This window comes from Pyxicephalus adspersus, chromosome 2 (assembly GCF_032062135.1).
Source record: "Pyxicephalus adspersus chromosome 2, UCB_Pads_2.0, whole genome shotgun sequence".
Lineage (NCBI taxonomy): Eukaryota > Metazoa > Chordata > Amphibia > Anura > Pyxicephalidae > Pyxicephalus > Pyxicephalus adspersus.
The window spans coordinates 88,705,480-88,769,582 of record NC_092859.1 but is presented as its reverse complement, the minus strand read 5'-3'; the positions used below and the strand labels follow the sequence as shown (position 1 = coordinate 88,769,582).

General features: G+C 37.1%; 3 protein-coding genes across 3 annotated transcripts in view; 2 read left to right on the top strand and 1 right to left on the bottom strand.

Moving 5' to 3' along the window:
* The first annotated feature begins 25,578 nt into the window (after nucleotides 1-25,578).
* Nucleotides 25,579-34,225, top strand: E2F7 (E2F transcription factor 7). Its single transcript, XM_072401398.1, has 13 exons — nucleotides 25,579-25,784; nucleotides 26,077-26,171; nucleotides 27,294-27,572; nucleotides 27,918-28,077; nucleotides 28,261-28,533; nucleotides 28,949-29,107; nucleotides 29,355-29,492; nucleotides 29,599-29,784; nucleotides 30,342-30,423; nucleotides 30,778-31,177; nucleotides 31,266-31,461; nucleotides 31,829-32,235; nucleotides 32,691-34,225. Exons 1-13 carry the CDS (start codon nucleotides 25,769-25,771, stop codon nucleotides 32,856-32,858), a joined length of 2,559 nt encoding a protein of 852 aa, XP_072257499.1. The 5' UTR covers nucleotides 25,579-25,768; the 3' UTR covers nucleotides 32,859-34,225.
* Nucleotides 34,226-45,581: 11,356 nt separating this feature from the next.
* Nucleotides 45,582-58,827, top strand: CSRP2 (cysteine and glycine rich protein 2). The gene is made up of 6 exons (XM_072401397.1): nucleotides 45,582-45,729; nucleotides 53,046-53,164; nucleotides 54,466-54,634; nucleotides 55,568-55,703; nucleotides 57,426-57,519; nucleotides 58,390-58,827. The coding sequence occupies exons 2-6, from the start codon at nucleotides 53,053-53,055 to the stop codon at nucleotides 58,464-58,466; spliced, it is 588 nt and encodes a 195-aa protein (XP_072257498.1). The 5' UTR covers nucleotides 45,582-45,729; nucleotides 53,046-53,052; the 3' UTR covers nucleotides 58,467-58,827.
* A 2,884-nt stretch (nucleotides 58,828-61,711) lies between these two features.
* Nucleotides 61,712-64,103, bottom strand: part of ZDHHC17 (zDHHC palmitoyltransferase 17) — a gene marked incomplete in the record, with an annotated part of 33,851 nt that continues 31,459 nt past the window's right edge. The window contains 1 exon segment of the mRNA XM_072401396.1: nucleotides 61,712-64,103.

Here is a 64,103-nt window from a genome sequence, read left to right as displayed (position 1 = left end):
CTGAAAGGTTCATGGCTCTACTCCTCTCAGATCTCTCACCATCCCAGTGTCTCTCAGTGCATCAGAACAGGCGCCTGGGAAGAATTGGTCAACGACGCATACACTCGTATGGTATCAAGCAATCTCCAACTTTATAATAACAAATATCTAGTTTATATATCATAACAATATGGCATAGCGCATGCTCATTTATTAGAATGGAAAATCACGAAAATGAAACTGTTTAGCTACATAATTTCAGACACGTACAAAACATCTTGTTATTCATAAACAATCGACATTATCTGAGTTTAGCAGAATTAATAAGGACACTCGTCTTGGCAGAACATCAGGTTTATACACATATAGTCTAAACAACCAAGGAATACATCTAATTCCCATAACTAAGCTCTCATAACTAAAAACTAGAATAAGAAACAAAATGGAGTGTCTCGGGCACTTTCAAGCACTAAAACCCATCTTTTCAAACTTGCCTACCTTTTGTTATTTGAAAACATCACTACTTCCCACCACTACATATCTCCAAATCATATTGTGTGTATATTTCCCCACCTACTAGATTGTAAGCTCTTCGGGGCAGGGTCCTCTCCTCCTGTATCACTGTCTGTATTAGTCTGTCATTTACAGTCATTAGTCTGTCTAATGTACAGCGAGCATATTAGGTTGGCTCTATATAAATCCTATTAATAATATTAATAATAATGATACCAGACTAACAAAACCTAAAGTAGGAGGTCAAGTGGTGAAAAAGACCCTAAATAAATGATACAGTTGAGATGTGGAAGGTAATAAATGTAGGCAGTAGAATAGAACTAACATACACGTTAACAATTGACATACAAAATGAACTAGTAACAGCTCACAATAAGCAGATCACATGCCTAAATCTCATAATTAAGCATTGTACACAAGCTTACTGTCACAGGAAATTATAGTTTGTTATGACAACAGTCGCCATGGGCGATAAACATCTAGTGTACAAGACTTTAGGATTACTGTTCCAGATTTGTGACCTTAGTGGAGAATTACACAGCGAGCACTTTGGCTGCTGATTTCTCGGTGGTTTACAGGAAACTAGCATTGATAGACAAATATGTTACAGATACGTGTATTGTTTGCAATGAGACATCCAATCCATAGGGTTCTGTTTATGTTTTCACTTAGAGTCACCCAATGTTTACCCAAAATGTACCCATTTGTCACACTGTATTCGATTAGAAAATATGGTAATAAACTTTTATTTACTTTTACTAATAATTCATACATTTTTCTAATTGAAGTCCATGTGAAAAATTTGGGGTAAAAGTTGAAATTCTGCAAACTGCATGTGTGAACACCCTTTGTCATGATTAAAGCAAAGGCACTATAATGTGTGTTTCCAATTATAAATAAATAGCATACAGTCAAATACCAAAGTCACACCATCTGTCCTGGTTGAAACAAACATCTCAAGAGACACGTATAATATAGATAGACACTTTCAAGAAAAATTCGCTCCTCTAATGTTTGGAGCTTTGTACTTGTATGCTGTACATGTTCCCTGTCCCAAAGGTGATATACCACCGTATGGTACTCGTGTCATCCTATATATTCATGATGATCTCCATTCACTGATTCACATTTCCCATACTATTTTTATTGTTTTCTCTTTTGTTTGCAATTTAAGTTTTTCTATACTTTGATATTTGCCTATCCTCTTCTTATTAGAAGTAAAATAAACTCATATCCAAGTGCAGCTAATCTTCCATCTTTATTGGAAAAATATATGGACCTAAACTGTACATATGGTAATAGTCCATCCTTTTTAGACCTCTGCTCATCAATCTTCCTGGAGAAAAAGTTATAATGTCTGCCCTGAATTGTGGTAGAACGATCATCTAAGATTTAAAACTAACCTTGCTTTGTATTCAGGAGATAATTAGGTTCTCAGTAACTTCTTAATTTATAAGTCATATAACGTTTCATTAGGTAAATGATGTTAGACAGGAAAGGTGACTTTATGAGTATGAAGCAAGAGTAATTTAAATAAATGGGAGTTATGTTTGTGCCAATTCTCCAAGATCAAGTTCCCATGTGCTAAACTCATATCTCCTATAATAACATTCTGTAAACTCGAGAACAGTTTCCTTGTTCACACACACATTTCCATTCTTAACCTGCCTAAATGTCACCTTTCTTCCTCAGCACCACTAATAGAAGCACTTCTCAATGTTAAATAACATTCTGCTTCCAGTTTCCATGGGAACATAAACTGCATCACTGAAAGTTGGGAGCTGCACACTGCTGGATGCTGTTAGATTAGCAGGGCAATGCCTGCTGTCAGGCAGCATCCATTTCACTTAATTAAAGTGGCACAGATGGATAAACAGGGGGAAAAGCCTACGTAACACTTTGACTATTTTACTGATATTAGATTGTGCAGCAGATGTTGTAAAATGTATGGTCATAGAATGTCAACAAAGTCATATGGATTTTATTTTTATTTTTTTCTAACAGTTCGTCACACGGATCTGCTTTTTATAGAAATATTTAACAGATACTATGATCAGCATCCAGACATTTAATGCCCAATAAAAATAATAAGGTTTTACCTAAATAACAATACTTAACACGTCATGCCCTACAGGAACCTGAAAAGTAGAAAAACAAGACACTTATGATAAGTCCATATCTTTATTAAACCGGTGAGCACACAGTAACAATGTTCTATGCACAGAAAATCAATAGCTGATTCACACCGGGAACAAGTACGTATTGCCAAGGTAGTCAGGGCAAAGCTGTAAGGGCACATAAGGATCTTGTTCATATGTTTATGCAGCTTGCAAAGCACCTCAAATGCTTTCATTTCCAAATAGAGACTTGAAGAAAATGCTTTTCTATTTTAAAGTAGTTCAACAAAGTAAATACCATTTCAACAACACTAGTAAGAAAAATATACAATTTTTGGCTGAGGATCATCCTCTAGTACTTTCATTCCCAGCCTGACTTGCTCTGACCTGCCCTTTTCATTTTCATTGTATTTAATATACTGAATTTCAATCATATATGCTTAGCATTAAAGATGGTCATTACTGCAATTGCAGTTTTCCAAGGCATGCCAATTCAGTCCAACTAAAAACTCCAGAAGAAGAATACTTCAGAATTTAGAAGGTCAGATTCACAGGGAAAAATACTGCAGAAAATAAGTAGTAGTTGTTTTCCCATGGCTACCAATTAGATGCTTTTACTTTTTCACATGTGCTAGACAAACAAATATTGGCGCTGACCTGTGGTGGGATTTGCACTTCCTGGGTGCAAAGGAGCAGTTTGCTAAATGCCCGGGAATAGCCAACTGTGTGGTTTTTCATCAAAAGTGTGAAAGGGGATGGAAATTATGTAGATTGCACAACCTAATTGTATTATGTGTGATCACAGTTTTGCATGTCACATATTGGACAAGAAAAACATAATTTGCTGCGGAAATAATTTATGAGGAGTAGACACCATAACCTAAGAGGTGTTCTGGATTCAGGATCCACACATGCTCCTTCCCTTATGTGACCAGTATGTGACTGAAGCCTCGCTTCCACATACTGTCACCCACAGTGCACCTCTGTAAATTCTGCCCTAAGCATAATAAATCTACTCTCAATATTCTTGGTCACACCACTGATATCACTCAACATCAGTAATCAAAATTATACAGGAAAACCTGCTTAGAAGGGGCTGCCTTGGCAACATCACACTGGCACCTCATTTTGCACATCCAACTGTGTCTAAAAGGTCATAAGCTATTCAACGATTCCATAAGATACAAGAGCGGACAAACGTCCCTTCAAATACACGCTTACCTACAAAATGGCCCTGTAAACTCTGATTTTTTTTCTAACCACTACAATAACATTTTGTAAAAATGTTCCTGTAGTTGGGTCAATAAAATGCAGTTTTTAAGTTTATGGGCCCCTGGAGGAGGCCACCTCTATTACTATAAATGTTGCCAAAATCTGACATGTACATAATTTTATGTTCTTAACCATACTTATGGCTCATTAGGCAATTAAAACCGACCCAAATTGTGTAAAGATTATTTTTAGATTTAAATGAGATAATTTACAAATTTTGTTATTATATTAAAAAAACTCACTGTCATATACTAACAGCCTCCTTCTACTTAAATATTAAAAAGTGTGCTTGGAAGAAGGAAAATCACAACAGAATATGGTTAACATTCTGTTTTTCATTTGTCCTCTGCCATAAACATATTTGTGCTTCTGTTTAGATAAAATAAGAAAATAATACCAACTGTAGCTATACATAACATGACTCATGTACCCACAGCTTTATGAATGCAGTAAATACTGTCATATTGCTACTAGAATGCTATGAGTGTTTTAAAGCTTTGTAATACTAAGTAATAACCGCTTTGGCTTCTAAAGATGTCTTAGTGTCTGTCTTCTTTATTCTCACTTGTCACTTAAACACAAAATGTTTCTAATTTGCAATGAATAATATCTGCCTAAGCTTTCATGACCAAATTCTTGACTTTCTTCCTATGTAATTGTATTGCACATAAGGAACGAAATGTGGTGATTGTCTCTGAATGGAAATATAAGTAAAATTCTATTTAAATTCATTTTTTTTAAAAGAAAACATTTCTGGGTACAGAAATCAAAGTCCAAGTATATATTGTCCATGTATACAATACAGATTACTATTAACAGGAAGGTGACTTCGTAGGATATAGCAGAACATCCTTGTATACAGTCACCAAAGTATTACATTATTCTTATTAATAAAAAAATAAAGATATGATATATTGTCTTATTTTACAATACCCTTCCTAAAATTACATGTCTTTAAATACACACTGTATTGATATTCAAACATAATTATATACAAATACAATGTATATCACATCCCAATGTACTTAAGGGTAAAAAGACCTGTTTTGCCATCATTGCATTTTATGAAGATATCCAATTGGATAGTATTTTTAATTTGAATTTAGGTAAAAACGTCATATATAATCACATAGGTCCATAATAACTTGCCTTATTCCCTAGGCTTCTACAAATCCATATGGTCTCACCTATATCACAGCCAAGGTAGAATGCCTGTCATAGAAAAAAAGTTCTCGGTTTGATACATATTTATGAAAATCCACATTCCTTTCCTTTTCATTTTTAATAAATATGTGACTATTAGAAAGTCTATTACACAAATATGTCCCATCAACAGGCTGCTTTGTACTTCTGCAACACTGACTGTCATTTCACCAATATGTTTAAAGCAAATCTGTTACCTCAAGTCATTTTACACAGTGAAACAATGTATAGACTTAAATTGCTTTGAAAAAGAATTGTCAATTTTTTTGTGACTTTGAATTTGATTGGATCTTTCTCTTTTTTTCCTATAATTATTTTTGTACATTGACAGATAATAAAATGGTGCAAATTAACTCCTGGCAAGACGTGCAATGTGACAACCAAGGAGAAGAAAGCATGTCCATACAAGCTTACAATCTAAAGGCAACAGAAATGCTAGATGCCTAGTATGTCAACACCTATAATGTATGCAAACCTATCAAGCCACAAATTACAAATAAATACAACTCATTTTCCAGTATCTTCTCCATAAGTGATATTCATGTACCAGCTAAAGCTCTCCAAGACTGGACAAAATAGACTTGATCCAGCTGCAGGTCCCAACCTGCCCTCATTCCACCCCCTGTAACTCAAACATCTTTTTTGATGCTTACATGATGCTCTCATGTGTGGGTGTAATTATATATGTATGGTATGTTATTGTTTTTAAGATTTTATTATTTCTCTTTATTAGTTTATTTACGATTGTCAGGATCTGGGTTTTGGGTGGCCCTGTAGCTGCATTATTTTAACATTCAAATGGACAGGCAAATGTGGAGCTTTTTAAAAGCAAAAAAAGCTACTCATGCGTGTATGGCTTTAATATCTTTTAGGGAAAGGACAAATAATAATTAATCATTTTGTAAGTAATTTATGCCCATTATTAAAAATCATTTGCTGTCTACTGTCAACAAAAACAAAAGGGGTCTGGTTTCAGCAGTCTTTATCAACATAGGCACTCTATACAAAGAATACAAAGTTAAGAAAAACATTGGGTGTATATCAATAAAACCTATTGTATTTGCTGCTTAGCCTAATAAATAGGCCCTGGATCAGACAAAAGATGTTTAAGTCATTTACAACTTTCATTGTTGACACTCTATTGACTGATACCTCTGCCCAGCTTTGTTCTTTGTTGCCAGTTAGCAGGTAAACAATGTGTACATTACCATAAGAGAGGATCCATGTGCTTTGATCCAATCCTAATGAACATCTAAAGCCATTTCATGGATATCACTTCCATAAGTTGTAGTCAGTAATTCAGTTTACAATGACTGTACAGTTTTTCTAATTCTAAACTCCTTTATATTTTTTAAAACATTTCAAAATATATAACAATGAGGGCTAAAGAGAAATGTTTTTCTCAATACTGGTATATCTGTTCATAATATTGACAATTGTTCATAATATTACCACCAATGACCTCTAGTGGTCACTTAATAGATACTGATTATAGATATGCTGGGATTCCATTTCTAAATTTGAATTTTCAGTTTGCAAAATGAATGTTCACTAAGCTTATTAAATAAATAGAAGCTGTGCTCACTCTTTTTCCTTGGAATGATTGCAATAAGTCCATTTTTTTGTATTACTTTCTAGTTCATTATTAAGCCTACCATTTTCCAAATAATGGAATTGTTAGTTGAGATACATAGTTCAGAGGCTGCATTTGACCTGGTTGTGATTCTTTGGACGGAGCAGATCCTTTTGAAGTGCATTTGCATTTCAGTGCAGGAAAAACAAGTTATAAGCAGACTTTTCTTGTCCTGTTTAGCCTAAAATTCAAAGCTAGCCTAAAATTCAAAGCTAGCCTAAATCTTAATTCTAACCCTCAAATGTAACCTAACTACAGAACCATTATCAAATCAATGGTCATCATTAGTTAAAACTGTACAGAGAATGGGGCTGATTATTAGACCCATGGTGGTAACCAAGCAAACAACCCATATATAGGAGACCTCTATCATTTACCTGGCCCTGCACCTTTTGGCCAGTCTATGGTTATTATTAAATAGACTGAAATCCAGTATATTGAATGTATCAGTGAGAGGAAGTACTAAATGTTGAGAAAAATTCTGAAGCAAAATATGTAATACACGTTTACAGACACAAAAGCTCTCGCAAGATTTTAAATGACATTTGACAAATCTGATTTTTATAACTAGAACTATAAATGTATGGAAAATTTTTGGCTTCTGTCCTGACTGAGGGATACATTTGCAAACTACGGACAGATAATGGCTTAAGCTATTGGAGAGGATACACTTGTCAGTGAACCTGAGTGATCCAGCAAACCTGGAAAGGATCTGGTACAGGATTGAAGAGCAAATGACTTTAAAGAAATCCATTTCAAGTTTGCTGGATCACCCAGCTTTACTGATGAAAGTTTATCCTCTCCAGCCTTGGAGAGCTTTCATAAAACAGGCCCATTATCTCTGGCTACTGAGCTAATGGAAAAAAAGGTCAGGTGGTTAGTCATTTTGGGGTCATTTCAGACCACAGTGTTGTACCGCATATTCAACCCACGCTCCTAACTGCTCTCATTTAACCCCCCAACCGCTAAGCCCGTAATTTCTCGCACTAAATATTTTTGCTCTTTTGGATAACCCCGTATTTTTTCGCCTACACTAAAATCCCCACTTACCTGGTCCCGCTGTGCTAATCCAGCGTCGGTTCCGTGTTCCAGCGTCGGGTCCATGTTCCAGCGTCGGGTGTCCCTCTCCTTAAAAGAAAAAGCCGGCCGGCTTAGAGGAGAAAGCCAGCTGGCTTTCTTTTCTAAGCCAGCCGGCTTCCTCTCCCTCCTCTCCCTGTCCCTATCCCTGTGCCTCTCCCTGTCCATCGTCGATCGCTGGACAAAAAAAAAAAAAATACTCACCTTCTCCCTCCGCTCCTCCGGACACGTCTGTCCTCTTCGGTGTCCAGCCTGCGAGTGCAGAGACGATCACCGGGGTTTCCCGGTGACGTCGCTGCATGCGTCGGCGCGGGAGGGAGGCGGGGCGGCAAATTCAAAATTTTGCATTGAGTTCCTTTGTATTGAACTCAATACAAAAAAGCTGTATTGAGTTCAATACAAAGAAATCCTTATATAATATATATATAATTGTATTATATATGCTACTGTACATTACATTTTACACTTTTTTTTTTAACTTTTTTTAGTTTTTTTTAAAGATTTTTTTTTTTTTTATGTTTTTTTTATGTTTTATAAAAAAAAAATTTAATTATTAAATTTATAAAATTTTGGACATATTTTGGTGAGTTATGCGGTAATTCGGTGAATTAGAGCCTACAATCCAAAATAAATTTCCATGCAAAAAATGTAACACTTTTTGCATGGAAGTTTGGAAGGAATTAGAATACCCGGCATTTGCGTACGCGTCCCTCGGCGATTCCTGGTGATGCGCGTGCGTGCGCCCGTCGATGAGGGTCGTAGCGGAAAATTCAAATTTTTTGTATTGGATTTAATACAAAGTCCTGTATCCAATCCAATACAAAATAATAGAAAATATATTTATGTGGTTTTGTCTATAGGTATGTGACGGACACTAGGGAGGTGTTTTAGAAAAATATATTACTATACATTATACCGAATTATCGCATTTTCAGTATTTTTCATTTATTTATGTGTTCTTGTTTAAGCTGATTTTTGTGTTTTTCCTTTAATTTTATTAAAAGTTTTTTTTTTTTTTTTTTACATGATTGTGTGTTTCAAACATTTTTTATATTCATGATATCTACTAGAACCCTATTCGGACATATTTCTGTAAGTTACAGGTCTACAATTTAAAAAAAAAAATTTCATGAAAACCTGTGACGCTTTTGGAACAGAAATCTAGAAATCAGTGTAACGCTCAGGTGGTTAATGTGAGTCCTGGAAGCAACAAGTTGATTTTGGTTGCATGGATGCTTTTCCTCCTCTGGAGAAGGAAGCCCACTGCAACCACAACTGCACTCAATTGCCGCCAAAGTGGTTGTCAAATGCTGCTTTTGACAGCATAGCAGTTGGAGAGGCAGGTGGGAGCGGCTAACAACAAGCCAAAAGTATGAAAGGGTTCCTTGGTATCTTATTGATGTTTGTAAACAAAGAAAATGCTCTATAATTAAACCTTTAGCATACTTATTAAGCAGTTAATGTGGTGATCACCAAACATTACCTTGTGGTAAATCAATCACTCATTTAGGGCTATATTCAGACTAGCACAGATTGTACAGCTTCTAGATGCCAAGCGGCTGCCAATAGGCACCTGGAAACAGTTGATAACGGCTGGGCTTTTTCAATTGTTTGCAAATGCTTGGGTAGGCATTAGCTTGCAGTTGAAAGCAGTGTTTTTTTGTTGTTGTTTTTTTTTTTATATGGAACTGCAGGATTCTTGGAAATTCTGGAGCAGTTGACTATTCTTTGATGCTGAAAAGGAAACAAAGGATATGAAAATACATATAAATGATCTTTTGAAATGCTGGTCAGTCATGGGAAAGTATTTTATTACCACTAAAGACAAATAAAATAATTATGTATTAAGAAAAACACAGCAAGCCCTTACAGGAGTTACAATGTGACCAATTGACTTGCTCTGGGTAGAAAAACCATAATTGTATAACCTGCAAACTACAATATGTTTGTGCACAAAGTGTTTATTTCCAGTTCTTAGTCAACCATCTTATTTCTGAATACATTATATCAGTATGCTGAAAGATTAATGAGACCAGCATAAAAGATTGTTATCTTAAGTCTTCGTTAATACTCATTTCTCATGCATAAGGTATTTTCAGGTCTTTTAAACATCAGACAAAATATCACATATCATGTGTTTAGCATTATGCAGAATGTTGAATTGCAGAGTTTGATTTGTCCAGTACATAACACGGAAGATTAAAGAACCACTAGTAAATTAAACACATTTAATATGCAGAATTACAATTATAAACATTTTATTCATACGCAGGCAGAGAATACCCCTCCTCCTTTTATGACAGTGCTGCTGCATATGATAAATCACATGACCCCCATCAACACCAAATGTGCTTATGCTATTTCAAAAGTCCTTTTCAATATTTTTACATTAGCAGCTTTCATTAAAATATTACCTGGTGATGCTTTCATGAATGCCTTTGTTCAGCCTTTTCCTATTATAGGGTGTTTTTGTCTCCTTTTTGTACTGCAGTGTCACAGGTCTCCCAATGGAGATTACACATGACTGTTCTAAACACATTATTTAGTCACAGTCTACTATTTTCACCATCAGGAAACCCACCCTGAGAAATGCCAAGAAGTATATGATGTAGCTGTAAATGGTCTATAGGGAATCATGACCATCGAGATGCAACAAAGGGTGAAATAATTGTGGATAACCATTTTTTTAGTTTTATGTTATTTAGTTAGAGTTTACTCAGACTTAACTGCACTGTACACACACACACAAAAGCAAAGCTGGGCACATAGACTTTAGAAACTCACACCGTCTTCTGGGATCAGTTTGGTCTTTCTATGCTTCATGGTGCATGTAACAAGACATGCACAGACCCAACACTCTCAAACCATTGAGCTGTATCTTGCAGTAACTGTGGTAACAAATGTGTAGAGTCATATGTCTGTCTTCCTTAGGATCATAGAAAATACAATATTTGAAGAACTAATATTGGGTAATATATGGCAATGAGAATTAGACAAATGACAGAGGATCACAGAAACAGCTGGGACCACTATACCGTTTATGACATGTACATGACTTGATTTTACGTGTATGCCTTTTTATATTGTTTATCTAGGCATTGACTTGTAGCAAATGACATTTCTTAATAAGAATTGTCCCAGCTTCTACCGTGGTCAAATTCATACATGTATTAGCTGGGTGGAAGGGTGAAGATGATGGAAATAGAAGATTGATTATTTTCTATACCTGTCTATATAAGACAATTAAGATGATGGAGATGCTTTATTAACTCATTTACAATTACTTCCTGCATACATCATATTGCCTTCTGCTCCTATAAGCTGCAGCACAAAAAGGGAATGCACAGTTTTTATGAAAAATGCATTAAAATTAATACTAACATGGACATCTTTTTTAGTGCATGTGCCAAGTTAAATGGTATATAAAAAAAACAGTATTGCACTAAACACTCAGCATACAAGTATCAAACATAGAATCTGTATTCCAATCACCAGTGTGTTCAATCTCGAACACATGCATGTGCACAAAGATCTGTGTATGTATATTACAATGCACATTGGGGTTTTACAGACACAAAACCAGTTGCACTTCTTGTGGTTTTATTCCTATATGGTATGTGCAAATAAAATTAACAGTGGTTTGGTAAACCTAATAACAATATATTTGTTTTTATTTTAGGCACACTACTACTTAGCTGACATTTGGATGTGGAAATGTACATTCCATAGCAAACTGAGGGTATGTACACACGTTAGGCTTTTGTCGTTTGAAATAATCTTTCCGGATCCTGTCTGATACTAGCCACGAAGTGATAATCAGACGAGAATCATCTGATGTGTGTACATAACCTAAGGGTAGTAGATTTCATGTATTTACAGTATGTCACCTGTTTACTAGTTTCTGCAAGCCTACAATTTGATTATTCGCACAAGAGTGATGCGTATTCTTACCTATTTTTTATTAATTTAACACCATTATGTAGTAAAGAATTTCACCTTTCTCTATTAATATTTAATGTAGGTACCTGCCTATTAATTATCTTGGTTCTGTGAATGTATAATAAACCGTTTATGAAAAAAAAAAAAAAACATAGGACAACAGGTGCGGGCAATCAGTTGCATTTCATCTCCTCCCCTTCACCAGAAGCACAGCCAGCTCATGAGTACAGCAACCGTTGACCTGCACAATAGCACAGGGTGGGTGCTGACATTGCACAGATTACCTTTTTACAAAGCCTAGTTAGCCCCATGAGAATTGAGGGTATAAAGTGTGACATATGCTCTGTCAATCATGACCTCTCTACACACATAAGTCCTATATGAGGGACAAAAGGTTAAAATAACTCAAAACAGTGTGTTTTGCGCTGGCTTAAAGACATCCTTGGACAGAAAGTTTAATATCTGCTGTTTAAGCAAGATCAGACAATTACTAAATAGGTTTTATGGTTCCCCGGCATAGAAGGCAAAAGGTTTGGAACAAGAAAAACTAACAATTGTGTTCTTTATTTGGCCTCAGCAGCTATCAATGTGCCATGAATGTTCTTGGAGAGCCACAAAAATGGACCCTCAAAGGATACAAATGTGTATTTTTGTGTGCCGAGCAGTTGTCCAATTTTCCAAACTATTCAATTTTTATGGTTAGCATGGTTGTTTTGGTGAGCAAGTGAGGGATTATAAAATATCTTAATATTCATGGGTAGCTTATACGAACCTCATTATCTGCATAATTGTTTTAAATATTTTATTTACAGTAAATATAAAACTATGATTAATTCCTAGTGTTATTGTACATTTTACTTTTTTGTCCTTTTTGATTTTTAAATTTTAATTATATTGCAGCTTTAATTAACATGTTTTACATTTGCACAGTTGATATATTGTTTTGGTTTTAATTAATTTTCATTGAATTGAAAGGTTTTCTTTAAAACAGTGGGCTGCCTGATTTGCTATTTTCACATTGTTTTACTTTGCCTTGATAGTTAAGTAATAATAATCAAATTAAACAGAATGTTCAAGGCAATTTCATATTTTGTAGCTGCAGTCAACTTCAAAGAAGAGAAAATACTGAAAATGTTCTTTCCACAATATTGCATATTTTGCTACATTGTAGCCATTTGAGGGGGATCTCTATAAACATTGTTATGGCATACTTTATAACCTACTTCTTATTCTTTCTTATTAAAGATTATTTTACTAAAATGGTTTGATTTGTAAACCATATTTGATTTCTTTTTTAGTCAAGTTAATATGAAATACAGTATATGTTAATATATTCCCTTTTTTATACATTTTCTACTGCAATATTTTAAATATGCCTATATTTTAGAATCTAAAAATTGAAACATAATTTTACACATAGAGGTGAAAAAAAATTAGAACAGTGATTCACCATCCCCACAACTTCCATTGGGTTCAATCTGAGGTTTACTGATTTGCTCTCTTTACATTAAACACCATAGTGCTCTGGGAACCCTTTGTTATAAGGTAATTTTTGCAAAGCAAAGATTCACTGCGTGTCCTCAAGGTAACTAAAATCCAGCCATTTGGCTGCCTACACCGCTGCACTGGTTCTTAAAGAAGCAGCACGTTTGACAGCAGGCAGCAGTAATAAACAGTTCACTGCTGCCTCCAATATTACTCTATTAGGTTGCCATGCTAAATGAAGCATTTCACCTGAGGAAGCACTTCAATGGCATGAGAAAGCAACTGCACCACAAAAATCATGCTTGTTTGAACAAAACTGGGGTTATTTAATCTGAGCTGCCTTACTGCCATAAAGTCATGCATTTTGGCCTCTTCAGAAGACTTTTGCACTTGAAAATGGAATTTAGCACAGATATACCTAATCTAAGCAAATCCATTCTTTAACATATTATGACAGACCTATACCATCAGGTGGCTTCTGTAATTTTTACCAAATAATCCTAATCTATAGGATCTGCAAGATTCATACATGTTCTCTGCTAGGAAAACTGACTTGTGCCTTCGGCCAATAAACCTTTCCGAAATAACCACAGAGACAGAATCAGTTCCATGCCGACACAACTAAAAACATTTTTACCACCTGTGAAAATTCCTTTATTCTACCTTTACTTCTCAGAAAGGCAAATTTCTCTAATTAATGGATAGATTTTTCTGAATTATCACTTTTAACACAAATATGCTATAAAGAAGCAGATGATGTATGATAGCAAACTTAAAATGCTGTTATATTATTTTGCTATGCACATTCTTCACCCTGATAATCCACTAACGCGGTGACTAGTCTCTGCCCATTTAAAGTGGAATATCTAAAAAGAATGTCTGCTGCAATGCACATGTGATGCAGGTTTCCAAGTTACATAGTTACACAGTTAGGTTGAAAAAAAGACATAAGTCCATCAAGTTCAACACTAGGGAAATAAACAGAGGAAGGCAAAAAACATTTTACAGCATAGTTCAATTTTCTCCAATAGGGAACAAAAATTCTGATCCTTCAGATGTTCCCTTGACATATTCTGGTTATCAAGGGTGGTGTTAAAACCCAGTTATATTCCGTGCTTCTAGAAAAGCATCCAGCTTTTTCTTAAAGCAATCTATAGTAGTTGCTAAAACTACTTCCCGAGGGAGCCTATTCCACATTTTCACAGACCTTACAGTGAAGAATCCCTTCCTAGATTAAACTTCTTTCACTCTAAGATGCAGAGAGTGTCCTCTTGTCCTTTGTAATACCCTTAAAGTAAATAATTGGGAAGAGAGCTCTCTAAGTGGACCATTTATTAATTATACAGGGAGATCAAATCCCCCCTTTACCATGTGTTCTTAAGGGAGAATAGATGCAGTTCTGCTAATCTCTCCTCATAGCTGAGCTCCTCCATTCCTTTTCTCTCCAGTTCCAAAATATCCTTTTTGTGAACTGGTACTCAAAACGGGACTGCATATTCCAGAAGTGGTCTTAACAATGCTTTGTACAGGGGCAGGATTATGTCTCGATTTCTGCAGTCTATTCCTTTTTTAATACAAAAAAATACTTTACTAGCTTTAGAAATTACAGCTTGGTATTGCATGCTACTATTAGGTCTATGATCTACTAGAATCCTTTTCCATTTCTGACTGCCCCAAATGTATTCCCTCTAGATCGTATGAAGCATTCATGTTGTTAGCCCTCAAGTGCATGACTTTTCATTTATCAATATTAAATGTCATTTGCCACTTGGCTGCTTATTCAAACAGTACATCCAGGTCTGCTTGTAGATTATAGACATCCTGTATGGACTTAATTCCATCACATAGTTTGGTGTCACCTGAAAAAGACAGAAATGGTACTTGTATCCCCAAACTCTATCATTTATAAAGATGTTGAACAATAATGGTCCTAAGACTGAACCCCAAGGTACATCACCAATACCTTAGACTAGGCAGAGTATGAATCATTAATCACTACTGTCTGGATCCATTTACAGATTGAATTTTATAAACCTACAGACCCTAATTTGCACATTACCCATCTGTAGGGTAACGTATCAAAAGGTTTTGCAAAGACCAAGTACATTATATCAACTGCTACTCCACTGTCTACCTGTTTACTTACTAGCTCATAAAAAGAGTAAATTTGTTTGACAACTTCAATCTTTCTTGAATCCATGATAATCTCCTCTATCTGGTTCTTTATCTACCTCTTTTGGATCTTTCCAACTAAAGAAGGTAAACTCAACAATCTGTAGTTACTTGGTAATGACTTTGCTCCCGTTCTAAAGATAGAGACTACATTGACCTCATTTATACCATGCCTGTGATTAAAGATAAAGAGTCTCTAAAAATTAAAAACAATGGCTTTGAAATAACTGAGCTCAGCTCTTTGAGGACATGTGGATGTAATCCATTAGATAATGGTGCTTTATCAACCATAATTTTATCCAACTGTTGCTCAATCATTTCAATTTTGAGTCAATGGCTCATTTAAGGCCGTGATATTGCTATTTGGAAAAAAAAAACTGTTTAGTAACTCTTCCTTTTCTTTATCCTCAGGTATCAGCCCTGAGACATTCTTTAAAAGGCCTACATGATCAGATCAGATTTGCTCTTAATATATTTTTAAAAAATTGAGGGTTGCCTTACTTTTGTTTGCAATCTTTCATTTTGAAGTTTTGCACATTTGATTTCCATTTTTTGTCTTTTGGTATATTCTTTATCATTTTCAAATGGTGATCATTTTTATTTTTTTCTAATGTACTTTTCTTTATGGCTCTTTTTTTAACATTAGTTGTGAGCCACTTATTACCCACTGCAATATATTTTTCAGTGTTATGTAGAACAAACTTGTTATGTAGAACATTCCCACTTCTGTTCTGTGTAATTTGAGGACAATATTCCCTCCTAGTCCAAATTAGAGAGCCTCCCTTAACAATGGAAAAGTTGCTCTTTTAAAATGTAATGTTTTTATCTTAACTATTTTGTTTCCTTTTTATAAGCTCTGTATAGATAGTAAAAACGAGGTCCAGAAGTATAATTTCTAGTGCGGGCTTCTATAGATTGTACCATATGATTACCTTGTATTAAATTCATAAATTTCCACCCTTTTGCTGTACCTGCAGTGCCATTATCCCAGCTAATGTTAGGGTAGTTAAAAAGCACCCATCAATAGCACTGTCCCATCAGTACCACTAAGATACGACAACTGCTCATATCAGCAAAGCAGGAAGATGATGGCAGTGAAAGAAAGCTATTACTTACTGATATCTGTGCAAATGTGCACAAACTATAAGGTACACACTCAATAAATTGGCAGAAGCAAATCAATCTGCCCAGAAAATGATGTCAGTGATGGGAGCCAGAAAATACATTTTTCACGGGACATTTTTGACAGGGGAGATATCAAAGCTGCAATGTTAAGGTAAAGAATAAGCATATGCCTTGTAAGCTTAAAAAATAAAATTTAGGTAAAGGTTAAAAATAATTGCCCTCCCCTTTTTATAACCTGCTAGAAACGTGTATTTCTCCCCATTTCAGGTTACAGGTCTTTATATAGTCCCATGTGGACATTAGACACATTGTATGCTTTGTTACCTGTGCACAGTGTTTGTGTACATCTTATAAGTACAATGTTTGGCTTTTTTAGCAATAAAGCATATTGGTGCTGTGGGAGTTATAAAAAAGAAAAGTAAACACCTAGCCCAATAAATGAAAACTAAAAATTGTGCTCTCAAGTAGACCAAGGGGGGCAGTGTGTGTAAGCAGTCAGAGTGTCTGTGGAGAGCCTTTAAAACCATGAACAGTGACAGAGCCCTTTCTAAATAATGGAGCAACATGCAGACAATGGTGTAGAATGGAACCTACTAGAAGCAGAATCTATGAAGGAATCTTCATCCTAGGATGGCTTAAGTCAGCACTGTATATAATTATAATTTTTTTTATATATTAAAAAAAAAGCACATCCACTAATGGGTTAAAAATGTGTTCCGGGCACTTATATTATAATATATATATTTAAGGAAGCATTTTTTATATTTAAAAAGAAAAACATTTTTTTTTTTACTTAGGAGGAATTGTTAAGAAACCCTCACAATGGACATAACATATTGTTGCCCAGAATTACAATGCAGACAGATTGAAAGGTGGCTGTAGATAACAGAAGGTTTGTGAAAGGAACAAAATACACACAAAACACGCCTTTCAAATGTCCGTTAGTCAAACTGGTCATTGAAACCTGCAACAAAACTGATGTGTAAAGATTTCTTAAATCTTACTACTCCCTTTAACATACATATCAGTGTACAACATGTAGACTGAGAAAATATTTGTCACAGAAGTGGAACACAAAAATATAGCGTTTCTGTGAAAAGTTTTTGATTGATAAATCATTTATACGTAGGACTAAACTAATATATATATCAAAATGTCCTTTAAAATTAATACAATTCTGAAGGAGCACTTACCTTTGGAGAGTTACAGACCTATAAAAATGAAATTAAACAAGCAAAAAGTCAATACACAAAGGTTACTTTAGAAGGAAATTCATAAACATTTTAAAAGTAAAAAGTTGAAAAAAGTAAAGCAAGGTGACGCTAATACTATTAGAATAATATGAATTACAAAAAGATTGAAGTGGTATAAAATATTAGACAAAAAAAAAAAACAATTAGTGAAAAACTTGATAGGACAATTGAACAACACAAACTTCTAAGCTATTGTCAGTCAATTTTATTTAATGCTGACTAGTTTGGTACCAATAGAGTGCTGTAAAGGAAATATAGTACTTGGGTACCAAGGCTTTCACCCTAAAATGATAGCTCTACAAGTTTTATAGCTTTGGTAGGACAGGCAGACAAGATATAATGGACACATTAAAGATCAAAAAACACAAATGAGGTAAGTTTCTTATTACACCTTTCTGACCACATTTGTAGGAAGGCACTTTTTGTTGGCCACCAAAGTGAAGGCTTATTTCTCTATGTAAAAATGAATGTTTTGTTTCTGTTTTCATCATTACAATTATACTTTTTTTTTTTTTACTGTAAATTGTCTATCTGGCCCTATTTATACAGTAAATACAGTAGGTATAATGCTGGTTATGATGTGCAGCAGACAATGTTTGCACAACTGTTTGAAAACCTATCCTGTCTACATTAGTGCAACACTGTTATTTGCAAGCCCATCTATTCAAGTATCACTTGTTTAAGGAGGATTGCATCTTGAATGCTTGTGTCTCCAACATCAATTGCCTCTTCATTAAATCTGCCTGCCACTTCAGCATTTTACCTTCAAAAAATGTTTGTAAAGATCAACATGGTAAAATCACAAAAGAACTTATTCAGGTTTGGAGCATTCATTTACTGGACTAAGTACCACCTAAAAACAAATACAGAAAAAGTCATTCATTTGTTTAAGTGGTACACTCCTTTGGTCACTTTTTTGCGAGATGTTATAGACACAAAATGATGAAAAGATCATGATAGGGATTATCACACCTAAACTCCTACTCCTACATTCCTACCGAATGTATCTATTATTCCTATCCTTCAACTAGAAATTACATAAATGGACTGCAGAGATATAAAGAAATTAAGAGGTATTCATCTTTCATTAGTGTCAACGGATAAAAAGTCCTGTGCAGACATACAATTATTCTTGCTGGAAACAATCTTTAGTGACTGTTTCTAACAGTTAAATAAGTGCATTACAAAAAGCCATGTTTATGGATAGGGAAGTGGAAAGACAAGTGGGAAGCACCTGCTGCATCCTTCCCACTAGAAACAGAAATTGTTAGCAGGTCTTTTAGCAATGTGACTTGGAAGATCGCAAACATTTTTGTGCAACAGCTAAAATAATCTTTAACATTTTTCTCAGACGATAATTTACTATATGAACAAGACTTATGACACAGCAGATTTTATACCGTTTTCAATATTTGACAAATACTAACCATTTTATTCTCAAAATGGCTCATAGTAGTAGGATGTGCATTTAGTATCTAGTCATTGTAAGCCTTTATTTCTCTTAAAGGATGTTATCTCACAAAATATTTTTCTCACACCTCAAAGGGTTCTTTTTCCTGCATTTCTGGACAAATAACCATTGTCAGTGAATGTCCAGTCAAATATTATTAATCTCATTACACTTCTCGATTCTACAGGTGCAATCGACTAAACACTCTTGCCTGTAAAAAGATTTGTGGCTGGAGAAATATTCACAGCATTGTTACCCTTGCTATGATCACAGAAGTACAGTTGTGTGTCTTGACACGGTCTCTTTGCCCAGCTGAGGAATCTGTAAAAATAAAGGTAGTTTTGGACTACGAAAAAGCACATTACCTTTATGTTTTCTATGGACTAATATACACACACTGTTTATAGACTGCTTTACAGAATAAGAACACACACAGAATAAGAACACTGATCCCTGCTATCAAAAGTCATAATTAAAAAGGGACAAATAGCGTACCGTAATAGAAATACAAGTTTTATACTTTAATGAACTGACCATAATGATTAAGGTAAATTAAAAAAGTATTTGATTCTATGCAAACGAACTTCAGACACTACTTGGAACATTTAAAGCAATGGACAGACACTAGATTATCATCACTTGAAAAATGAATGGGCTCTGAACAGACAGCAATGCTAATTCTATGGAGTGGGTGGGATGAGTAGGAGCTATCCCAGTGTCCTGTTAGCTGTCGGGCATTCAGCGATATAGCAGGATGAATCATTGACTAACATCAGGTAAATCTGTAAAGACACTAAATTTTCACGAGAGGTTATCCCAAACATCTTGGGTGACAATATTTTAACATTTTTACACAGCTTAAATAAAATCAAAAAATAACACCTAGCACAACCCATACAGTATATATTCCTGCATAGTCAAACCATATGCAGATGGAAACAATTAAAGCACTCCTCCTTAGAGCATCAGATTTGCAAGCATTGTCTTGTGTTGAAGGCACAGATATAAGACTCTACAGTGTAACAAGCCCTATGCACAGCATACGTACCATGGATAGTCTGATTTGAGCTAATGGGGCAAAAATGATCTTTCAAGAATGTTCCTAAAGGAACCATCAGATCTTTTAGGTATGTTATATCAGGACACTACAACAAATCAAATTCAGAGAAAATAGCACAGCCACAGAAGATGACTACTACTGCAAATCATATTTGACAACTGTGAAGAGTGGGTCCCAGGGCTTGTGGGAATTGAATTAAACTAGTGAAATGTGAATTTATTCCTAGTCAAGCACACATGATGTTCTCTCAAAATGACACTGATAAATTAACTATCAATATTATTTTCTTTTTCTGTTGACCTGGGTTTTTACGGTTTTCTTTCACTGTTCTGTTTGTTTTAAATTTGTAATTTCTAACCAAGGGGTGATCTGATGAAACCACACATCTAGCAGGCAGCACGGTTACAAATCACCTAACAAGTTATACATTGATTTATAGCCACACATACTGGTGATCTAAGGACACTGCAATGCAGTGCATTTACTTCCTTATCTTGTCATGCAATTTTTTGTTATTGATAGCTGTACAAATTTCTTTTATCCCAAAATATTAAAGCATCTGAACAGTGCTTTTATCAGGTGCACCTCTCCTTGGAGACTAACAAATTAAGTAAAAAGTGCAGGAAAGGATATAGCACTTACCTTTACCTGGAGTCCCCGATCCCTCCATATCTGGCCTTCATTCAGTCCCAGGCCATCCTGGTAACTTTCAAGTAGCAAAATATAATTGAACACTGGTGCCAACGTCAATACATCCTTTATAACAGAGGACAGCAGGAGGAACCACTGACCTCTGCCAGGGTTTAGCAACTAAACATTTTCAGAAGGGTTTCCAAATATTTATTGATTAGCAGATCTTCTATTGCAGGGGTCGGCAAACTCCAGCTGCCAGGGCGCGTTAAGGAACTACTAGAGCCGCCTCCTTGATGTTGCTCCTGATGTACATCAACTGTTATGATGCTATTCCCAGTCTGGCACTTGTGCACAAGTGACAGGTGTTTTCTACCATTTTAGGCCTGGCATTTAGCAAGAGTGGTACTAATCTCTATGTGGAGCTTTCTTTGCAGACACTGGAAATTAGCTCCCAGCAACACAAAATCTTCCATTAATAAAAATGTATCATTGCTTTCTACATGCCACGTGATCTAATTAAGTGTGCTACAAATATTTTAATGGAAGACTTAAAGGTGACAGGTGAGATGAGCAGCAGAAAAAAAATCTGGGTCCCAAATCTGCTTCCTAAACATATGCAATAATAGAACTTCAATATGGCTCTAACAGTGATCGGTCTCCTGGACCCATAAAAGTATATGGTGCTATACACCCCACATAACATACACAAGGCAGCAGAAAGATCTACTATTGTCCAGTTAGCATTGAGGCACAACACCAGTGGACTCAAAGGCAGAACTGTGTAGGGGGGAGGGTGAGCTGGATCAGCACTGCAGGCGAAATATTGAAAAAACATTTAGAAAATACTGTTTTGAAAGTGACCCATACATTTAAAATAAGGATTTTATTTTTAAATGTGCTTTTAATATATTGCATGACAAATCTTTAACAACAACATACAACCTATTAATCATTGAACTGCTTCAAAACACATATAGCAGTTGAAACGTATTAAAACATAAAAATAATATACTACCCGTCATTATAGTCATTATAGGAAGCTCCCAACTAAATCCTTACAGTTGTCCCATTGGCATCAGAGCAGATCAAAATAATAAGACACTTTTTACATCATGGGGCACAACAGCAGAAAAAAGTTACTTACCTTAGATCACTGAACAATGCGGTCCAGAAAGCTGCACTGTAATCAGGACTTTCAGACAAAGAAGCTTCCCTGCAGAACCAGAAGCAGACATTTTGTGCCGTATTTATATGGATGACAAACCTGGTACTCCGAACTTAGCATCTCCCCATCATCTAGTGCCCCTAACACTGAACCAACTTGCCTCACAGTGCTCATGTCATTGAACCCCAACACCCCAGACCGCTGTAAACACTCCAGATTGTCACCCGAGATAACCATGATGGTTTGTTGGGCAATAATGATCTAACATGTGCGCATAGCTTTAATTTCAAAGTAAGCATTTTATTTAGAGTGCAATACCATTTATTCTTAAACTATTGAGCCAACTATATGAATATTTTGATCATCTCTATATCAGGTTTAAGCAACAATTTAGTTTTCTAAGATCATTGTAGATGTATTACCTCTTTGGTATTAACACCCCTGAATAAGCCAGACCAGCAACAAAACTTCTGCTTTTATAAAGGTGACGTGCTTGAGATCAATTAATTAGGTAAAGTACAAATCAATTAATGTGCACTTGACTACTTATTCACTCAATTCCTAAGTAAGGGTATACCTAATTTGTCACACACTGGTTCTGCCTTCTGAAGTTTCATTGCCTAAGTGGAACTAAACTCAAAACTTTTCCATTACATAAAAGGGTAGCCAACCGTTTTATATAAAATAAAAGTTAGATTTTACTTATATAAAACACAGAAGTAAAAACATTTTACTTCATATAAAAGGGTGGAACACCCTTTTTTAAAGAAAAAAAGGGGGGTTACATTTACCCCTTTCTGTCATGATCCGTTGCAGTGATCAAGACAGAATGGGAGCGCAGAGCCTCCCGGGATACATATACCATGCATCCTGGGAGGCTCTGGCTGCTCCTTCTGCACATGTCCGATTTTGAAAGAAGACTGAAGGAGATGGCGGCGCCAGGAGCTTCCTACACGCCAGGCCAAAAAAAAAAAAAAAAAAATAGTGCATGCTACATTTATAAAGCACAGTGCTATTTGTCTAATGACTTTCTGCAGGTAACAATAGAACCCAAAAAAAAAAAAAAAAAATAGTAGAATGACGTGGGACCTGATCGAAGAAACCTCCTAATAGATCAACAGATCTGCGGGATTAAAGACGAGGGTGATTTTTTTTATTTTTAGCTTAGTTCTGCATTAAATAAATAAGGACACATGTAATATGTCATGTGTTGTTCATCTGAGGTTGCATGATAATACTTGATATTCAACCGGCGCTTAAGGTATGTACACTTCCAATAATTATCGTTGGTAAACAAACGACCAAGTATTTTGCACGATATCTTTGAACGATCGTATAGCATCCATCCTGTACATGGAGATAACGACACGATCGTTCGATATTGTACAGGATAGATGCGATTGTTTAAATGATACAGGAAGTGACGTGAACCAGAGGAAGTGAACAATATATATATATATATATATATATATAAAAATACACACACACACGACCACAATACAGTGAAGCACCTGTACAGAACATTAGTTCATTGCGCATGCTCAGAACATGCACGATCACTGAACAACATACACACGATAGATGGTGAATGATCGTAGTCCAATCCGATCCACTCCAGTCGTTCATTTCCAACGACTATCCTCGTTCCTCAGTCACTTTTTTTAGAAAGATTTTTGGGCAATCGGTCGTTCTTTTCCAACGACTATCCTCGTTCGGTCACTTTTTTTAGAACTATTTTTGGCCAATCGGTCGTTCGTTTCCAACGATATTTATTGGACGTGTGTGTACACAGCTTAAGTGTCTCTCCTTTTGTGTGTGTCTGCAAAACCATAAAGTAGAAGTAAACCCAAAAACATGAAAAAAAAAAAACACTTACCTTTAATCCTGCAGACCAATCAATCTGTGGAGAAGTTTCTTCCATTGGTTTCCGCATCATCCCGGTATCTGTCTACATGCGGCCCAGAGGGCCTCCCCTCTTTCGTGTTCTTCTTCCTAGATCACCCGATCTCTAACTGTGCAGGTCAAGATCAAGAGACTTAGATGGGGACAAACTTGCCGATCACACTGCACATGCGTGAGATTGGCAATTTTTTCCCTACTGTTGCATCCCAGGAGGCACTTGGGTGCTCCTTCTGCGCATCAACGAGCGTCTTGAGCATGCACAGAAGGAGCAGCCAATCGAGAATCAAGGAAGTGGTGCTGCACCCTTTATAAAAAATAAAAAAAACACTAACAAAGCTTTTGCTTTAAATAAACGGCTTGTCCACACTTTTCTTTGAATTAAAATTTATGAGCTTAGGTATGCTTTAAAATTGAAAGTGCACATTCGTTTTCTCATGACTAGGTGTCTGCATCCAAATGATCAGCGCTGGTTTTGTATCGAATATGAACCTACCAAAAACAAGGAATCTTCTTCTGAGATCTTTAAAGATTGCAAGCTCCGCTGGGCAGAGCTCTGCTCTTCTCCTGTGTCATAGCTTGTACTCATACTTCCCTAATGTCTTACAGGACAAAGATGTACGCTTCATATGCACACCCTGCCATGCACAAGTTAGACTTTATTCACACTATATGAATGTGCTTTGCCACGCATTATACTGCAACAAAGCACAGCAATCCACACCGATGACTGTTGTGACGCTGATCACATGGAATGGGACAAAATAGCGTATCACACATAGTGAGAACATTAGACGTCGCTTTCCAAGAAATGTATGATATTCTTACATAAATCACACTCAGGGCTCGTTTGGACATTCACTGAAACATTCCCTGGTGGAGAATAAATTAGCACCATTGACACACATTGGCCTGGAAGATTCCCCACTAGAGAATGTCTGATTCACCCTTTTATGGAGTCCTATGAGAAGTGCAGTATACCACACAATACCAATCTCTAACACTTTTTCCACCAATACGTATTATATAAAACACATCTTTTTCCAAGCAATGCAATATTCTAATAAGAACAGAATCTACAGACTGATGTCATTACACACCTCACCATACAGATGAATGACATATGAATAATATGCGAATCAACTCTATCGTGACACAAAACTTTTGACTACTTTCCCGCCCCTCCCATAGCTATCAGCACGTGACTGAGTACTAACCCGGGCGAATCCTCCTCATAATATACAAAGTTTTACATTCATATGGTAATACGCTGCTTCTATAGCAGCCCGCCCTCCCCGGTGACTGCAATGAGCTCAGTTACAAAGTTTGGCGGGGTCTGGTCATGGCTTCCCCTCCTCCCCCATAACAAAGCTTGTGGCGCGCAGTGGGCAGTGCGGGCGGCCGGCCGGCCCAGGTGCAGCGAGCAGACAAGGTGAAGGCGGGAGAGGCTTGGCAGAGCGCGCTAAGCGCTAACACCTTCCCACTACAAGCACGCAGGCAAAGCCGGGGAGGCGGGGTTACACGTCGCATCTGATTGGTTCACACTAACTGATCTAGTTTGGGATTGGTCACTTGGAAGTGTCACGTATTAGGGCGCCAGAATAGAAGTTGTAGCGGGATGCGGGAAGAAGTGAGGAAAGTTTTATCGGATCGCTCATTGGAATCGGTGATCATTGCCAGGGGATGTCCGCTCCATTCATAGTCTCTGCATTATAGCCGATCCCTCTCCATTGCCCTGTGCTGCAATCATCTATAGCCACTGCTTCATCGTGCCTGCAGCCCCCATTCATCTGATGGTTCAGGACAGAGGTAAGTTGTACGGTTGTATGGCCCGGGCTGTGTGACGATTGCCCGGGTTACATTGCTCAGCACTGGCCGCTGACTTTTCCCTCCATTCCAGCTGTGGTGGTGGGCAGCACTGAGGGGTTATTGTGAGTCAGCAGATCCTCCTGATGTCAGGGTGTCAGGTTACACTCCCGGCATTTCCTTTGCGCCAAAACGAACAGTCCCAGCAAAGTCCCGGGCAGATCGGGCGCCCAAAGTTTGAGCAACATCTGGCGGGATCTCCGAGCACTCTGATCACTTCCCTTTCTCCTTCCAGACATGGACATCACCGGCTGCCTGACCCTCAAGGACCTGGCCAGCACCAAGAGGAGTAAAGGGGACCCGGACAAGGATGGCAGGAGTGCCCAGAAGGTAGGTGGCAGCCCAATATTATCCTGCACCCATCACACCAATGCCAGGACTTCAGAAAATAACAATGGGTTTGTATGGATGGTTTCCCCAAATGTATATCCCAGGGTTTGCATTGCATTTTGCAGCGCTGGGTGACTCCATATAATACCCATACATGCACTGACTTTCATGGAAGTTTTCACAGAAGTTTGGAAACTTTTAATTCTCCCCTTGTATGGGGGATAGGAAGACTTCTATGCGTCTATGCCAACGCTGCCTGTTTTGGAATCATTTCTGCCATCTGTACATAGCATAGGTTTTTTTTTTTTTTTTAACACATCCACATTACAATATTAGGAGAATACTGATTGGATATTACCGGAAATCTGCTATTTTACCCAAGCAAGGGTGGGGGTATAGCAGTTCTATATATGTTTGGAAAATACATCTAATTGACAGGCTTTGCTTGTTCAGAACCATAAATCGTATTTATTCCTCTATGGAAGTGGGGGGTTTAGCTATCCGGGTTTAGTCTAGACATGCGATATAGATTTCTGGCTACAATCAATGAGCAGTGATGGATCTCTGGATATCCAATGTGCAGCTTTCATCCTCTTCTGTAAGGAAATATTATTGTGTATGATTTTCGACATTGTTGGGAATTCTCTGAATGGGCCGGATTTATTAAAGCTCTCCAAGACATGGGAAGATAGATTACCATTGGAGAGCCTAGGTGATCCAGCAGACCTGGAATGGATCTGGTCCAGGATTGAAAATATTAGCTAACTAATAGCAGATGACTTTCCTGAAAACTATTTCTCTCTCGTTTGCTCATGATAATGTATCTTCTCCAGTCTTGGAGAACCTAAATAAATCAGGCTCATTGTCCTAGCCTTCTTCTACAGACCTGATGCGTTGCAATGTACCAATATGAGTCAATCTTACCCCACACCCGTGTTAAGGAAGGATATGCATGAATGTCCGGAAAGCACATTTATATCCCTAAAAATTTAATTTTATAACCAGAAAACATTTAATATTGGGGCCGCCAAAGACAAATGGGTTGATTTGATTTCTACTTTTATGCAAAATGTATCTTATTCCTGCCCATTTATGTTTTTGTTTGTTTTTTGTCGTTTCTAGGAGAATATGTGTGACAGATTCAAAATAAGTCCAAGGATACCACTGAAAGGAGAGCCCATTGATCTGTCAAAACAAAAGGGTCTCACCCCGGAGAAATTTCCCATCACCCCTGTGAAAGCAGCAGACAGACCTCTCACAGACCCGTGGACACCCACTGCCAACCTAAAGATGCTTATTAGTGCTGCCAGTCCAGAAATCAGAGACAGGGAAAAGAAGAAAGAACTCTTCAGACCCATAGAAAACAAGGAGCCAGAGGACATGGAGTCTGATGCCCAACAGGTAGAAAAACCACGGAAGGAATCAGTTTAGTTACTGAATTTATGTAATATGTGCTGACAGCAAATAAAAATGAGTAATCCCAACAATCATCACTCTACTTTAGGGGATGTTCCATTTTTGGGGGGGGGGGGGATGTACTCATCAGGCAAGATGTTTTATGTCTGATGTTCTTTCAAATGAATTGTTTAGATTTGGTCAATCATACTTTTAAAATTTTGTCATTCCTTGACCTATCTAAAAATGCCATTTCACTTTGATTCTAATGATTTCACACAGGTTCTTGTAGAATATCTTAAAGAAACCTTAATACATGATATATTTTTTTTTTTTATTATTTCTTGTCAGTTTGAGACAGTGGATGACCTTGATGATCTAGAGAAGAGACCAAGCAGAAAACAGAAGAGTCTGGGGCTTCTGTGTCAGAAGTTTTTGGCTCGATATCCTAGCTACCCTATTTCCACAGAGAAAACAACCATCTCTTTGGACGAAGCTGCTGCCAGCCTGGGTAAGAATATACTTATTATATGTAACATACTTAGTTTTATTATAGGAAAAAATGTTTTTTTTTTTTTTTTTTTTTAAAAAGGGGCAAGTCTGATAATTAAACTATATGTGATAGAATTAAAAAACGATAGGAGATCCCTTCCAGTTCTGTGCATAGTGATTTATTCATTCTTCTCATCACTAGGAGTGGAGCGGAGACGCATCTATGACATAGTGAATGTCTTGGAGTCCCTGCATTTGGTGAGCCGGGTGGCAAAGAATCAATACTGCTGGCATGGACAACACAACCTTAATGAAACTTTAAAAAACCTGCAGAGGGACGGGGAAAGGCAGAATTACAGCGCACAGATTGCCACCTTTCAGCACAAGGATTTTGCAGTGGATCCAAAGAAGCACTCTTCCTTCATGAACCATGGTGCTTCTTCATTGCAGTTTTCTGAAACAGATTGCCCATCTGGTGAGTAATAAATGAGTTACTGTCATTAATCTGTTGCTGACAATGAGCTACTCTTATACTGTCATTGTATTGTAAACCTCTAATGAACAAGTGTGACATTCTTGTTCTGTATTTGTCTATGCATAGAAGGTCCAAGTCTAATCTTGTTATAAAGTATACATAAACTAGAGAGCCTCTGTCTGTTTTGTGCATGCCATGGTTCCCCACCCTGTAATGACATGAGCCCGGTAACATGTATTCATACACCCAGAAATCAATACCTGCAGCAGCACAGAGCCAGAGCTTTAAATATATGGGTGGCTGAAAAACTTGTGGCTATGTGGTGACTGCGTCATATCAAGTAAAGCTTTACAGAGATTTGATTCAACCATTTATTTTATTTTTTTTACTAATTAATATTATTATTTTACCCTAGCATCAGCCAGCAGTCGAAAGGATAAATCACTGAGGATCATGAGCCAGAAGTTTGTCATGCTGTTCCTTGTATCAACCACCAAGATTATTACTCTTGAGATAGCAGCCAAAATCCTCATTGAGGAGAGTCAAGATGTTTCTGATCACAGCAAATTTAAAAGTAAGCATTACTTTGTCCATGAGATAATAAATAATAATTACCCCTCCTATTGTGTGATACTTCCCCCACCTCCTAGATTGTAAGCTCTTCGGGGCAGGTCCTCTCCTCATCCTGTGTCACTGTATGTCATGGGAAACCCCTATTTAATGTACGGTGCTGCATAATCTGTTGGCGCTATATACATCCTGTTTAATATTAAAATAGCAGTATGGGCTGCATGTATTTATCATTTGTTTTGCTTTTCCAGCCAAGGTACGACGTCTTTATGACATAGCCAATGTTCTGACCAGTCTTGGATTGATTAAGAAAGTCCATGTAACAGAAGAGCGTGGGAGAAAACCTGCATTCAAATGGATTGGCCCTTCAGATTTTAGGATGGATGGTGGTAAGTTTGTCTTTATTCCCGTTAGCCACTTTGCTTGTCATTCATGGTTAATAACGTTTTTCATGTGGAAAATCCTAAAAAAAAAAATCTGTTTTATGTTTTGTAGATCAGAAAATGGAAGTTATGACTACTACTTCATCACCAGATTCTACAAGAGAGGGTTTCATTACCACAGCTGACAGCAACAAGCAGAGACTGCTACGTCATTCCTCATTTACCCACATTCAGGCTATTAATACTGTGAAAAGAAAAGTCTGCTCTGAGCCCAGCAGTCCTCATAAGCTCCAAAAAGGTAGGTCTTGTATTTATGATAGAAGTAATTTTTAAAAAGGTTTTGTAGGGGGTTAAGTGCCAGCACAATAGCCCACTCAGAGAACGGCTTCATACTTGCCTCTTTGTCAGTTGATTTGCAGAAACGTTGCTAGTTCTGAGGCCGTGGGAATGTTCCTACTTAACTGGTTGAATAGCAGGTTCCTCCTGTTGACTCCTAGTCTCTCCAGGACACGCAAGTGACATAAAGACCATTGGAATAAAACACCACTTCCCGTAGGGGTGCAATATTAAAACGGGACTTGTGTCAATTCACAGGGTGCTTCATGGAAATATTTTTTGAGGAAAAAAACCTTCCATGTCTGCCAAAATACCTCCTTTGTCCTGGAGATTTATTTTCAAGTGACTTTAGTTTCACTGTAATAAGTGTAGTGTGGGCAGTTAGATGGAAATACCTAACCAGAAGACAGTTCAGAGACACCAAGTAGTAGTCCATTTGTGTTTAACTATTACAGGACATTTTTTTTTACCCAACAGTTTATTCTTCATATCTGTTTTTTTTTTTTCTTGCACTTTTAGTTTCTGCGGAATGCACCGATTCTTCATCAAAGATGTCACATTTCGCATCTATATATAGACAGAACATTGAAGAAGACTCCAGGTAAGTCTAAATAAACAATAACTACGTCAGAAGTATACTTGGAACAAAAAATCAGAAAGGGGTTGCACTACTGCAGACTTATTGGTTGAAATGCTAATTCAACTTGTCAAAACACTATTTTCCCATCAGAACCTAATATAAACTATTTTAGACCCTGCCACCACACCCTATTTATTTTAAGGCCATTTTTTGGCTTCTGATAACCTGAAATGGCCACTTACCATTTAGTGGCAAAACACTTGTTCTATTCAAATATAGTCATATAACATAGCAGGGTTTTAATTATTATTTATTAGTTAATAATTTTGTGTTTTTGTTTTATTTATGATTTTGTTCTTTTTCCATGTCTTTCAGGGTCCAAATGGTTACTACAGATAAACTGCCCACAGGAAACCTTGGTCCAGTGCCATTTTCTGTTGTTGTGCCTGTACCTGAGTATTGTATCAGGAATAGTGTTGACCAGGAGAGCTCTGTTACTCACAATGATATGAGTACTTTAAAGTTTTTAACCCCTTCTAACTTGGACCACAGTGGTCATGGCTTTCTACCTAACCAGCCATACATGTATGTTCCATCCACATCTGTCCTAATGCTCTGCGGCAATACTCCTGGAGAAAGAGGTTTGGATACACAAAGAGAAGGCAGTACACCTCCTACATCAGATCTGAGAAACCTGTCTGAAAGCAACAAATCTGCCACAAAACAAAGAACAGATAGTAGTGATAATGCCCCTAATTCTTTGGTTGCACCAAAGGTAGGCATAACTTTGTTACATATGAAACAATTGTGTCTTTGTAAAATGCATATTCTGAGGATTAATGCCAAATATTACTCTTTCTTAGAGCACCGAGAAGAGCATTCATTATAAATCACCAGATCGTTGTGGGGAGAAAAAACCTATAGATTCCGCTCATGCTGTACAGAAAGTGTTTGAGGCCAATGGCATTCAACATGCTTTGAATACCAAAGATGAGGCACTACAAGCAAGTCCTAAATCTACTGCACCACCACAGTATCTTTATGTTCCCTCAACAGCTGGTGGGTTTAAGTTCCATTTGTATTTTATTATTAATATTCTACATTTTTCAACTTACTGTTTCACTGATTCAGGATTTTGCCCTTTTGATTTTAGGTGGCATTCCACCAGTGAACTACCACACAAAATAAACGTTTTTTTGTGTTTGTATGGGCCCCAGAACTAACTTTGTGGGAGAGGGGGTGTTAGGATGTCATGTTCCATTGCAAAAGTAGCTTTATAGAGCATTGACATAAAAATAAATGGTTCTGGATGCCCCATCATAGGTTCTAGTTGAGCATTATGGTGTAGTCAGTTTTCTGAAACTATCAAAACATGGATGTAAATGTTTTCATATGTTCTAATTTTTTCTTTTTTTCTTTTGTTTAGGATTAAATGGTTTCAATGTTTTTCTTTCTGCAAGTCAAGCTGCAGGAGCTCTCGGCCTACAGCAGAATCAGTTGCCGCAGGTTAATGTTCCCTATGTAATGGTGCCATCTTCAGCTCTTGCTGCATTCCCATTCATCTGTTCTCCTGCAGTTCCCAGCCCACTCTCTGCTGTGTGTAATGGATCTGCTAGTAGCCCTGTTGGCATGAGTTACAGCATGGCTTCTCCTTCACCCATCATGTTTGGTTCTCCATCAGTAGTGTCTCCTCCACTATGTGAAACTTCCCTGGAACCACCAGCAGCTCTTCCACCAGCGAGTGTGAGTCCAGTGTCTGGAAAACCTGCCAATTCCACATCTGCAGACTCTCCTGTGTGTGTGGTCCAGCCTGTTCCTATTAAACCCGATCAGGTAAGGAATTTTTAGTTCTATTACATTGTTGACTAGTCTCTAACTTACATTTAAAGATACACGCTGCAAGTTTGTTATATGTACCCTTTTATCATTAATTGGCAAGTCTTAATGCTGAAACAAACCTACCCATATTTGGTTTCCCAGCTCTAGATATGCACATCCTAGTTGTGGGTTGTGACTTGGTAAATAATGAAGTAATGATAAGAAGAACAACTATAGAGCATTCACCCTCAACCCCAAGCTTGTATCTTTTTAAAGTGTTTCCTAGCCCCTGATGTCTAATTTAAATCTTGTCCTCAATGGTGACCTTGCATTTTAATAGCTGGTCTTTAAATAAAAGCACACATAATAGTCTTTCTCTGTCAATAAACATGTTTTCATATCTGACTTGTTCACACCATTTAAACTCCGCTGTATTGCTTACTGTTTCTTTTCCCCTTCTTTCAAAACAGTCACCATTAACTCCAAAGAGTATGCGTCCAATTCACAAAGACACATTCTTCAAGACACCTGGAAGTTCGGGAGTGTCTCCGGGTCTTAGGAAGAGCGAGAGGTCTCAAGTCAGGAACTCCAGCTCTGCTCAGAGGAGACTAGATATCTGCAGTAGCTTGGATGAATGAATGAATGGATGTCCTTTTGACTGTATCTAGAACTGTCAACTCTAAACACTCTCCTTCACATTCCATAATTTAGGGGTCATAAACCTCTTATCTAAGTGAATATTTTACCCATTTCTTGTTATCCTACTGTTGTAAAATCAGTGTAATATTTTGGAGGGATTAAAATGTCTGGAACACACAGCATCACTTTACCAACACTGACTGGACCAATAGTCTACATTACTGTATGTCCACAAGTAATTATGTGAGGATCACTGAGGTTTGTTGTCTTATTCAAGTGGTGTGAATGAGAGCAAATGTCAAAAACTGTAAATGCCACCCATGTCTGTAGCAACAGGCTAACTGTTGGATGGAGTGGGTGTGATGCTGTTACTATTCCCAGATGCTCTTGGGAGCAGTTGCTTTGCTACATGAAAACAAGTTACTTGTAGCCTAGCTATTTTATTAGAAAACTTCAGTATCTGAAGTTAAAAAAGAAAAACAAGATTGTATCCTCTGTATATTCACACCACAATAACTGTGAATTTGTTATTTACGTGGATGTATTTATGTACAGCCTTAAAAAGCTAAAAACGCTTATGAATTGTAAAACCTCTACAGTGTGGTATTCACATGATAATTTTAATATTGGTTATATTTAATTATTTTGAAATTGTGGATTTCAGGGGCTCAGTAATGAAAATTATTTATAATTGATACCTGTCAGAACAGCGATGTAGACTAAATAGCCTCTGTACTTTTTTATTTAACATTATTTTTTGTTAGTATGTCTTAAGTTAGTGTTATTTTATATTGTAAGGTCACCATGGGCACAATGAACAATCTCCATAGCTATTAACACTACAGTAGTAGTTATGTCCTGTTTTGAATAGTATTTCTAGAATTGTGATCTTTTATTTTTGTTAATTTAGATATTGTTCATTATTCCTTTTTTAAGACATTTTTTAATGTGCCTGTATTACTTAATTTTACTGTGGTCACTTCTTACAGCGGTAATACTGTTTTTGTAATAAGCTGATGCTTATTTGCACTGACTGAGCTGCATATTCATATTGTGGCAGGTTATTTGGTTTACTAAGTCTTCTGATCTTCTGTTAAATATTAATGGGGCTATCCAAATACTTGAATGTGTTTTTACCATGTATACATGATTCACATGGTGCTATATTTCCACTTTGGCGCTGCTTAGTGTAATATATTATTGCACTGCTAGTTTATGTATATATTTTTGCTGCTTGTAACACTCATCATTTTCAGTCTTGTTTTATATGTGCTTTTTGTTAGCTATGGTCCTCATAGCTCTAAACAAATTTTGAATGTACAGGTTGTAAATACTGAGAACAACCAATAAAACACTTGATAATAAATGGCTGGCACTGTGTGAACATGATCATGAATATAAATATTTGGGAGTATATTTGAAATATATGGAAAAACATGTTTCTGGGAGCAGCTCAACTATGCTGAAAGTTTTTTTTTTACCCATTGCACTTTGTATTGTTTGTACTTTGTCTTACAACACAATCTCTGCACAATGACCACCAAAATGCGAGCTATACTGCATTTTAATACAGACCTTACCACCTATATATTTATCCATAGAACCTTACAAACATACAGAAATTAATTTCCACCCATTAAAGGCCATTTACATTTGATTGACCTCTATTGTATATACATTTAAAACCCTATGCAAGGCCATTGTAATGGGATCAATATTTCAAATGGACAGTAATTTCCATCCCTCAATACCTTCGAAGGAATTTGCCAGCGGAAGTCAATCTATTCCAGCCTGCCTTCTTCCTATCCTGCGCCCTTTTTTTTTTTTTCCGTCAAGGTGTAAGGCACACCTGGTCATTTACTTGATTAAAGGAAGACATGAAAGAGACCAGGTCACCTACCCAACACTGATCTGTGTTTCAGTTCTGGCACTCACAAATGGACAAAGGTAATCATTGGCACACTTCAATGCATGTGTTTTCAAACCTTTCTTTGATGGCCAGCAATGGGTTCATCAATGACTTGTAGTTGTGTGGCATTGTCTTCCCCCACCACCACACATGTATACAACAGTTAGCTTTAGACCAGCGGTCACCAACTGGTGGTCCAGGAGAAGGACCCTGCTGGGGGGATGCACTGGCCAGCGCAGAGTAACATGTCCCCCGAGCGTGTCCCTGGACACAACCCGTCCACTCTCCCATTGCAGGCTCAGATCTGTGATGGGAGGAGTTGTTATAATGACATCATTCTGGGGGAGGTTTCTCCCCCTATGAGTGACACCTGGCTCCCCGCGCATGCGCAGTCGGGGGCCAGTGATTTTAGTGGTCTGTGGGACCAAAAAGGTTGGCACCCACTGCTTTAAACAATAGCGCTGGTCCACCAAATTACTGCGTAGGACCATTTAGTTTTAGATACCACTGCATATCAGGAACACTGCACCTAAATCTATCTAGAACAAGAAATTATTTACTTGGGTTGTAGTGCAAGTACCCATGGCATTGCTAAATGCTAAGGGTTTTCTAAAAAGTTGGCATGGCACACTTTCTTTTAGGCTGGGTCTACATGGACATTTTTATTAGCGTTTTAAAGCTTGCTCGACTATACCAAGTTTTCCTGCATTTTTACAGCATTTTTAACGCGTTTAAGTTTCAAGTGCTTATAAACGCCATTGAAATCAATATAAGGGTTTACCCGCATTTTCCAGCATTAATCCGTTTTAATTCTTTAAATGTTGCAAGCAACGTTATAGATAATGCTCATAAAAACTTTAAAAAAAAGAATTTACTTATTTATAGGGATAACTTGAAAGATTTCTGTGGTAAGTTTATGAACAGCACATCTTTTATTATTTTACTACCACAAATATGTGGTAATCAGAGTAGAATCATAAATATTTTATTACATGTGTTAATCCTTGTTTTACTCCACATGATGGCAGCATTGCTATCTTTTATTGTTAGTGCAAAACTAATGTAAAACTGCTACAAGATGCTATAAATACCAAACTGAATTTTACAGCTGATAATAAGTAGTATATATAATAGAAAAGTATGTGTGCCTAATTCATAGCACTCATAGTCATAGTTAGAGGTCATATATATATATATATATATATATATATAACTGTACAGGGAAAATATATAATTATACTCTCATAAAGGTAATATATTATTTGATTTACCTAGCAAAATATGATTTATTGTCGCATACTCTTAACTTTCCAACAGGCAAATAAATAATTTCATGATAAAAAACAGCCACCTTTGTGCAGTTCCTTTAGGTTATTCAATGTGTTAGATCATGCAGATGATTAAATGATCATCAACAGAATTCACATGGTTATCAGCTGTATAGAATATAAATAATTTATAACATTTGCTCTTTTACCTCTGCATTCATTCAGAGGTGATGATATACAATGCACACAGACCTATTAATATTGGTGCTCAGAGGTGTGTAGTAGAGGAAAAGATTGGAGCTATGTTGGCTGGAAACTTAAAATAATGCGCAGAAAATCAGAAGCAGTCTTACACTGCCAGTGGTAAACTGATAAAGATTCAAATTGAGTATTTCTCTTTACCAGAATTGTTTCCAGCTCTCTGTCACAATATAAATAACAGTATATTTTTAGCCATTCCTCTGAAACGTGAAATATTGATAACAAGTAGGGTTTTAAGGCTAATTTCAATCGTATGTATTCATGAGGAAATCAGTAAAACAATAGATTGTTCCATAGCTTTTGTATGTTCCTTTATCCGACAGCCAAAATATCATGGGGTCAGGCTTTGCAAGCTAGACAATATGTAACTAATTAGGGTAAACCGTAAGGTCTCTTAAATCATATAGATTGTATCATGTCTTGTTACCCAACGCTTTTCACCTATTGGCTTCCTCAGGGGTATGTAGGCGTAAAATTGTCTAATGGTTACAAGAAAAATAATCTGGTTTGTATATGAAAAAAGCATAATAGTACAGGTACAATGTGTACTTATATAAAGTTTATACAAACATAAGAGTAAAGTAACATCCTTGTATTTTGATGAGACGTGCAAATAAAGGCATAATCATAGTGGCTTAAGTATATAAACATTCACAAGTGGTCTAACCTGGCATGAGCAAGGTGTACCTAATACAGGGGCCGGTAAATGTAAGCATGCATTAACAAAAGTACTTGATACACTTGCTGTATGTCCTACAGCTTAACACCCCTGCATTTTGTAAGGCACAGACATATAATTTAATATATTCCTATGCAAATACTTAATTGTGCTGTACGTTCCATACTGAACAGCATTTCACTCTGTACCCTGTACATTCTATATTGCGCAACAGTTCATCTTGCACACAGCTCTATGTGTTGTACTACATACAACTGAACTCTGTACATTGTGCTGTACATTCTAAGGTAAGAGCCATTTGAGTTTGTACACTGTACTGTACTTTTTGTACTTAACACCACTTCACTATGTACACAGAGCTTTACATTATACCCTCCATACCACTTTCACTTATAGGGGTACTTGGTTACCTTACACATGCAGAGCAAAGGGACAGTGAGTCCCTTTGTAAAACTTTCCCCCAATCCCCTTATACTTAACTTATCTCTGCTTCCTTGCTTTTTCTTCTTGCTTTGCAGCCAGTGCTGAGATTAGTGCTGTCGATTAAATGGGGGACTCCTTAGATGTGCAGGCCTAGTGCATGGCTGCTTGGCTCAAGCATTGTCATATTAGAGCAGATCACGTGCTTTCCATACCTGGAAACTCTGGACCGCGTTCCCCCGTGCGACAGAGAAAGAACAGGCAAGGTAAGTACTGTATAAGGAGGTCAGGTAAGGTCTTTTTGCCAAGGTGATAATTTCTCTTTAAGGAATGTTGATTTGTGTAACTGCTATAATTAATGAAATGCATACATTCATTTTATGGTCATTGAATAAAAGTTCCAGGGTCCGGCTGAACTCTTTTGTTCTGGTCATTGTTGCACTTCTGAGGACAAGGGTTGGTAGGGAAGAGATTTGTTATGAGTGGGGTTGCTGCCTTTTGTGTTTGTTGATGTACAGTATAGCAATGGTCCTTCCACTGTCCATTGTCCCTCCTCTGACTCCCCAGACACTGGATTGCTTTCATTGCCGCCATCCCTCATGTGCTCCAATGGGCACACTTTTTCTAGTTATAAATGAGGGCTATTGTTGCTTGTTTGGGAGTAAACCCACAACATGGAAAGTTTTATTATTCTGGCTTGAGAGAATAAATTCTCATTGTCACTTACTGTTTGTTAAAATAGAAAATCTTCATTGCCACATATTCCAGAAGATTCAGTTGCTGTATTGTGAATTAAATCCTAATGAGAAATAAGCCAGATTCAAACTTTGCATTCAAAGGTCAACAATGTGTTGAAAAAACCAGTGTAAAAAAGAGCATTTGGGTGAATAAAAAGTCTTTATTACAGATCATACAGACATTCCATCTACATACGTAATGTAAAAAATTGTAAATTTGGACCTTGAATTCACAGTTTTGGCATTTGTTACAGGAAAAGGCAGCTGTCATAAGATTTGCACCTGTGTGACAGATCACAGATTGAACCGATCTTATTGCCAAAACTTGTTTTACTCCCATAACAATCATTTGTGTACTGTAAGACAGCTATGAGTGCATTTTTAGTATGGCTGACCTATGATTCACATGAACTGAATTAACAGAGACCTAAAATGTACTTCTGGCTGAAATTTCCATCATTCCTGCTCTTTCTACAATGGTATATTTTACACACTTTTATATTCTGTAATATTATTATTATTTGAATTGTAGTCACTAGATGAAGAGCTGGTTTACTTTTCTTGCTGAAAAGCTAATTGCAGAAAAGTTGCATTCTCCAAACCCCTCTACATTTCTGATGTGGAAAAATCTGGTACATCATACTCCAATCAGTGAAAAGGCAGTATTGCAACGGATTCGCAACAAAGGTTTCAGGAACTTTCAGATGGTTGGCTGGAAACATTCAGCTTACCCGACCTAGTCTGTTACTGCACAAATTACTATGAATATTCTGATGCAAGATTTAATACCTCCGTAAGACCCATTCCCCCTCCTCCCCTGAACAGTTTTACTAGTTTTACAAAGCTTTGTTTATAATTGCATGATGCTTATTTGTGGGCCTACTCTATTTTTTTTAAATTTTTACTTCTTTATACAATTAATATTATTAAAAAATAATTACAGGCTCCCTAGGGCTGGAGTGGATCATAGTGTTCCTGTTCTGTGATCACCTTGATTCACACAGAGATTCACAGTGTGTGGTGTGTCTGTTGTCTTTGTATTTGGATGTGGACAACTAATGGGAACTGCACCTGTTGTTCAATGAAGAGAGGACTGGAGAGTATTCTTGATTGGTTCGTTGCTGTGGCGAATTGATGAACAACATTCGGGGACCACAACCATTCACCTCATGTGATAATTACCTGAAATCTGCGTATATAGCTTAACGCTTTCTACCTAACACAATCCACAGAGATAACATTGGTTTTGCCTAGAAGTGAGAAAAAATATTAAAATAAACCTATATAGTAATTATTCCTGTCCCCCTTGTCATCCAATCCCTCATTTAACTCGCTCTCTTCAAGACAACTAATTGTCTTATCTATTTGAATTACACATACATTACCTACTCCATACAAACTTACACCACTAGAAACGCTCATTTGAGATTGGCAAGTTTTTTTTTCATCCTACGTCACCCGATATCGTGCCTGGCTTACGTAATGTAGGAAGAAGAACCAGGAAAAAGAGGAGAAGATGGCGGCACCTGGACGGCCAGCTTGGGGACGGATGCCTGAACGACAGAACACGATACAGGACACCCCCGGATGGATCGGACTGCCCTGCAGGATTGAAAGTTGTAAGTTTATTTTTTGTTTTTAGGGACTTTTCAGTTTAAGGACTCTTTAAGGACTTATGTTCTGATGACAACTAGAGGAAATACCATATACTCACACATAAATTGTGTATGTCTTCAGTATACTCACATTTTCCTGTTAACATCATACTGGTGCTGGAGGTGCTCTAACAAACAGGGAAGCCACCTCCATATCTGGTGGGAAAAAAGCTATGATGCCATAGCCAATCTCAAATGCTCAGACCTAACATTACTTTTATTATTGAGCCAACTGTTCTTTCAAAACTTTATATACAGAAACTTTTTAGCAGACTAAGATGCATAGACTAATTCTTAAATTACAAAAAAAGAAAATACCTCAAAAGAATGCTTTATATTATTAGTTAGTTCCTTGAGGCTTTGCTGCTGCTATCAAATAACTCTCTTTTAGCGGAGGGCAGTAATGAGCGTGCTATATTACAGCTTGTGCTGGGACTGAATATCCTGGCAGGAGTTTGCCAAGAAAATCTGGTGAGCACTTTCTTGTAGTAGTAGTGTAGTGTTGAAAACTGTTTTGTCTTGCCTGTGTTCTGTATATATGAAATTAAAAAATCATTTAAAACAGTAAATAAAGGGGGACATACTAATAACTTAGCAGCTGTATCTAACATTTGGCTTTTTGGTATGAAAATCCTTTTTCCTTACAGTTCGGTCAAATTGACTCATGTTCCTGCCATTTGGTTGTTATTTATTTTGTTGTGCATGTTTTAACTTCCAGGCATATGATCTCAGCATTCCACTGAACCACTCTATGAGTTTTCTGTCCTGACACTTTGATGTCCTTCTTGGTCTACCTGTACATTTCCCTTTTCCAAATTCCAAGTGATTCCATCATTTGCTCTTTGTTGTTGAGGGTTTCCAAAACTTTTTCCCCTTTTTCTGATCAAAACAAGTACCATTCATTGCAGAAATGTCATTTAATTTTTACAGCAATGCTTTACAATGCCAGAATGTTCAGCCCTTGATAAATCCAAAAATTCGCTATCATAGTGATTTTTTTTTTTTCAACAAAGTAAAATCGCTGAACGAACATCCTCCAAGAATAGTGATTCCATAATTTTTGCCAGGGGTTGTACTTGGTACTGCCCAGTCTGGAGCTGAATGTCTGGGTTGAGTCCTATCATTGCATTTTCACAGATACAAGGGGCACAGGAAGAAAAGATGGCACAACACTTGTTTCCTGATTCATACCTAATGAACCTTGTCATTTTAAACAATGGCCACACACTCATCTTAGCATATCTAAAGGAAGCCTTTAATAATAATAAGCAAACACTGCATATTAAAGTAAAGCATTTTAATATTCAACAGAGACACTTTCCAATTCATTCTGTCTGGAGCTGGAAGTGCTAGCAGAATTTTCATCTTGTGACATTTCTGGTTATGTCAGTTGCTTGTAATAGTGCAGTAATCTTAAGAATCTACCGTCTTTATGTGTGCAGGTAATATTGGTGTTTTTATAAACCACACATTTTAGTGCAAGGCCCTAATTTTAAATGTTTTGTAGAAGACACATAAGTGTTAAATGCTAATGATTTTTCTACAGTGTTTAATAACACTGTCAGGTAATGACAGGGTTTGATTAAAATGTTAAACTCATGAAAAGTATATATTTTTTCCATAAAAAAGTAGATTTCTAAAATCAAAGTGAAGTTATTTCTACTATCTGCAATAAAAGAAATACAGGTTGTTAAAGTTTTAGATTATCATTTTCATGCACTGGTAAACAATGTAAATAAGGAACACACACATTGATACAAATCTGTGTGTTTGAAATAGTAATACAATATAAAGACACAGCTGCAAAAGGACAAAAATGCAGAAATGTCAATCGGTGGAAAGAGTCATTGCTAAGTAATGTGTCATCACTATTCTACAATATCCAATAGCACAATAATGAAAGGACCAGGAGCAGCTTTTGGTTTGGGTCTGTCTGCTCAGTGACATAGACTTGTATAGAGGAAGATGACTCATGGAAACATTATTGTATGGAATTCCTTATGACACATACAACTTGTGCAAACCAAAGCAGTTAAAGACAGTTAGGTAGAAAGGTAACATGTTCATAATGGTATAGAGGGTGTAGTAATGCACAATTTAGGAAATCATACAAAGCAAGTAACAATGATCAAAGTTTCAGCCACACATAGAGACAATTTACTTCCAAAAGGAGCCCAGTAAGCTGTCATTTTTTTATGCCTTGAAAACATTTAGTTTAGATGGTTGGTGAGGTTGTGGTTACCCCTTCCTTACACCTGCTGAAACATGCCAGTGATCAACACTCTACAGGTAGTGTCCCACCTGTGGCCACCCATGAGAGAATGCATGGGAGCAGCAGTAAGTTAGTTGCTGCCTGCTGTCAGATGTTGAACAGCAGTGATATTGGTTGGGGTGGCTACCAACTGTCTGACCTTACCCTGTGAGATCTTCTGATGAAAATGCTTATTTTGCTGGTATACTTACCTTATGATGATCCCCTGCAGAGTTACTACTTGACAGCTCCAGTGCCCCTCAATTTACTGGTTGAATGACACTAAACCAAAAACCTTCCTGTGATCCTAGTTTGGTGTGGATGTAAAATTCGAAAAAACACCCACTGCCACTATACAAGTACAGGATGGAGCTGTGATTACACCAGACTCTTCATTAGAGTGTGGTTATTTTATAAAGTATGTTGAATGGTGCAAAGTGTGAGGAAGGATGAAAGTTGGGGGTCATCTATTTTAATTCCCCAGCAGCTCCCAAGGTCATTTAGGATCAAATTAGTCAAAACATAAATCAAAAAATAAAGTTTTCTACAGTTCCTGCCAAGTTGATTCCCATACTGGCTTTAGATGTTGTTTGCAGTATTAGGTATGAACTCTTCCATTAGGATTCTATGCTGCAATAATGGTAATGGTCTCTCTATAGATTTCTCCCTTATTTCCAATGTAGAAATAAATAGAAAGTTCAGTTGGGACAGCATGACTTTTTATCACCTTGTGGGAGGGAAATGACAATTTATATGTTGCTACAATCCTCAAGCTATAGACTGCATCAATGTGCATAATAAACTAAAATATTTTTAGTACAGTTTAGTGCAGGGTTGATGTTTAACAGTCTTCCTGGCCTGGACATTATCTTTATATATGTTTCTGAATCATTAGCTGTAAATGTCATATAATATCAGCCACACACTTCCACAATATATTATCTCTACATTTTGTTTACACAGACATAATATATCCCTAATTTAAGGTTAAAAGATTATCCCTTATCTTTAAAAAAGGACAGCTTGTACAATTTCATGGAATAAATGAACACCTGCTGCCTAAAAATTGTCACTTGTCCAGATTATCCTGATGGAAATAAATTAAATGGGAGCATGAAACTAAATGTATCTATATACAATAAATGTTACACTGCCTTATGCCAATTGCTTTCTCGTGAAATGTGCGGGCAGACAATACTGCCATGTTTTTTCAAGGTGTAAACCCTGACCCATTATTCTCACTAGCTGAACATGATTGTTTCAGGCTCTTTCTGATGATGATAATGATTGACTATGCCTTAACAATGTTCATGGATACTTGTAGTGTTCCCAAGGGCCCAATGTAACAGAGATCAGAATCAAGAGACAACTGTCCCCCTATAAATAGGAAGTGCCTGAACAGGGATCTTAAAGGCAGAATAACCAGGATTTATTTTATTAAAAGACTGAAAACATGTTTTAAAATGACATTAAAGTTTATACAAGTTGGTAGTTAATGAGTTTCATGTATTTTAAGGAAGAATGAGCACGGGAACCATTGAACTTACATCCCTGTAAACAAGTTAGCAATAACGTATCGCATATCTATGATGGTATCCCTTTAAAACACCTCTAAGTTCAAACACACTGCTATCAAAAAAAGGTGAACATGATTTTTGTTTATAAATGTAAATCTTTAAGTGAAAACTCTGAAAAGATATATTAAAACAACACTGAAGATATTCTTACATATCATTTATACACTTACATAAAAGATTAAATTTATCTTAATCTTGATCAATATCTGTAGTCCTGTATAGTAACAGTAGAGGAAGCCAGTGTGCCCCTGCTCCTTTATTCTCCAACTACAGGTTGGGTGGGTGTTGGACTAAAATCTGTAGGTTAAGCTTTTTAGATGTTCAGACACTGGAGTATCAAAAACGCATTGTGCTTCCTGTTCATGTGCTCACCATGGTAACAATTATGTTGGTTATTCTGAATAATAAATAAAATATATTTTAAACCAATATTTAGTCCTGAATAAACTAAATTAAATACACGCAAACAGCTTTAATTTACTTCAATATGTCTTACAGTCTTGGTGGGGTGTAGTAAGTAAGTTAAATAAAGACTGAGATACCTTTTGTAAAGAGAAGGTAGCCGCCTTTTTTTTTTTCACAGTCAGATGCCAGATGAATTAGGTCACCTGCTCTCTGAAAAAGGGTAGAATAGCCAGATCTGAAAACGGATTTCAGCAGTGGTAACATTCAAATGCTAAGGCTTGGAAGGTGTTGGGAACATCATTATCAAGCTTAGGTTTTTAATTGGGTCACATCAGAAGATGGCACTGTGTCCTAATGAAAAGATTGTAACAAACTTGCAGTTGGATACAAAGTTGCAGTAGTTGGATACACTTTTTACATGAGGACACGACACCATCTACTGGTAGCCACTAATAATGCACAAAAGATCATTTATTAGTATTATGAATATTAATAAACAATATTTATATAGCCCCAACATATTACGCAGCGCTGTAGGGGTTGCAAATGACAGTTACAGACAGTGACACAGGAGGAGGAGAGGACATTTCTGTGTACTTTATTAACATTTCTCAATTGTCATTAGTTAAGTTGCATTAAAAATCAGTAAGTAAACTATCAGACTTCTTGGACCTGTTTGCCATAAAGTTTGGGTATCCTAAGTCTTTTATGAACAACATACCTGGCAGAGTTATTACCTTCAGTGCTAGTTCTTCTGTCCTACCTGGGTGTCTCCATCTTCACCTTGTCTTCTTCTGGGTTTTATGTCTTTGGCCTCTCAATTGGCCAGGGGCAGATGATGGATCTCTAGTGCATGCACAAAGCTGCTAATTATAGGGGAACTCTAGTTCCACATGTGATCAGGCAGGATCATTATTGCAGAAGAGACTTACCTGCCTGATTGCTATGTTCTTTATTGATAATACTGAACTGGGCATGTGCAGTTCAGTGTAAAGCGCCATGTATGTGCCGTTATCCTTGCTGGGGCTGCTGGAACTGAATGAACTCATTAACAACCTGTTCCGGCCAATCAAGATGGCCAAAGTTTGGAACCCAGAAAATGGCAGCACCTGCAATGGAACCCGGACAGGGGAGTAAATTTAAAAAACTGTGATCAGGCAAATCAGGTTATTTTATTTCAGCACCTGTGACATCACCTGTCCCTTCTGCAAGAAAAGACAATTTATTCCACATTAAGCTGACACTGCAAGCGGAAATCTGAGTACCCTTTTCTCACAGTCATAAAAAATTATGTCAATTCTTTTACTAATCTGACTTCTGCTTCAATATGTCCCATCTATGTAAAAACTGATTTACATTTTACATGCTGATCCAACCAATTGCAATCATGGCATTACATGCAGGCCAATAAAAGCTACAGGAAAGCAATAAAAACCAATATTCTCCCATGAAGACAGAGAAGCAGTTGCATCCAGCACAGCAGAGGTTACAGCCTGGAAGATGCTGGGGAATGATGTCATGCTGAGGGCTGGGATGGAGAGTATGTGGCAGAATTGAGGAGTTCTCCACTCCCTCCTAGGTGAAGCAATGGGCTGACACGTGACCCTCCACAAGCCCCGCCCCCGTCACTATACTGCCTGATCAGCTCCCTGTGCTCTCACTTGTCTCCCTGCTGCCTGTACAGACCTGAGTGCTGCACTGCTGAATGGTAAGCTCTGGTGTGGGTCTGCAGCACTGTCTGCACTGGATGGAACATTCTAGGCTGGCCTGCTGTTTGTTCTTACTAGTTATTGCAGTGCCTTGAGCTGCACTAATTTATTATTGCACTGGCTGCTCTTAGCCATCAAATTACATACAGAAGTGGGGGGGCTCGCTCCAGTTCATCTATGAAATTTATCATTTTATACAAAAGGCTATTTATTATCCATTTTTGCAACTTATTTTATGTAATCTGTAACATTTAGAGTTTGCTATTTTATATTATTGATTTAAATATGGAGATTTGTAGATTGGCCACTCTTTGCTGCCAATCATGCACCTGACTAATCAATCTGATCTGTTTTCTGAATGGTAATTAATCCATGGGAAGTACACACACATGCATGATATTCTGCTCCTACAATCTTTTGTGGATAGAAAGAGTAATCCGATTTGACCGATTATTCATTTACACAACATGATGTGTCCTTTTGTTTGATGTTTAACTATTATTATTAACAAACAGGATTTATATAGTGCTAACATATTACGCAGCGCGGTACGTTAAACAATCCATCCAGTCTTTTCTCATTCCATTGGAAACCTAGAAATTAGTTGCTTACAATCTCTCATTTGCTGATTTAGCTTTTGGATTTATTCTAGTTACCTTTACCTTGGTTTAGAAGTATACAGTGTGTGTGTGATATGATGGAATCTGAAGTCATTGTAAAGAATGCTGAGTGCCTGGATGTAAATATGCTCTTTTAGTTTGCGTAGTTTGTCACACACCTAAAACAAGAATGCATATAAATGTGTGATAAGTTGTGTAACATTCATCTGAACTCCAGGCAGGTGGTATATTATAGAACCAGGACAGTTTGTGATCTCCCAGTGAAAGATACACTTTAATATATCAGACTGCAAGGTAATGCATTGTTTTCCATCTATATATACAAATCTTAACCCTAATATAACAGATAAAATTGGGTTGGATAATTTTGTTGTTCTTCATTTTTCATTTAGCAGAGAATGTACTACTAGGCTAGCAGCCAAATGATGTTGCAAAAAGGATAATGAAACTCCAAAAGGTAGAATAAAGATTTTAGGCTTGGGTTTGTCCTGGGCGACTATCTATAACTTTATAAGGGGCCATTCAATTCAGGCTGTCCGATGCATTTCCTTTAGAAAAGCCAACATTGTCCTACTTGTTATTTTTCGGTATGATAAGGAACCCTAATTATTTATATAGGCTGCCCATTACACAGAAAAAAGTGCAAGCTGTATTATCACTATTTAATGTGATATATTGCGGGAGGATGGTGCACTTGTGGCATCACTGGAATAGATGGCAATGCATGGAAGCTCACGTTTCCACAGGTAAGTCAACACATTAGGAATGAGGTTGTTCACCTAGCAAAATGAAAGTTTACTTTGTAAACTGATATTTGTGAACACACAACCAGGTACCAGCATTTTCCGGAAACAGAATGAGCATTCAAAGTGATTGCAAGTTTTCCTAATGACCAACATTCACTTTGCAAATAAACTTTATTCCTTTAGTGAATCAAAACCAACCATTTTGGGGACCTTAGGGAGAAGGCATTGTATTATGTGTGTTGTAAGTACTTCTAGATCAGTCAAGAACTAGCAGAGGGCCCCTTACTGCTTCTCCTCCTTGTAATCCATTTAGTTCTGAAGTATTTAGACAAATCCCTTTCCCACAGCCCATTGAGTGCTGGGATCTGAAAATTAGAGGGAAGATTAAAACTCTGGAAGGGTGTGCATAGATGAGGCAAATCCTCAACACATCACGTAAGAATATAGCTTTCAAGTTTATAGAGGTTTGGTTTTTTCCTGTTGTTTTAGCCTGTGGGTCTTGTTGATTCTTGTCAGTCTTCTGAAGTCCTGCAATTGTATTTGTGGTTTGTGAAGTTTGTTGTACTGGTCTTTAATAAATGGGTAAGGACCTTAACCCTTGAACTAAAGGTACTATACTTTTCATGGTTCATTGGTACCAAGCTTTATGGAGGAGTCTCTAAAACTAGATTCCATACATTTTAACCCCCCCAACTCCATCTAAATAGAAATGGATTATTCTTTCTTTTTCACATGTTCAGTTAACATGAAATAAGCTGCACATTGCATAATAAGTTGAAAATAAGTTTCTTGTATAAAAAAACCCATAGGGGCCTAATTGTGACCATGACTAACAATGCATGTTTTATGTATTGAAAGCTATTTTAACTTTGTTTAAACAACAAATAAAATTATTATGGGATGTGTGGTAAAGCCCCAGGGGCTTGGTTGGTGCTGTCAAAAGAGCAGTATGTTTCTTTTATTATGGGTGCTCTTCTGACTGCGATACACCAGTAATGTCTTGTTGGTATAGCGTGGAACAAAAAAAAAATTTAAGTAAATAATTGGTGCAACCGCATACCCAAAATAAACAAAACCCCGTAGGTGTCGCAAACGCCCGCATAAAATCAATAAATGTATCTTGATCAGTAGTTCCTATCATAGACCCATTTTCACTAGGAAATGCTGACGGCGATTTACAGGTGAAACCTCCCCAGGCAAAAGAAAGTGCGGTGTGGCCGGCCTGTTAGGAAGGAGGTTAGGCGTTTACAAGCCTAGGTTTTTGACTTTGTGTCCACTAAACCAGTGAAATTTATGGCTACTGGTTTTCATTTAGGTATTGGTTGTCATAAAGGGGAGCTTTGGGTGTCAAGTACGCAACATTCTTTATTCTTTTATGTATTCTAATATCTATACAGAGTGTTTCATGAACCACAATATGCAAGTATATTACTTTGCAAGGTTTCCTGAGAGAAAGTTATTTTGGAGCTTTTTACATGTCAAAAAGGTTAGGAAAGGCTATCTTAGATGATTATGGAAATTGAGCAGATTTGCTCTTGCTGTAGCTTCTCTATGCATGATTGAAGGAAAGGCTGAGCAAGATTAGAGCAAGAATCATAGCCACATGTCTTATGACCAGTGTTGTTTCACTACACCAACAATGAACAGTGTCCTGGTACAGGAAGGCACTATGCTTCAAGTCCTATAGAAAGTATAATTAGGTTAATTGTGGCAGTGTTGCCATTCATTCAAAAAATGAAAGAAAAAAGGCTGGTAGTACTATAAGTTACTAGTTCTTTAATGCAGCACAAAGCACGGACACTGTTGTGCTGGGTTGCCATTTTTTAGTAATGGCACCTCAAGTACATCTAACCAATGTACTACATTGCAGTCGGACACCTTGAAAAATGCAGCAAGCAGTATGCTTGCTTGTGGTGGATGTGTTGCATTGAACAGCTCATTCAAACAATTTGGCTGTCCTAACAAACATAGCAAAATTTACAACACAGCCATATTGGAAATGGCATGTATGAGGAAAGCTATTGTATATTTACTTATTTTTATTTTGTAGTCTCTTCTAGGTGTACAAATATTCACCTAACTCTGCTCTGTGCACACAAACATGCTCACAGCTGTACATTAAAATGACAAGCATACACACAATCTTCACATTGCACACAAACATACACATAACCCTGGGTTATACACTCTTAGAAGAATACCTTACAAAAAAGACAGGAGATATATATATTCACTCCAAAAGTTCCCCTTGTAATATAGACTTCAGTTGAAGTACTCCTTTGGATTGGGGATAGTACAAACCTGTTTTCTTTTTTGTTGGTTTTTTTTTGCACATGGCTTTTTCTCCTTTCTGTTTGGTGAGGTTATAATTTGGGGAAAGGGCATTCACATAGGCTTTTATTTATGGACTGCTACTTCACACAAAATGGGATTCAACACTAGAAGCAAATTTGACCCAACATGTAGCGTCTAAAGTGAGATACAAAGGGAGACCTGGTATCCATAGAATGGAAATGTAAGTGTTTGAACTTAATGACTCAAATTCGTTTTAGTTATTATAAACTACAGTTCTGCTCACTTCTCCCAGCTGTCAAATGTGCAGACAGCGGTTCTTTAAGAACCAGTGTTGTGGTGGGAGTGACCAGGCTGCTGGCAATGTGACATCCGTCCAGAACCACACAGGGTTGCTTGTTCCCAAGACAGGTGATGGAGAATTTGTAATGGCTACATTGGACTAATAATTAGAGGCAAATACTAGGTGACCATACATGTCCACCACTTGTACAATTATTGTCAGATTCAGGCATTCTTCACCATATGTCAACTATACACAAAAGTTTTTGTAGTTTTAAAGAAGGGTTAAACCCTTGGCAGTACAGTTTTTGCGATTGGTCTTTTAGTTTAACGATTTTCCTTCTTTCTGTCCAGTAAACACAACATGAAAATCTCTGCAAAGTGGAGGTAATTGAAATATTTAAAGTTTAGAAGATGTTAATCTGCTTACAATGACTGTCATGGTTCATCATAAAGGTTTCCATCTACTCTAGTTTTAAGTCTTTTCCTGACTTTCAAAGAATTCCAGGTCATTTCAATTTCATTCATAATAAACAACAAGGGAGCACCTTCCTTCCTCTTCAAGAAGACATGCGTTTTTTAGTATGTGTTACATGTGTTTTGATTCATTGTAATATGCACTTTGGGAAGTTTTAGTACTTTTTTTATGTGCATGTTCATTTTTGTTACATTTTTTTATTATCCAGCTATATATGTCAGGATTTTTATGGTGCTTTATTGTAGATTTTTACCAGCTACTTTTCTAAAGAAACCTGTGCTGTATACCTTACCGTTTTGCTTTTGGAATTCCACTAGGTTGCTTTTGGAATTCCACTAGGTAAAAAGCCTTAAGCTGTACACACCCAGGCCAATTGTCGGGCTTGTCGCTGTCAAAAATCTGACCCATACAACTACTGTGCCCCAACATCATTTATCAATCCACCATGACAGATAATTGGACTGATCAGGAATGAATGCTGTTCACTCCTGTGGAGGAGAGTGCAATGAGTTGCCAACCGCTCAACCTTCCACAGAATGACTTTGTGTATACAGTGCTTGTTCATTCATCTGTCACTAGCGGCAATCCTCGGACATCCATCAGATGTCTGTACAAGTCTTTAGTTTTGCTAAAGGTAAAATCCCCTCCCCTTCTTCTTCGTCAGAGCCGACTTAACTGTCGTTTTGCTAGATCTTCTGCCATCTTGATTGACCAAGCCAGAATGAATGTTGTGTTTATTCATTCTGGTACTGAGGTTTGCCATTGTTCAGTCATTAATCCTAGCAAAATATCCATGCAAACCAACGTTCATGTTAATGGCTTACTTAGGAGTTTTTTTTTTTTTACTTACTTTGAACAAAAACTTCAAACCTTCAGGTCCATAGGCTGGATCTGATGAAATACAAACATACAACTGGGAGCTCAGGCATACAAAGGTAAAGTCATTGGTAGTCCATATAAACACAGGCTAAGAACAGCAAACTTTACTGGAGAATATTTTGTCACCGAGATAACTGGTGTGACTCCCACAACCACATGGAGGCTTCAAGTGCAAAGTACAAACTCACGTACATCCTTCATGTGGTCAAGAACTAATGGGAACCAATATACAGAAACCATCCTAAAAGCAGAAAAAGAATTTAAAACAGGAAATTGATCTTTCAGTAAGAGACAAGGGAGGTAGACACTAGCAGATGTGAGGATTTCCTTACATTCAGTGGTTTGTTGTGTTTATTTATGTGTCAAAAAGTCACATTTATCATAGGCCAGCCTCTGCACATATCACGCACTATGGAATGTTATGTGACAAACACTTCTGGTAGGTTACAAATCTCACACATTTTCCATGGATGTAAGAGAATGAAACATTTATAAACTATTCCCAGAAAAATCTGGCAAAGATAAAGAACCATTTTGAAGGGTTGCAAAACATTGGGGTTTACGTGCAGCAGCCACAATTATAGAAACTGAAACCTTCAGGCATGTGATAAGACTTTATTTGTTCTATCTGGCAGAGAACTTTGTATAAATAACATACTGTAGCTGCTGTGTAACTAGTTCTGTAAGTGCCTGACTTTTTACATGAGTTTAACAGATATTTGTTTGTTTAAAAAAAAATCCTATTTATTTTGCATATTACTAAAATCCCCCCTTTTTCTACCGGTATCAGTTGGTATAATTGCTTAGTGTAAATGAAAAATACCAGAACCATACTTTGCCTGACTTCATATTTTGCCTTGCTTCGTTCCTCTTTTTGTCTACAAGTTATTAAAAGTACAAAAAAAATATTACTAGCAAGGGTGTTTGGGCTTCCTGAAAACGTAGCACCTTGCCTAATGAAGTTTGTCCTAGATAATAAAGAACTATATTCTAGTGAATGATGGAGGTAAACCAAGCACACACCTTAAACAGGGAGGAAATGGCTGGATAATGTCCATGAGACATAAAATGGGGCATTCTCAGTCTGCATTATTTCTGTTTCTAATGCACATTGTAAGAAGCTGTGTGCAGTAAAATGAGAATTGGTATTTTCAGTACGGAAGAGGAGCCTGTATAACTATGTAAGACTGAAAAAAGAATATAGTTTAGCCTAAATGTTTAACATGAACAAGTAAAAACATTTTGCTTTGGAAGTGTAAGAGTCAAAGACTGTTAAAATTTTATTGCGGTTTATCCTCTCATTAGAAGGATTTCCCTTTTTAGTAACATATGTTACCTAGGCAGGAAATCTTTTCAACAAGGATACGCTGCAATAAACATTTAATGAGCTGTGGGAATGGCTGTAAATGCAGTTTAGAACAATGGCCAAATGACATATTTACAGATATGTGATTAAAGTAGGGCAAAGTGTATTAACTCCATATGATACAAGCATTGAACTTTCAGCCATAGCATAAAACAGTTTGCAAAAGTTGCTTAAATCCTGACTCCATACATATATACAAGATTACACTTTGGGTATTCATTATAAAGAGAATCTGTCATCTGAAAAAAACAAACACAACTCATACAGATGTAAATTGCAGGCAATTCAGTTATGTAAAGTACACCTTATTGCAATGGTTGACAACAATTAAAACATATTTAAACAGGCAATTAGACATTAAATCTGTATTCAAAATGTGTCTACAATCATTGAAACACAAGATATGCCCTAAAAAGTTAATGTGGATTAAAATAAATCTATAGTTTTAGCGTCGGCTATCGTGTATGCTAGTCATTAATTATTTTCACCAGTTCATTAGGGAAGACTTTTGGTAGTTTTCCAAGAAGAACCCCTTGTATTTAGAGAGGAATGTGCTGTATCATCCTCCATTGATGATTTATTTATTAGTGGTAGATCTAGTGCATACCTTGTTTCTCCTGATAATGAAACATATTCTGTTTTTATTCTCTAGCCACAAGATGCCTAACTGGGGCGGTGGAAACAAATGTGGTGCTTGTGGAAGGACGGTTTACCATGCCGAAGAGGTGCAGTGTGATGGAAAGAGTTACCATAAGTGCTGCTTTCTTTGCAGTAAGTTTAGAAATGTGTTTGCTATATTGTGCCTAATTTATTATGTCTTTTATATAACCCTGAGCATGAGGAAAACATAAAAGAGGAAGTACAAATGAGACCGGCACCTATATACTGACTGCTAGACACGATCTTTGTGTTGAGCAGGGCACTGTTATTTCTATCCCTTCTAAGAAATGTTATTGATATAGACCTGAGAAAATTGGTGACTCTCATGTGTGAGTCAGAAGATGTTACATAAACAGAAATCTTCTTTTTTCTGAATTACAATGAATACTGTGGGGTGATTAAGCAAATCCTCCTGTAAGAAGGATTATACTGCCAAGAGGCTGGAATGTAAGATTACTAAAAGTTTATGGCATCTGTCTGATATATTTGTTATATGAACTTCCATCTTGTAGATTTCCACTGGAACAATCGTGCTGGAAATTAAACATTCGGTGTCATCTGCAAAAATATTACGTGCATCCTTAATCAGAACTGATACACAATTTCCACTTAATGAATTCTGTTCTGCATGGACAGTGTTAAACCAGATAGAATGTTACCTTGTTTGTTTCCTTAAAGCTTATTACAGCAAGGTGTGGATGCTTACAATAACAGCATACCAGTCAAGGTCTCCCTGGGTTTTATAGGTTATTCCTGTGATTGGATTCCGGCAATCCAGTACTAAAATTGTTGTATATAGAATAATGTTGCTTTCATTTACTGACCAAAGGTTTATAACTCAGGGCTGCCTAATATTTTAATACCCAGACTTGGCAACTGATATGATCTCCTATATCTAGTATAGAAACCTAAAATGTATGTTATTGCTAACAACTAACTTTTTGGTCTATTTTGATCTATTAAATATACCATTAAAGTCCAATGCACATTCCTGGGTACAATAATATCAGCCATCCCAAATTCCTCTCAAATACAGAACGCTACCCTTCTATAATAAAATAAGCAGAACTAGAGATATTTTGTAGTTTTACCGCTCTTTCTATTCAGTGTCATCACTGCTTCTTCATACATACAGTACTGTTAATGAGTTGTCGCCCTAGGACAGAGCTGTGCTACTACCAAGTAATAAAATAGGTGAGGGGTGTAGGCCTGAATTTTTTTTTATAGCCACCCAATTTAAGGACTGGTAGGGTGCAATTTATAAATGTTTTTTTTTTTTTTTTGGTTTATATACACTTTATTAACTTTTGAGTCTTTTTAATAATTTTATGTATTTTTTTTTTTTTTTTTATGTTAACTCGTTACTGTTGCCTTTTGACAAATAATATCTTTTTTCCCTCATTTGTTGCTAGTGGTATGCAGAAAAAATCTGGATAGTACAACGGTGGCTATTCATGATGCTGAAATTTACTGCCGGTCCTGTTATGGGAAAAAATACGGACCCAAAGGCTATGGATATGGGCAAGGAGCAGGCACTCTGAACATGGACCGAGGGGAAAGACTGGGCATTAAACCAGAAGAGTAAGCTCAATACTTGATATTCCTGTCTAATAATTCACTGACCTGCTCCAACACAGCTATTTATTGTATAATAACTGGCACAGTTCTGTATTCACGTGGCCAGTTATTTCAGCCAACATTTTACTGCAGCAAATGGATTCATTCCAGCACTTGAAACAATTATGCAAAACACAAGACATAAGTCAACAATCATTACATTATGTGGAAAAGATAATGGAGGACATTCATGTGATAGTAGATAATTGTGGCCTCACAGAAGCATTACACTGCAGGCAAAATGCTATTATATAAGGAACACAAAAAACAGTTCAGAAAGGACCAAATTGTTGGGTCCATAATCTGGTTATTATTCGTAAAATAAATCCACTCCATGTTGATGTTTACCAGGGTAGGTTTGACCTTTAAATCAGTATGTCCAGGTGCTTTTTAAATTGTGTGAAGTAGAATGTAAATAGGACGACTGCCAAGTTGCTTTTTGGGTACAGTAGGAAGGGGTCAAAACCACCATCAAGTTATTTTTCCTGTTTTGTGTCCTGCTTGGGAGATTTTTGGAATCAAAGTGAGGGAAATTCCATCTGAGGCTTTTTTTTGCCAGTTCAATATCACTGTGCCATTATTAGAAGTATGCCTCTCTCCTATAGGTTTATGCTTGGGTGCATTCATAGTTCTGTGTTCTTTATGCAATCATAGGTGTTCATATGTACCAGCATTCTTCCCATGCAAGGTACCTTTGCTAAAGTTTTTCAACAAACACGTTTTTAAATCCTGTATCACGCTAAAATATAGTTTGACCTGTGCCTTTATGATTGATGAATTGGATACCAGTTGACAGTTGTAAATGAGTGGTTTATAATGAATGAGTCATGTTCTGGCATTTGTTTCTCCAAAATGTATCTGCAAGATCAAACAAGCCTTATCCGTGTTTTATTACAGAGCACAGCAAGCACGTCCAAGTCCAACTACCAACACAAACCCTTCAAAGTTTGCTCAGAAATTTGGGGGAGCTGAAAAGTGTCCAAGATGTGGTGAATCTGTCTATGCTGCTGAGAAAGTAATGGGAGCTGGGAAGGTAAGATGAAACCCTACAAGAATGTCTTAGACCAGGGGTCAGCAACCTTTACTATCAAAAGAGCCATTTTGCCTCCTCTTCCACTAAAGAAAAATAGTCTGGAGCCGCAAAACATAACACAGTTTATAAACTTTTAAAAGTTTTAATATTTTTTTAATTTTACCTGTTACAACAACTGTGCATGTGTAGGCCTACTTTAAAATAAATTAAACACTGAACTATGCCCCTAGAAGCCTCCAGCTTCTAACGTATCATCCTGTTACATTACAAGCTGGAGGCTTCTAACGTAACGGTAGATTTTATTGATGGGCAGAGTTCTTTATGTTCTGACGATGCCTTAGCGATGAAATTTTAAGGGGTGTTAACCACATGTGTCCCTCATTTTCAGCTTTAATTTTGTTCACTTGTACCCCCCAATCTGAGTAATTGGGGTTCAGGTGCTAGAAGCCTCCAGCAATGTGTAACAGGGTAGATTATTTTGATAGGCAGGGTTTTTATGAGTTTTTTGGAGGTGTTAGCCACAGGTGTCCCGTATTTGCACCTCAAATTTTTTTCACCTGTACCCCCGTTTCCAGATAAATTGGGGTTTAGGTGCTAGAAGCCTCCAACAATGTGTAACAGGGTAGGGGTTTTTTGATGGGTGGAGTTTTTAGGAGGTGTTAGCCACAGGTGTCCCCCACTTGCACCTCTAATTTTGTTCACCTGTACCCCCTTCCTGTTCCAGAGAAATTGGGGTTCAGGTGCCTCCAGCAATGTGTAACGGTAGATTTTTTTGATGGGCAGAGTTCTTTATGTTCTGATGATAGCCTAACAATTAAATTTTAGGGGGTGTTAGTCACGGGTGTCCCCCACTTGCACCTACATTTTTGGTTTTGTACATCTCCCCATTCCAGAGGAATTGGGGTTCAAAGGAGGGGGATGTCATTGTACACACCCATTTGTACACACCCCGTGGTAGATTTATTTCACTGGTAGATTTTTTTCATTAGAACACCGGATAGGGAATCCCCCTCCTCCGCAGTGTCTTGGGAGGAAGGGGATCCCCCATCAGGGATCTCCCAGCGGCAGCCGAAGGGAGCCACAACAAGGAGGCTGAAGAGCCGCAGGTTGCAGACCCCTGTCTTAGACTAATGTCTGGTCTGAACATTGTTTAATCTCCTTAATAGGTTAAGCTGCAAAGTTGGACAATATTTTAATATTTGCATATTATGGGTTGATCAATAGATTCCCCAGACAAAGTATATCCTAAAAGTTATGAATCTAGAAGAAAAACATTATATATTAATAAAATATTGAAAATTACCAACAGAAATCCAGTCCGTAACACATTTCCAGACACGGTCACCTTAAGGATAGGAAGTGGTGGTGGGGAGGGAGGTGGATTTGAAGTTAGAAGCAGGTGAACTGTGATGTCAAATGGTGTTCCTGAGGTCCATGAGCTTGTCCTAAATGGCAAGGGGAAAAATTGGCTTTGGAGCTCAAATATTTGCAGCTAAAAGACTATCTGTGGTGGTGCAGAATTTGGACCTGGCCACCCCATTCTGCACAAAGCATCTCTAAACAGACTTTTGTGTGGATTTCCATCAGATTGTAGGTGTTTTTTCCTCCCTATGGTAGATTTTATTTCAAACTTGCAGGGCAAAAGAATTCCTAAATTCTGTAATAGATCGAATTTTGTTTAACCACCTGCAGAATGTAATAAACATGGTCTCCTCTCTACAGCCTTGGCATAAGAATTGCTTTAGATGTGCTAAGTGTGGCAAGAGTCTTGAATCCACCACTCTGACTGAAAAAGAAGGGGAAATTTACTGCAAAGGTAAGGAATTACAGCTGCGGGCTGGTGTATTCCACATGTTCCTAATGTAATCTAGCCTTTGAAAAAGGACGCAAGGCAGCTGAAAAATGCAGGAGATTGGAAAATATAAAGGTAAAGACTGGCCAGGGCCAATATTAGGAAACATCTGTCCAGAGAATACAGACACCCTAAATGATTTGTAGACAATAAATATGTTCTAGTGAAAATTTCATTTTATTGGGACATTAGAAAAACCAAATTTAGCATATAATGCCAGGGTGTAAAGTATATACTAGGAAAATGTATTTAATAGTGTGCCTTTACACTTGCAGCTTCCTGAAATGTAGCCTCCTATTGTATTGAAACACAGCAATACATGCAGACAGAGGAAAAACAGTCAAAGTAACTTCCTAGGGAAGACATGTGAAATATACAGAACATACATTTAGTACAGAAATTCATCCTGTACAACCATTGTTTAAATACTTATTAGCTGTTCCCAGAAGTTTTCTCTTTTATTAAGACTCGTCTAATTCAGAAATTAGATCTGAGGACCCATTTCATCTGTCCTATATCTAAAATAAGATATGTACAACCACATAAGGTGTTGAGTTTTTATTCTCCAGCTAGGGCTTTGATTGGTATAAACACAGTCTATACTCTGACAAAACCAATAATTTAAAATCAATTTAATATTGGTTGACTCACTATTTCTGTAAAGTCAGTTAAAAGAATCTGTGATTCCACATAGACCTGCTTTTTAATTTAACATCAAGTGTATGGTGGGGAAACTTTACAACGTAATCTGTATCATATTTCTTTAGCTACATATGTTATTTGAGTAACATGGTAATCCATATTGATTATATAAATTTTTTTTTTTCCTGTTAGCTTGCTATGCAAAGAATTTTGGACCCAAAGGGTTTGGCTATGGCCAGGGAGCCGGTGCTCTTGTACATGCACAGTGATGAGGAAGCCGCAGAGAATGATCATGCTATAACATTTATTGACCGTGACACCTCTTTGTTACTAAGCGGAGTAATAGTCTAAGCTAATACTAATCACTGTGAAGTCCATGTGTTGTCATCTCTATAGAATGGGGATGGAGTACTGTGCTTTGTGTGTTTATATTGTAACATCGTCTCGCTGAAGGAATATCTGACTTTTCTAGTAAACGTCCTTGATTTTATAGTCATTCAAATAACAGAACAAATATGTGCTTACTGAAAGTTTTCTATTAAATTAACTGTATATTACAAAATAAAGTGAGGTTGAAAATTGTGTTATGAAATTCAAAGTCTCTGCACAATAAAACAGTTATAAATTCAATATTAGACTGAATTATCAGATGTATGTCAGTGTGGAAATATATATTTTGTGTGTGTCTGTGGCAATTCCAATTTATGAATTCCTATACATATTTATTGCACAATTGTATCTGCCGCCATAGGGAATGTATTGTTGATCTTACCAGCGGTTGGACCCAGTAGCCACAAAAGTGCAGCCCATTTTAACTGGTAAACATCCGTCTAAAACTATGTCTCAATAGAAGCGGAGTTGCTCAATCCATCACCTCTTAGTACAGTGCTATACAGCCTGTTATTACTTCAGCTGCTCTGCTTTATATTATTCTGATTTCTTGGAGCATTAACTCAATTTTCTGCAATAACTTTTAAGCTTTAGTCAACTGGCTTCCCAGACACATTTTTAAAAAAAAAATTGCTGTGATCTCATTACAAAATGAATTCTCTCTATGTGACAGATGGGAGAAGGCAAGGCAAACTATACTGAAAAAACATAGGGGCTGTTGTTGCTAAGATAAAGCAGACTGTAATGCCAAATACACAAATATTGTATGTCTGTGTTTATTTACTCGACTACCTACTGTGATTACACTGGTTCAGCTGCACCCCTGACCTCATAAAGACATCCCTCAAGGACCTGATTTTCTAATAAGACTTAGAACAGAAAAGGGATCACCTGCCTGACACAAGAGGGACAGTGAGTATTCAGTAAACAATTTCATACTTTGTGGACCTTCCTTATCCTACTATAGCAAAAAGGACAATGTGGCTCAGTTTTGGATATAGTGGGGAAAGAACTAGTCCTGTTTTTTAGTGCTATTCAGGTTTCCATTAAAGAGATTTAGCCTCACTTTGTCCTAACAGTTTTCACTAGATGGGGAGTACAGTGCTTAACCCAGAAATTTTTTTAAGCGGGGTGGGAAGCCCATGAATTGTGACCCAACTCTTCAGTAACCACCCAAAAACAGCCGGGTGGTGCACCCAGCTAAAAAGGGCTGGGGAGAACACTGTGAGTAAGTTCATATTTCATGGGGCTTTTGGGTGGCTATAACACTATTGGACAAAGATACTTCCTATTATCTGTATCCAATGGTAGGGTCCACTCAGGATCTAGAAGATGAATTGACATCATTTCATTGACTGGCTGGCCAAGCACTGTTTTTGCCCCACTAAAACACCAACACGAAGCTGAGAGTTGTTTAAAACTACTACTACTCATCGGATCCTGGTACATACACCTTGGCTAATGCAAAGGCTGAAAGAAGAAGCGCCCACTAATATATCATTCTCCTTAGAATTACTTACAGGTTATAGCAGCTAACAGGGCCTAGCTTTAGGGTTCTGCCCTTGTAGTAAAAAAAAAAAACTAATTTCACACTGGCACCTTGTAAAGCAATTTATAGCTACCAACACTATCTGAGTGCAGATGTCTGAGTTTAGCTAAGTATAGAATGCCTAAACAGGTTTACTTCATAGGTGACCAGATATGTAGACATAATCCAATCAATATGGCTCCCTACATAAACAGGTCTAATTGGCTTGGAGACACCAGTATATAAATGTTAAGGTGATTCCACAGCCAACACCTCCTGACTTTGAAGGGGGAAAGCAACCACAATTGCTCAAACATTATTTGCAATTTAGTTCCAGATCTGTTGACTGCATCAATCAATATCTGCTGCTGTCCTGAAGTAGAAGGTTGCTTTTCATCCTCATCTAATATCTATGATTACCCTGTTACTATGGGATTAAATCACCTGCAGGTGGTTTTTGTCCCCACACAGCCTGATCTGGTTTAACACAGTGAGTGCCAATGTTGTCCCCATGGGTCGGTGCAGAACTGGTGTTCAATGGGCAATGCCAACTCCTTGCCACAGTGATTCAAGTGAAGAGCACTTCAAAGCTATCCAGCCATCAATGCAGTGGATCTGCAATATGCCCACACAAGATGGCAATGGCCCCTTTTTTTCTGTCCAGCTTTTCTATTGTAGTCTGTATCTCCACTAGGGCTGTATGCTCTATTGGCATTGGTGACTACAGTTGCCAGGACTAAAAGCAGAGTTTTTTTTTTTTAAATATCTTGCACTTGGAAGATCATTTTCTGTTGCCCTGTCAACAGAACATGGAAAGGGGAAGATTTAAATACATTGTGTCCAACGACCTAGGATGGCCAGAGGCCTTTGCAGTTTAGTGCCTCTTCAATACACAATGGCAGTTGTGAAAAATATATGTCATCTTCTGTCTACCTAAAAAACTAAGACGTAGACAGGTGAGGCGGATGGGCATGTACTGGCAGAATAGCAGGGCAGTAGCAATGTACGTCTGCAATATTAGACGCCCGTTCCTGACTAGCAAAAACCCACTTCCTTGATTCTTTGAGTAGTAAGGAGACATAATAATAGGTAATAGCTCCAACTATTATTTTTTTTAATCTGGTATCAGCTTTTTGCATCCCATGTATAAAAGAACTGGAAGGTGAATAAAGAATCCAATCAGTTCACATGCTCACAAAAAGCATGAAGATCGGGGAAGGAAAAAAAAAAACAAATCACAGTAAAGCTTTCCTTTTTACTGTCTAACTACAGGCTGGACTGGGTCCATAATGACATGGGATCAGAATAACTAGATTAAATGATGCCGACATCACACAGCAAAAAAAAAAAAAATAAAAAAGCAAAAAAACACATGATGGGCAATTTGTATCTTTAAGATAAGTAATACAGCAAAAGCTGTTTGTGTAGTTTAAACTTTTAATGTGCTATTACTTTTTATCTTAGTATTTTTGCCTGGCGTTGCTTAATTTTAAAAGGATGTTCCAGCTGCAAGCAATAATAAAAACTAAAATGAAATAAAAATATCATACACACTAGCTATAGAAAATCTGGCAACCCCTAAACAAACACTAAACAGAATGGTCAATATTTATTGGATTAATAACTTACAAAAATGATGAAATTAATTTATGTAAGGAGAGCTAAATTATGAAATGTACAATTTGTTTCTCACAATGTAGTACATCAAAGACAGACAGTAGTAAAATAATACTTGGCACAGTTAAATAAATACAAAATAAAATATACATACAATTCAATAGCTTAAAAAAATGTATTGCAGTATTGTTGTGGACTCGCCAAAAAAATAAAAATAAAAACAAAAAAGCATTAAGAGGAATAAACAGGACACACAGTTTTCTAAATTAGGTTTCACTATACAAAACTTTTTTTTCTTAGTTTCCAGATATGATTTTTCCACAGATAGCACTGCCCTTTTTCCAATCATGCTTTTATGTGTGAAGTACTGCTTGAGTCCAGGCAGATTATCAGTGTAACCACAGATCATCAGTGCATATTGTTATAGTCTGTAGTTCCATCTCAAAACTTTAGGAAAAATAGATAATCCATGAACTAAATGAAAAGTAAGATGGCATTTATGTGCAAAAACTCAGACATTTAAAAAATATACATCAAATTTAGACAAAACAAAACTACAAATAAAAAGTATAGTGCAGAAAGGTGTGAATAAAACAAAGTCTTACACACTGGTGACTTTCTGGACACACTCTCCTGATCTGTAAAAATTAAGCAGCTCTGTGAATATCTTATGGGATTTAGATGGATGGTTGAACAGCACTTGATCCATGGTGCATGTGCAGCAGGAAAGCAGCTCCTGAAACACCCAGAAAATTGAGTTGGGATAGGGAGCACAGGCTCCTAAAAATTATTAAAAATAAATGCTTAGCTGCAAAATTCCATACAATGCAATTTACAGAATGAACCCTATTTACAGCAGTACCATGATTTGTCTAGCAGATCCTAGCACAGGATTCATGACAAATTAATAACCATACTGACCGTCTGTCCAAAACCTAAAATGGTCTGAACTGCTAAGGGAATGGCATGCATTTGCTGTGTATGTCTATGCATTCCTGTAATCCACTGTAAGAGTGGCTGGCTGAAATGTGGATGCCCCAGTATCCAATGATCTCAAAAAGTCCTGAAGAAAAATTTATGCGCTAAACAGCAACATTATAGTATGATCACACAAATGTTGCAGTAAAGCAAAGAGAGGAAACCTATAAAGTGTTCAAAAAAAGGCAGTCCAACTGTTCGTCAAGAACTTTTATTCAAGGATATCACAGCATTTCATTGACATTAGACTGTCACTCATTCAGACCCAGAGTTCTGTGGAACCCTAAGGCTCCTCCAAAAATTTGATGAAGATGGGAGTTCAGGAGACAACACCACTTGGCAAAGCCAGCTAGATGAAACCATGGACTTTTGGCTTTCTGTAAAGTTGGCATTCTGTCCACTAATGTAATTAATGTACAGTGCAGTGTAATATGTTGGCACTATATGAATCCTGTTAATTGATAATATAAGGGTTTCTTCAGACTGGCAACCAGATCCCCCCTCTCCCCACTGGTTGACTAAAGCAAGGGTACCCTGACACCTTAACATTATTTTGATGGTTCCTCCAATGTCTACAGGCATCAAGACAAGCCAACTGTACTGGTGGAAGTGTTCCAATAATATAAATGGAGGCATAACACAGACTGAGCAAATGATGTGACCTAATATGCTTACACAGTGAGCTAACAAGCAGCAACAATAATATATACAAGATAGCAGCCAAATCCTTGCAATTTTCATTTTTGACTAGGTAGAGCGACACCAAAAAACATAGGCTCTATGATAAGTTATAAGCTATACATACTATGCTCCTGACCTTTCTACCTATCACCAACCGTTTATATATACATACACACACTTCAGCATTTGCATGAATTAAATAAAGACAAAAAGCTTAGCATTTGTTCTTGCTTGCACTGTCAACTGAAGAATAATATTAAAGAAAAAGCATTGGTGCCAGAAGAGTTTACATGATCACAGCCAAATTGGCCTTAGACTATGTTAAGGACATAAGTGCATGAGTGGCTTTGAGGAACAGTTAGCAACATGACATGAAAGAACAGTGTATATGTAGGTGTTCCAAAACTACATAAAAAGAGCCTGTGATCGTTCAAAACCAAGAAAAGATTTTGGCTAGAATTCCATTTGTAGGACTAATATTTCTTTTATCCACATCATAAAATCACAGGGCAGGAAAATCTGGAAACCAGAATTCTTGTTTTATTTACCCAGTGCTAAAAAGACAAAACCTTATTGGCGGCTATAGACATCAGTTCCGATGCTCCCCAAGTTTACTAGGTGAAGGAAAAATATTCTTAGTTACTAATTTGTTACTAAGCAGTAGAAATTAGTTCTAGTGATAACATCCAAGCTTTGTACTATGTATACTTGT

Coding starts and splice junctions, on each gene's coding strand:
- E2F7 (XM_072401398.1), top strand. Junction 26,172..27,293: donor ATGGCAGGAGTGCCCAGAAG/GTAGGTGGCAGC, acceptor TGTCGTTTCTAG/GAGAATATGTGTGACAGATT. Junction 31,462..31,828: donor TTATGTTCCCTCAACAGCTG/GTGGGTTTAAGT, acceptor TCTTTTGTTTAG/GATTAAATGGTTTCAATGTT.
- CSRP2 (XM_072401397.1), top strand. CDS start 53,053: ATGCCTAACTGGGGCGGTGGAAACAAATGTGGTGCTTGTGGAAGGACG. Junction 53,165..54,465: donor TAAGTGCTGCTTTCTTTGCA/GTAAGTTTAGAA, acceptor ATTTGTTGCTAG/TGGTATGCAGAAAAAATCTG. Junction 57,520..58,389: donor AGGGGAAATTTACTGCAAAG/GTAAGGAATTAC, acceptor TTTTCCTGTTAG/CTTGCTATGCAAAGAATTTT.